At 37.5% G+C, this 72,089-nt stretch overlaps 2 long non-coding RNA genes across 2 annotated transcripts; one reads left to right on the forward strand and one right to left on the reverse strand.

Annotated features, from left to right (window-relative positions):
* Nucleotides 1-25,899: 25,899 nt before the first annotated feature.
* LOC121061937 lies at nt 25,900-48,827 on the forward strand. The gene is made up of 5 exons (XR_005815340.1): nt 25,900-26,170; nt 31,652-31,655; nt 39,599-39,605; nt 46,234-46,239; nt 48,815-48,827. It is a non-coding gene; the product is annotated as an uncharacterized LOC121061937 (long non-coding RNA).
* LOC121061938 lies at nt 36,035-40,278 on the reverse strand. The gene is made up of 3 exons (XR_005815341.1): nt 40,137-40,278; nt 39,583-39,654; nt 36,035-36,465 (listed from the first exon to the last, which is right to left on the reverse strand). It is a non-coding gene; the product is annotated as an uncharacterized LOC121061938 (long non-coding RNA).
* Nucleotides 48,828-72,089: the final 23,262 nt, after the last annotated feature.

Consider the following 72,089-nt stretch of genomic DNA (forward strand, 5'->3'; position numbering starts at 1 on the left):
ATTTCTTCAGTGGGGTCACCTCCTCCTATTCTTTGTCCTTGAATATGTGCTCTTTTTTGCAGTAAATCATTACTTTTAGCTGAGAGGCAATTCTATCTATGGCCAATATGAAAGAGTAAAGTGTTTTAGTAGCAGTGACCAAAGATTTTAGAATTATATTTGGTTTCTTCCAAACAGAAGATAAATGTCTTATTTCACATGTGATGACTGAAAAGAAGTTTTTCATTAACCACACTATAAAAAAAAAAAAAGATTTAATAAAAAAATATTGTTGCTTTGTGAAGAAGAACAGAAAAAAATGAATGTCCAAAACCTGATTTACTTTTGATGTCCAGTTGCCTCAAGACACCTTGATAGTTGCCTCAATTTACCATGATATAAAAGTGGTTCCGCACTTCAAAATAGCTCCTAAAAAACAAGGTGCAATTTAGCAGACAGGAAGAATGAGCTTCAGACCAAAGGATTTCTCTCTGTTAGACAAAATTAAATAAAATCTGTAGTTCTTAATGATTTTAAGTTTTCTTAATGCAATTGTCCTCAAATATGTACATATATGAGATCTGTGTTGTACATTCTGATTTGGGAGTGAAATGTTTCCAGTAATGCAGTCAGTCTGAGACTATCTAACATTATACACAACACCTTCCCCAAACTTCATCAGCACCTAGTTGTCACTAGCTGAACTTCATAATGCAACTTTGGATTCACATCTCATAGCTGGTGATCTCATGCAATCCTCTAATTGTTACAAGAAACAGTAAAAAAAAAAAAAAAAAAAAAGTACAGAGAAGGTCAACCTGGTTAGGTTTACCTGGCTAATAATTTATAAGCTTGATTTATTTGTCCAGCATTTCTTCTGCATTTGTTTCTGAGTAATGTAAGAAACAAGAACTGCATAAGTAATGTAGAAATGGGTCAGCCATTTCATGCTCTTATGAGCTGGGAAAGATTGACTAGGTCCCATCTCTCACTTGCTGTTAATACTAGAAGAGATATCCAAATAGTGTTAGCAAGAGGACTAAGAAGCTGGAGATCAGATTTACTTAGGGAAAAAGTCTGAACTTCCCAACTGGAGAAGAAGAAAGAAAAAAAAAAAAATGTAATTCCTGCTTAGCTTTCTAGCTGGGGAAGAATGGGGGAGTGTAAATGGGGAGTTGAGTCTGTGGCACTGTGTAGACTATCTAGGCACTGTTTCACTTTACGTAGCTCAGCTATCACAGTGATGATATTTGGACAGATTTTGCTGTATTACTGAGCAAAACTTCTACCTAGAGTCTTGTATTTGACTTGTCAGTGAAAATGACACACTTATGGGAGACGTTTGTTTGCAGATGTAGTAACTATCACTTTATCATGATCTCTCGTTTAATAAGATGGATGCAGTTGGCTAATGGAAGCTGCTGGGAAAGATTTCAGCAATCCAGACTGTTCATTTCAGTGATAATTAAGTTAAATTCTTCCCAGTGGTGACCACTAAGTCAAAAGACAATGGGCATGAACTAAACTGTAGGAAATTTTATTTATTTATTTTTTTTTCAGTGTGAAACTGGTGAAACTTGGGAATGGGTTGTCCAGAGAGGCTGTGAAAATCATTGGAAATATTTAAAACCTGACTGGACAGACCCTGAGCACCCTACTCTAGGTCATCCTGCTTGAGCAGGAGGTTGGACCAGATATCTTCAGAGCTTTCCTCCAGCTTCAGCCATCTTGTGATTGTGTGGTGTATATATATATATTTCCAGTCACATGATATCATTTTGTTCTTCTCCTATTGGATATGCCCACTATTAGTGATAACTATCATATTATAGTTCCAATTCCTTTAAAGTCTGCTCCTTCTTTTTGTGATGCTAATTTTTTGTACTACCACACCAATCCAAACTCAGTAGCAACAGCTTTTTATGTCACCTTTTTGCACAGCCTCATTGCTGTTTTTACATTCTTGATTCAACCAACATTCTGGGACATAATTTTAGCCAGTTAAAATTACATAGTGTTAGCAAATAAGTATGGGGTATTATGTATCAAATAACACCAGAAGGGTACACACTTTTTTTGTTTTAGAATTTTCTTAGGTGTTAATGACAGTTACAAGGAAAATGAAGATAAGTATTAACAGGGACCCTTTGAACAGAACTCATGTTCTCAGCATTTTGCTCAGGCAAGATGATATTCTTCTATTTATAGTTCAATGCTAAAAAGAAAGCATTAACAAAGAATATACTCTACCAAATACACAGGCAATATCTGTACACATACCTCTCTTCATTGATATTAGAGTCTTCCTACTTTTGCCATTTTAAATAGCATTTTGATGCTTCAGAAATATTTTCATACTATCCTGTGTATGTAAGGGGTAAGAACTGAAAATAGAGTAATGCAATAAGACAAGAAAAAATTAATATTTTAACAAAAGACACTGTCTTAACAGGCTTTTAATATCAACATATTTAAAGATTGTAAGAAAAATCTTATTTCTGAAACAATTTTTACTGTACAATTGAAAGAATATCCTCTTATTAATATATTTAGCTCTAATCTCTACTTGTTTTCCAATTTTGTGAAATAATATGTGAATATTAAGTGAAATAATAATGACCTAACATATACCCTCCATATCATGGTAAGATGAAGAATAATATTTTTAACAGTTTATTCATTTAAACAATATATATATAACAAATTTATCTGAGAATTATTTATTTTTCCCTCAAGAAGGTGAATTGAGATTTTGCACATTTTCTCAGTTTAAATTGAGAAACAGTTCAAATTTCAACAAGAAATCCATACCCAACAATTAGTTTGGGTTATCACAGGATTCTTCTCTAATTTTGATCTGCTATGTGTTATTTTCTGCAGATTATATTATGAAATAGCATAATCATTTGAAACTATTTTGTCTTTAAAATATTAAAAGAGGAACTATCGCCAACACTGAACCTTTTTCCCCCAAGACATTTGGAAAGATAAAGTAAACTGAAATCAGTCTTACAAGTAGTTTGGATTTTGATGAATTTTTACTTTCCAACTACCAAAAAAAAAAAAAAAGAGAGAAAGAGAGAGAGAGAAATCTCAGCAACGACTTTGATATTCTCTCCCAGACCCCTTAAACTTCAATAATAACAGTGACATCTCTTCCTAGCCCAATATCTCTTTTTATATTTAAAAGCAAATAGGAATATTCTAGAACATTTATTGCAAGTCAAAAATACAGTTCCATTGACTTTTCTTTAAAGATCTGCCCTGCATACTTTATGCCAACAGTCAAAATGACTAGAACTTCAACTCAGCAACTTGCATTAGTTGCTGTTTGTTTCTCCTCAATAAAGATGGAAGGCTTCATTTGCTGTTCTTGGCCTTTAAAGCCTGTGTAAATCCCAGAATCTTTGCTGAATTAAGTTTTTGGTGTTATTGGGAAACCTCAATGATTAAATGCTAATTGAAATAGAGAGAAAAAATAATTTTTCATTTGCTAGGAAGCTTAGCTGTAACTTCATTAGAGTTTCTCTCACAGTTTTTATTTTAAAATAATAATCTCAGAAGTCAGTTTTGTAGTCAGTAAGAATATAACTGTTCAGAATTCCACATCGAAGTGCTACCAGCTGGGATACTTTATCTAAAGTGAATTTTATAGTGTGAGATATGCAATCTCTTTCAAGTCACATACTGTTATTCTGCCACCAGCTAAAGCCTTATTCCTGAAAAGTCTTCTTGAGATTAATTTAGCAACAAAGGTGAGAGCGCATGTCTCATAGTTTTATAAATGAAGGCTATCGGGACCCATTGGTTCAGTCAAGTAATTTAAAGTAATTGGTTTATAGACACTTGCTTGTAAACAGACTGAAAAAAAAAGTAGAAAAAAGTTTACTGGCAAAGTAGAACAAAATGCAGAGGGGGAAAAAGGCTGTTTAGATGAAAAGACTGACTCAGGAGAGATAGATTTATAATGATCAAGAGCAAACTGAGGATGAAAATCATGCAAATACATTTGAGATGCAAATGCATCCAAAATAAGTGGTAAGCGAAGGACCATGTTTTGAAGATAGATTTTTGAATAATAAGAAACAATTTTTTTGTTTGTTTTTTTTTGAGGACAAAATATGGTAGAGAGGAACCAGATGCAAAGAGACAGTCCAACGCTGGAACCAGACTGAATTTGCATACGTGGAGGTTTTTCTGGTATGGTGTGTCTAATTATTTGGACATTTCAGACAATGAGTCATTGGAGCCCTGAGAAGCAGCAACATCAGCAAAATCTTTGACCATACTGCTGGAAAGGATGCATTAATGACGCTGATAATGTTGAGGAACTGACATTGAAACGATTAGTTTACAGCAAAAATGACTCTGGAGAAAGTAGGTCAGAGAGAGGTTGATCATATCCACCCTGTTTAGTTGCACTCAACCTTAGTTTTAAACTACACTGCCAGCAATGAGTGAAAAATACATATTTCAGAGTTTTAGCATTTTTTTCCTTTTGATAACTTGGGAAAATAGTTTTTTTTTTTTTTTTTTTTTTTTTTTTTTTTTTTTTTTTTTTATGCAATAATTGATTTTGCTACAGCAAATGTACCGCAGCTGATAAAAACAATTTTTAAAAAGTATCAGAAATGCATATACATACGCAAATACATATACAAAAAGACAATGACCCCCTTTAGTGTTAGAATAAAGAACTTTAAAACTGAAAACAACTATAATTTACTTTTGCAAGTGCCTGTATGCACAGCAGAGTCAATACAAATAGGCTGGAGGAGAAAGTGAAACTGTACAGTAGCCTTGGCTGCAGTGAGCATGTAATGGTGTAATTGTGCATTCAGAGGGCAGTGAGGAAGGAGCACAGCAAGTTTGCTACCCTGAACTTTGGGAGAGCAGACTTTGGTCTCTTCAGGGATCTGCTTGGTAGAGTACCATGTGACAAAGCCCTGGAGGGAAGAGGAGCCCAAGAAAGCTGGTTAATATTCAGAGATCACCTCCTCCAAACATAAGAATAAGGCATCCTAACAAGAGATGAGCAAAGAGCTCCTGGCCAAATTCAAACACAAAATGGAGGCCTACAGACGGTGGAAGAAAGGACATATAGCTTGGGATGGATACAAAGAAATTGTTTGAGCAAACAAGGATCAGGTTAGGAAAGCCAAAGCCCCATTAGAATTAAATTTGACCAGGGGCATAAAGAGCAACAAGAAAGGTTTCTATAGGTACATCAGTGATAAACAAAAGACTAGGGAAATTGTGGGCCCTCTTCAGAAGTGCAAGGTCCTGCATCTGGGCCAGGATAATCCCAAGCACAAATATAGGCCGGGTAGAGAAAGGATTGAGAACAGATCTGATGAGAAGAACCTTGGGAGTGTTGGTGGATGAGAAGTTCAACATGAGTCAGCAATGTGTACTTTCAGCCCAGAAAGCCAACTGTATCCTGGGCTGCTTCAAAAGCAGTATGGCCAGCAGGTCAAGGGAGGTGATTCTAATATGCTTTTCATATGCCTTTTTAATGCACACCAGGATGCCTTTGGCCTTCTTGTCCACCAGGGAACACTGCTAGCTCATGGTCAACCTGTTGTCTACCAGGACCCCCAGGTCCTTCTCTGCAGAGCTCCTCTCCAGCAGGTCATCCCCCAGCCTGTACTGATACATGTGGTTGTTCCTTCCCAGGTGCAGGACTCTACACTTGCTCTTGTTAAACTTCATTTGGTTTCTTCCTGCCCAGCTCTCCAGCCTAGTCTACAGGAAACCCTTCCTACAGGAAAGCTGGGAAGGGACTTTTTTTCAGGGAGTACAGTGATAGGACAAGGAGTAATGGTTTTAAGCTTAAAAAAAAAAAAAAAAAAAAGGTAGATTTAGATTAGATATTAGGAAGAAATTCTTTCCTTTGAAGGTGGTGAGGCACTGGAAGAGTTTGCCCATAGAAGGTGTGGATGCTCCATCCATGGAAGTGTTTAAGGCCAGGTTGCATGGGGCTTTCAGCAACCTGGTCTAGTGAGAGGTGTCCCTGCCCGTAGCAGGGGGGTTGGAACTAAGTGGTCTTGAAGGTCCCTTCCAACCCAAACAATTCTATGTTTCTTTGATAATCTGCAGGATTATCTCTGATGGAAACCTTCTCCCCACCAGTCTGGAGCAATAACTTTAACTGGAGATGAATTGCTACTCTGAGTTATTCATAACATTTACATGAAGAAAAACAGTACTATTGTCTCATAATGCAATATAAATTCCTTACTGAAAGGTATTTAACAAGAGCATAACAGCAGGAAGGAGCATAACATCACCAGCCACCCTAAATGAAAAAAAATAAATAAAAATTGTCTTTGGAAACTTTATTCTTTCTTTGCCTCCTTCTTGTTACAAGCACAGACAAGGAAAAAACAATTATAAGAAGAGAAGTTTTCTTTGCGTGCCCTCATCTTCTGCAGTGGTGAGTGAGGGGAGGTCTGCTTCCCACTCTGACTTTCATTAAGAGACAAAGGAGAAGGACAAAATGTAATCCTCATGTTGCAGTAGAAAATTTCATGTCATGGCATGCCATGTTTAAAAAGATGTCCCACTCAATTTCTCTGAATATCATGCTAGGAACCCAGAAACTTAAAAGAAAACTGATAGACTTCTTCCAGGCTTTTTAGACCCTCTGTTGCACTCTCTACTTATTCTCGAGTAGTTTATTATGAAAGTACATGAAGATGAAAGTGAGGAAAGCTGTAGGAATTCTCCAGTGACAGAAAGGGCTTGAATCTTCTTAGGCTTTACCTCAAAAGGTTTGCATGCCTTACAAATCAGAACAAAAGAGCATAGTACCTACCTCCCATATAGGCATTGGATTCAGGTTCCTCTTTAGATTCTGTAACACAAAACAAATTCTATTGTTAAAGGATGCTCTTAGGAGCATTTGTGTTTGTCCCTTAATACTTCATTAAGGACAATAATTCGGCTAAAAGCGTAATTGCAAGAGAGGTATTTATCCTAATTTTGACATCTCTTTCTAACCTGCATTTCTTTGTCACTACTGTGGAGACATATAAGCCAGAAAATATTATTCTGTACACAAATAACCTCAGGTATCCCAGGTTATATCCAAGAGCTTTGTTATCAGGCAGATAAATCTCAACATGTCTCTCAGAAGTCTGTTAAAGCACATTAAAGATACAAGGCTTCATACTTTTTGAAGATTTGGTTGTACAAGATACACATTTTAAAATCTTCTTTTTGCACTTCTCTTCAAACCTCACAAGCTGTTCAAGCAGACTCAATATCACCTCAGATGATGATGCTTTTTCTACTGTACAATCCATACATGGCTTCTACCCTATCCTAATCACTGATTTTTCACCCTTGAGCTGACAACGATTGACGTGTTTTGTTTTTCTTTCATTTCTTTGGGTGGTTTTGTTTGTTTGTTTTTAGTTTATGGGAAGAAAATTAAAAGGTAGGAATAAGCTCAGATTCACATGTGATAGTAGATGTGCAAGGAAAGAACAGAAACAGTGCAAACCACACACGCTAAAGTAATTCATATGTTAACTTTAACTCTTTTAGAAGTTCTTGTCTACCCGATCCCACCTATGAGGACTCTCTTCATTTCCAGGGTCCTTTCTGTTCTGTCCTGTGCCAACACAGATGCAACTTTTTGCTGATCTGCCACTGCCTTGCCTGGAAGCACATCAAGGCCCTGGAGGGTGTCCAGAGAACGGCTACAAAGCTGGTGAAGGGCCTCGAACACAAGTCCTGTGAGGAGCGGCTGAGGGACCTAGGGTTGTTCCGTCTGGAGAAGAGGAGGCTCAGGGGAGACCTTATTGCTCTCTACAACTACCTCAAAGAAAGGTGTGGTGAGCTGGGGGTTGGCCTCTTCTCACAGATATCTAGTGATAGGACTAGAGGGAATGGCCTCAAGTTGTGCCAGGGGAGGTTCAGGTTAGAAATTAGGAGACATTTCTTCTCAGAAAGAGTAGTCAGGCATTGGAACGGGTTGCCCAGGCATGTGGCGGAGTCACCGTCCTTGGGGGTGTTTAAGGAAAAGTTGGACGTGGTGCTTAGGGACATGGTTTACTGGGTGACATTGGTAGCAGGGTGATGGTTGGATCAGATGATCTTGAAGGTCTTTTCCAGCCTTAATGATTCTATGATTCTACGATTCCATGATTCATTTACGGTAGGTATCAATTACATTACCAAGGTACCACAATGGAATCAAGCATTTTCTTTCTGTAACAGCAATTTATTAAGTTACATTGCTCAGAAAATAATCTTCCAGACAGTCCCACTCCCAAGCAGAAGAGTTGTCATGCTCTGGGTATATCATATGTATGCTTATATAAATATACAGAAATATACTGCCTTTCCTTTTTAAATTCTGCTGAACAGCTATCAGCACCATCTCACACACACACACAGACCAAAGCACTCTTTCCTCAAAACAGATTTCATTTGCAAATACTGCAACAGTGTCAAGGTCTTTGATTTCTGCTGATGTGTTTCCAGACTGCTTTCATCTTTAATCTTGAATAGCAAAGTCTGAGACTCAGTTCTCCTACAAATTATTTTGAAGCATGAATTAGACTCAGGCTGCACCTTGACAAGTGGCTGAATCGGCCTCACAGCTCACTCTCACCAAAAAAGGAGCAGCATTGCTTCCCTCCCATCTCATCCCTTCCCATTTCTTCTTCACACTCCCACTCCTCATCCCCATTCCAGATTAATAATCTGATTTCCTCCCTTCAGCCAAACAGGGCACTGACAGGACCTCTTCTGCAGGCTGATACAACTCTCCATCTCAGCACAAGACTACCCTAATTTTTTTTTTGTCTGGGTCACTTTTTCTGCCATATTTGTGAGGTGGAGCTGCACAGAGGGGAACAGTGAGCACCTGAGAATTCAGGAGTCACAGGAGCATTTTCCTTTCAATTCCTTGCCTTTTTCCTTCAGTGTCTTAGCTCCTACATTTTATCTTGCTCCCCTCATCCTGTCCCTCTTTTATTCTCCACCACTACCCCCCTCTCCTCTCCCTTCACTTTGGCATGGGTGCAGCCAGTACAACAGGCATGTACAGCTCCTTATGCTTGCATAGGAGAGGAGCAAAGAATAATTTCTCATTGCTCCCAAATTTTGTAAATTGTTTTTAGAAAAAGGGAGAGGGAGAGGGAAGGGGAAAAGGGAAAAGGGAAAAGGGAAAAGGGAAAAGGGAAAAGGGAAAGCAGTATTTATTTCTATCTGCTGTGTGTGAGTAAATATATTCACAGTAATGTGCAGCAGTCTCAAAGCAAATTTCCTTACTGACAAGCTGCATGACAATAGAGATCACAGCTGGATGTTAAATACTAATCCTTCAGGTTTCAGAACACTCTGACCTTTTTCTCCTCCAGCATTTTAAGATTGTTCTCTCATTTGATCCAATGACTAGACAATGTGGGAGTTCTGTTTGTTTGTTTCGTTTTGTTTTTCAGAAGACACTCCAAAAGATTGTGAAAGAATTAGGGCTGCCTGTATAATGTAACCACCAACCAGACGCTAACCCAATCAAAGCACAAATCTCTGGTATGTCCCATGTAGCAGAAAACACAGCTGAGTGCTAATGAGCGTGAAGCAGCTCCTGAAAAAACAACACAGCTCAGCCTTCAGTGCATACCCAAGGCAACAGCTGAAGAATTTCAATTGTTGTCTTCCAACTGCTCCTCTGCAAAAGAAGGTTTTCAGCAGCACTGAAGACATAAGGTTCTCCCATCCCTGCACCTGGGAACAGCGGGTCATAGGAACTGGCAGTGCTTGAAGTACCCAGCAAAGAAAAACAGTCTGTGGGGAAAAACTACATACAGCTTTACAGATGTGAAGTGTTGAAGACACTTACAGCCCATGCCTGTAACATCAGATGCATGACAACCCTAAGTGGCATGGGAGAATTAGCAGAGAGGAGAAACCAGTGACCAAGCTGGTAACTAATTTGAAGCTCCTCTTTCTCTGTCTGGGACAGTTTTCCCAGACAGCCAAATCACTAGCCTTTTGCTTGAGATAGACAGTGAGATGCTGATCCAGCACTCAGGTGTTTGAGACATGAAAATCAGATCCAGTCAGAGTAGATATTTGTCCAATTTCTTTGGATAGGAGAAAAAGTAGCTGGATATATTGTTCAAGTTGGTGTTCTAACAATGCAATTTACTAATCAGACCTTCTGTTTCTCACGCTTGACAACGTAGGTTGTGTACAGTATTTCCTGCTGAGTGTCAGAGGGCCACAGATTGTATTTTTGAAAATGGATCATGATTTCTGAAACTTGTAGATAGACTATTGGAGGTTTTGATTAAATATTGATATTTTTTTTCTCAATAAATTTCTTGTAAATAGCAAATGCCTGACATAAAACACACAGATCTCCCTATCTTATACACATGCATATTGTATTTTGCAGCTAGTGTATTAGTATTGCCCAAAAATATTTAAGTACATTCTGCTAGCTATACAGTAATCTCATTTGGAGAACAAAGATAAATTAGTCAGCTGCAAATGCTATACTAGTCAAATGTAAATTACCAGTAAAAAAAAAAAAAAAAAAGTTTTCCCTGTGAAACCATTTGAGATACTAAAACATTGGTGGCAGGCTCTGGCAATAATTTCTCCAACAAGAAACAGCTCTAGGAATCTAATTGGTTCTCACTCTCAGAAGAAAATGAATCTTTATTCATTGTAGAGGGATTTGGCTGTGGTGTCTTCACCATGCTCTACCCTCTGCACTACTTCTTTTAGAGTCACCACACCAAGCTCTTCTTGTGTTACAAATACCTAAGGTTGCAGACTACGTTGCCAAGGGGACTATCATAGAACAGATTCCTGAAATATCTGCTGCATCTCACCCTGGAAGTTTCCTCAGTGCTAAAACTTCTCTTAAGATGTGAACATAATTTTAGTCTCAATAAGTCATCTCCAGCAGTTATTCCACAGGGCTCAAAAAAGCTGAAAAGTTATGTCAAGTTCTTTTAATCCAATGACCATAATGCACAAACAGTAGAGAAGAAAATACTACTGTCTGGTGAATGATTAGTTATTGTCTAGGCTTTTTCTTACTCTCATTTCTTCCCTTTGACCTCACCAAATCTGTGCTGAAAACAATTCAGACAAATTTGGCAAATGTTAAAAATTTATTCTCCCTGCAGATATGGCCATCCTGTCTTCTGGAGACAAGCCAACTCACCTCCCACCTGATGGGATGTACGGGGAAAGGGCTAGAAGAAGCAGGAGAAGAGGGAGGAACAGTAGTTTCTGCTGACACTTGCCTTAACACTTGGCCCTACTCCAGCACCGTTTCATGTTTTGCTTTACATTGCCTTGGCTTCAGAAAAGGAAATGGAGATTGGCTTTCAAACAGGAAAGGTGATAGCCTGATGGACAGGGCACTTCTGGGCAAAGCAGAAGCATAATTTATTTAAAAAATAAAAAATAAAATAAAATAAAATGGAAGAGGCTTCCCCCTTCCTGCTAAAGGAATTAAATGCAGGAGTTCTTCTATTCTGTCTATTCTGTGTCTAACTGACATAATAAGTATACTGAAACACATATCTTTCCAAAAGAAAAAGACCACAGATAAAATTAGTGACAGTTGTGATCGTGTCAATATTTAGTATTTTTCTAAAAACAATCACATCAGGCCTCTCAAGGGAGTACAAGCATGGCTGTCTTACAGACAGAGAGGTATTTAGTACAGATCAGCAGAAACACATAAAAGAAAAAATGATAGTTAACATCCACAATTCAGTTGGGAAAGCCGAGAACAATCACTGTAAGGAATTCTATAGAGCATATAAGACTTAATAACAGTTATGGGAGGACACTGGAAATTGCAGCCCTTAACCTCAACTTTTATAGTTCAGTTTAAAAAAAGTGCTGCCAGCTCTTTGTTCTGATAAAATCCATCTGTGAAAGGCCTAGAGTGACAGTAGCAGATAACAATTTAAATGGAACTATTTGGTAATATTTACAGCTGATTTAGAATGAACTGTAACGGATCATCCTAAAGAAATCCGTAATTGCCTTACTTACTGTCTGGCAAATGTTCCCACAAGCGTAGTCCTGTTAGAGAAGGTTTTCATTCATTTCAGAAGAAAACCATGTTTTATGCTGGACATAGCAGTGTTGGCAGCATAATTCCAGGATTTTGATAAAACTTTTGTCTGTATAAGATGTCACTTTCTGTTGTGAATTAACAATGTCCAGATCTGCTACACCTAAAGAAGCAAGTGAAAATTTCTCTGTAGCATTTTAGAAATGTGTAAATAACATTATAAATTTCATAGAATTATATAAAACTATAGAGAGGTGGGTTAATCACCAATTTCTGCTGCTAAATCCACAGAGGGAAAAATGGTATAATACAAGACTTTTGAAAACACATGGCTTGCAGGAAAGGGCTGTGTAGCAATAATAATAATAATAATAATAATAATAATAATAATAATAATAATAATAATAATAATAATATAAAGGAAAAATACTTGGGGAACTAATAGAACTGCCATCCACTTATTAGAAATGTGCAGAAGAGATCACTTGATTACAACACATCCTGAGGCTTCTGAAAGAATGCAAGTGAACTTGTGTTGACTTCTTCAGAGGTCTTCTGGAAATTCCCTTTGGAAAAAATCTTTAAGCAATTTGTTTCTTTCCCTTCTGAAGCATAAGTATGCATATTCCACATGACACCTGTCTGGGTTATAAAATAACTAAAGAAACATAGATGCCTATCTTGTCAGAAATATTCCACCCCAGCATTTCAGCTAAGTTAATGCAATAATGTAAAAGACTGCACTTATCTCTAAGAGATTAAAAGACATTAAAAATGATATTAAAATAATAATAATAATAATAATCATACTTTGAACAACTTATTTTCCAATAATGATTCTGCTGAGCTTACTTGTGAACAATCATGGTGAACAATTATTTTGTTTTGTTTTGCCTCCACATATGCCTAAGACGTACAATTATATTTCATTCCAAGTTTTGCAAGTACTAACGCAGTTGTGATCACCAAACCAGATCAAATGCTGCATGTATTTACACACATGGAACAGCATCTTATCTTAGATAAAATTGCACAGGATGTGAATGAGTGAGGAATTTGTTGTCATAACTTCTCCTAGTCTCAGGAAGAACAGATTTCATTTCTGTGAGCATGTACACTTTTAAATTTAACTTCTCCTCCTCTCTTTTCTTCCCTCTAGCTCCCATCACCATCTGGAGAAAGGGATGGAAGCCCCTGGCAACTTCTTCTTGAAGACAGAGGGTTACTAGAGGCTATGCAGGAGGAGAAAATGCTGCATTAAATTCAAATTGCAAAATATTCTTATGCAACAGGGAGATCTTTCTCAAGATCCAATACAAGTAGAATTAACTAAGGAACATCCTAAATGTCACCATGTTTTCACTCAAGTGCAAGGCATATTTTCTGACCTTGTCACTTCTAGCGTAAGCACATGTAGCAGCACGCTTCAGGATCTGTGTATAAAAAATTCTGAAGCATAACACTCCACTGCACACACTTCACCCTCCAAGGGAGAAAATGAGTGAACAAACACATGCCAGATGGTAGTCACATTGCTCAGTGCATTACTGGAAGGCACACAGTTATTGCAGAGACAAACACAACATACAGCAAGTGCAGAAAGTCTCTACAGAGCAGCCCTTTTTTGTTTTGTATCTGTACAACACTTTGCACAGCAGAGTCCGTCACAAGGTCTATGCATGTGACATGCACAAAGGACAGTGACATTTCATAGATTTTTTATAGCTGAATGTGGAGTCTGGAAGGTGGCTTGAAAGCAGGGTTCTGGTTCAAGTCTATTCTTTCATCCTGTCTGTATTATCTTACTTCACTGCACCAGTGGGACACTGCTTTTGCACAAGGTCTGATCCAGATGGCCATTAAAGCGAGGTAAGCTTGGAAGTACAATAGTAAATCTGGTGTTTCTTTCCTTTTGCTAGTCTGATTTTTCCACCTAAATTATAATCTTCTAGTTCTAAGCATCTTTTTAATGGTGATTTTACACGTTCCTGACAGCTTATTTAGGAAGAGTTTGTCATTCAGAACTTTAATCAGCAAACGATTATAAATACATTAAGTTTACAGCAAGCTGAAAGACAGAAAATCAACAGGTGTAATTAAAATTTAATGTTTTCGGTAAAGGAGGCTTAGTTTTGGACATCACTAATAGGCAAAGGAGCTGCACAACTTTATGAGGGAAGGCGCACTCACAGCCGCTTTTCAGATGCTTCACTGCATTTGTGTACCTTCAGTAAGGTGATTAAAATGCTCTCAAGGCATCTATAAGCAACATTGGAAATACCTTCTTCATCTCTAAATTGCATATATAAGCTTAGTAGACAGAGAAATTAGAATGAGAGTGAATCAGAATCAACTTATTAAAAATATTGGATTTTTTATTGTTGTTCTAATACAATAATTTTAGCAGACAGCCTACACAGCATTGTTACATTTTTCCATGTGAAATAGTACTTATTTTACGTCTCAATATTGCTTGTACAAAATAGAGCACAGTCTGCCAAACTGAGTATTTTTCTCAGCCTATGCATTCCTTTTATTCATTATTTTTGTATCCATCTATTTCTGTTTGCCATATTGCGATGAACTTCTTACCATCCAAAAGGATTTGTCAGTACAGCTGAACGCTCAAAACGTTTTTGGTTATATATATATAGGTATATACATACACACACACACACACACACACACACATATATATAACAAAAACCTATCTTGGCACTTCTCAAGCTGATGAAGGAATGGCTAACCAATAATTACTGCAGCTGAGCCGGAGATAAATATTCACTAAAAAATTGGATATTTCACAGAATCATAGAATCACAGAATGGTTTGGGTTGGAAGGGAATTAAAAGCTCATCTAGTTCCAACCTCCCTGCCATGGGCAGTGACAACTCCCACAAGCCCCATCCAGCCTGGCCTTAAACACTTCCAGGGATGGGGCATCCATGCTTCTCTGAGCAACCTGTTGTATTGCCTCATCACCCTCATAGGAAGGAATTTCTTCCTTATAACTAATCTAAATCTACCCTCTTTTAGTTTAAAGCCATTGCTTCTTGTTCTACCACTACATGCTCTCAAAAAAAGTTCTTCTCCAGCCTTCCTGTACGCCCCCCTTCCAGAAGACTGGAAGTCTTCTTTAAGGTCTCCCCGGAGCCTTCTCTTCTCCAGGCTGAACAACCCCTACTCCCTCATTCTGTCTTCAAAGGAGAGGAGCTCCAGCCCTTTGATCATCCGTGTGGCCCTCCTCTGGACTCATTCTAATATCTCCATGTCCTTCTAATGCTGGGGGCCCCAGAACTGAATGTAGGACCCTAGGTGGGTTTCTCATGAAAGCAGAGTAGAGGGGAGCAATCACCTCCCTTGACCTGCTGGCCATGCTGCTTTAGATGCGGCCCAGAATATGGATGGCTTTCTCGGTACAAGCATGCACTGCCAACTCAGGTTCAGTTTTTCATACACCAACACCCCCAGGTCCTTCTCAGGTCTGTTCTTAATCCATTCTCTGTGGTGCCTGTATTTGTGCTTTGGGATTGCTGCTGTCCCTATGCAGGACCTTGCACTTGGCCTTGATGAAGTTCATGAATTTTGCATGGGCCCACCTCTCAAGACTATCCAGGTCCCTCTGGATGGCATCCCTTCCCTCCAGCAAGTTGACCGCACCATTTTGTATGCAATTTGATGAACTCTACAAAAATAGTTATATAAACTATTTTAAGTTTGCCAGTGAATTACACGTCTTTGAAACTAATCAACATCCACTGACATCAGAAATGCAGAAAGATGAAAGGCAGACATGAGAGAAGAAAACAGATTTTTAAAATGTATTCCTGTACATTCAATTTGTTAGAAATCTATCAAGTCATAAACATTGGCTACAAAAATTAAATTCATTTTTCATGTCTAGATCTCACAAATACCATGTATGAGTCCCAGCTTGTTAAATCAGGTTTTCTCCTATGTTTCACAGTCTTTCTTCTGTTTAATCAACTGCAACTGTAAAGCCAGCATTAAAGGCATACATTGGAGTGAAGCTGCTAGGAGCAGCTCGCTGAAGAATGATTACAAAACCAACTAGTTGAATTTCCCCAAATCCCCACTCTTTTTCTCTCAAGAGAAAAGACCCATGAGAAGACCAAAACCATCCTTACATTTTGCATGGTTTATAAAAAAGAAACTTTTTTTTTTTTTTTTTTTTTTTTTTGCAAAGAGCAACATTCCCTCATCAGATAGATGGATCTTTTCTTCTGTACTAAATAAACTGATAGCACTAGCTGTAAGGTAACTGGGAGTTCACAGAGAAACATGAAAAAATGCAATAGAATTAGTTTTTCAGCAGTGAATTTCAATATGATTTGTATATAATGAGATCCATAGTAGACTTAAGGTGAAAGATGACTTATTAGAGGAGATTGTTTACCTGTACTTTTACTATAAACAAGTATTTGGTGGAAGTACCAGCTCAGTATTCAGATACTTACTTCTTTCCTGGCATGTCACATAACCAGAGGATGATCTGCAAGTTTTGAATCTTTGACAACATCTTGGCTGCTTAGCAGTCTATAGGAAAATCAGAAGTACGGATTAAAGCTTATTTTTAGAATTCGCAGCTAGTAATATATAGAGAGAACATCTCTGAAATGGCAGTCACTTCTAACACTGACACATTTTAGAGAACTGTTTCTCTACTCTTCCACCTGTCTGTAACAGTCAAAATTAGAATGAGAAATAGTGTGCAAAATCAGACAGTATTTTCCCCTGAAATGTAATAAAATAATCCTTGCTGTTTCATTCATGAATTATCACTTTTTTCTTGTAATAGATAGAGGTAAATTTCTATGAGTTTTATATGAAAATGAGAGTTTGAACAAAAATATTTACAATTGATGTTTTCGTTCAACCCTTTTATTTAAAATAACATGTTTTTAGTTAAAATCTGGAAAAAAAATAGCATTCCTGATTTATATGAAATCTACACAAAGAAAGGATTTCATTTCTTGTTCCACCGTATGACTGTACACACTCTACTTTTTAGAGATTGTCTTTGCTTTGATGCCAATCTCCAAACAAATTCTGGGGCTACGGAGAATCAGTTGCTAGCCAGCATTTCTAGGGAATATCTCCACCCTTTCAATACACTGGGATCTGACGAGCACCTGGAACAGGAATTACACTAAGGTGCAGAAGGGGGGTGGGGGGTGGATTTTTACATTCCAGAACAAGGATACTTTTGTGGAGCTTTATTAATTTTTAGAAATATTAGATATACCAAGTGACATAGATGAAAACTGAAGTATCTTATGATTTAATTACGTTTTCAAAAGGAAGATTATTTCCTTTTCCCTAGTTCAGAAATAATGTGCTATTTTTTTTGTCTTTATGTAAATTTGTAAATGCAATTAGTTTGTAGAAAAATTATTCCTTATGCTGATGAAATATTACAATTTTTGTGTTCTGTGGAATTATTTACTTTAGAGATGCATACAGAAAAGAAATAATACTTTCCAAAATGTTGAAAGAAATGTGAAAACCATCCTTAATTCTTCTTAACTGTCCACTTTCTTGGAGCATGAAATTAAGTACATGTGAAATTAAATACAATGCAGCATGCAAATAGTAAACATAATGGAAAACAAACAAACAAACAACAACAACAGCAACAAACTGCAAATTCCCTGAACTCTGTTACCCTCATATAAAGTTTAATTAGCTCATTTTTATTAATTTATTATTTCTACTCTGGACAGAAGTCTTTCTCCTGTGGCTAATTTAGCATTAAGAAGCTGCACATTTGTGGCATGGGGAAAGGATGTCTTGAGGGACTGAGGCTGATTAAACAACAACAAAAAAGAGCAGAAAGGAGGAAAGTAAAGAGTTCTGTATCCTCATGGGTAAGATGCCACAGATAAGATGGGTAAGAAAATATGTTTATGCCTAAAGTGGTCCTGGTGGTCAGATGGGACCTCACAAAAAATAGGTTCTGTTTATTCATTATTCATTGCTAAACCATGTCTGAGCTTGTATTGTCCTACTTTGGCTGTAATGAACTGCGACCAGTGCAGTACTAGGATCAGAACACAGTGGTGAATTCTAACCATTGACTTCCATCCTTCAAGGTTGATTTAAAAATAGGAAACAAAATTAATAGCTCTAGTTTATTTGTGACTGGAGAAGCAAAACAAAACAACAAAACAAAAACAAAACAAAACAAAAAAAACTAGTGAAGACACAGGGAGTACATTCAATTATTTCTGTGAAATCCCATTATACCTCAAAGTGTGCTTTTAAAAATTATTTTGAAGCAGAACACACTTCATAATCAACATCTTCTGTTGCAAGCTATTACAGCTGAATAGCTACAACAGTGAGCTATTAAAGACAAGATCCCTATCTTTGAGACCTGTCTGGGTAAACACAATTCAAAGCTTTAACCAGAATTTAAAAACGCCTATCCTTACATTCATAGATGGACAGATCGCCTTTGACTGCTAGTGTTAGGGGTTTGTCAGTCTCTCATGTACTTTTTCATTCACTGTAGCAGGTAAAGAAGTAGCAGGTAAATGAAGAATTCCCTTCCCTTCCCTTCCCTTCCCTTCCCTTCCCTTCCCTCCCCTCCCCTCCCCTCTCCTCCATTCCCCCTCAGCACTTAGCACATCAGAGACAGAATCTGAGGAATCTTAGCATGCTGATTAATTATTTATCACCCAGAAATGTGAGAGAAAGAGAGTTCAAGAACTAGGATTTACTTCCAGAGGAGGTGTACATGTACACCATTCATAGCTGAAGCTCTTCACATCATATATGAAAGGACTAAGGGGAAAAATCCTGGTGCTACTGAAGTGTGAGACTAAATTCCTTTAACTGAGAGGTCAATACTTTATTCAGAAAGAAAATAAATAAATAAATAAATACATAAATAAATAAAATGAATAAATAAATATATATATAATGTTTCTCTCAATGTCCTGAAAAATATTTTGGTGGTCGTGAAGGACTTTGCAGCAACTTGAAGAGCCTTCACTAAAACTAAATTTCATTCAGATTTTAAAGCAAATTCCATGTTGTATGTCTCTTAGATCATAGCTCAGGTTCTATGTTCACCAGTGTATTTAAAGAGAAAAATTTTAGCAAAATCCACATCTTCTACATATCATTACTAAGGCCTACTGTTCTTCCAAAATGACAGTTGTATTAGTTTAAAATGTAGGTAACCTTAGGCCAGTAATTTCTAATTATTCCCTAATCACCTTCTCCTGGTTACATCTGATTCTACAGACCACCATTTTTCATGATTCCAAAAATGCCCTTTTTCTGATTGCCACATACACACACCAGTCCAGACCGTGTTCATCCTTACTGCTCATCACAAAATCTTCTCCCATTCTACTACAACTTTCGGAGTCTGCAAGATTGAATTGTTCACTGTGTTCAAAATTCAGGCATACTATGTATTCAAACACTGGTAAAATTATACTTTCTGTTATATTTTCTGTTCTTTTCCCTCTTATTTGTTGGGGAGTGCAGGGGAGTCAAAATTTATTGGTTAATGAGTTCATGCTCCTACAGACATCCTATAATCCCAAAATATAATTCCTGAATACTAATATCCACTCAGTTTCTTTCATCTTTAATGTACAATTAAGGTGTTTTCCCTAAATGCATTGCTTTATCTATACAACTGTATAGAATTTCAACTGGCACTTTTTCATTCAGTCATTCCAGAATCAGAACTTAGTTATTGACTGTAAAAAAAATAAACAAACAAGCAAAACAGTTTCACTAAAATATTAAGCTTATTCGTGTAGCGAACCAGAAGTTTAAAAGTTCTGCATGGCAAGTGGTGCAATCATTTGTGTCCCTGGGGAACATTTCCACATTTGCATGAATTGTAATATGTCCTAATCCAGATCAACTGAAAAATATGCCACAGTGGCATGCTGCAAAGAAGAATTTTTCTGCTTCCATATTCTTGCATGTGATAAATAACATCCTTAAAACATTGGTCCCCATCTCAAAGTAGCCAAGTTTTTCCTCTTTTAAGCATTATCTAGAAAAAATGCACACAAATATGGACTACAAGTGAGATAATAACCCAAATGAAAAATGCTGAAAAATTCAGCCACAGACCCAGGAAGAATACGTCAGCTGTGCCTACTTCCATTTTACAGGCCTCAGTTGGGACTGCTCTGTGCAGCACCTGTAAGCAATTAGGGAAGCCTCTTTCATGCCAGCTGGAGCTTCACACTCCAGTGGTAGCCAGAGCAAAGTGTGGAGAACACCATGTGTCACTGTGCAGGGCCAGACAGGTGGACATCACTGAGGGATCGCAGTGATCCACCTCCTGGGAAACACACTGAAAATGCCAGCTGTGGCAGCAGTCTTGGCAAAGGAAAGGGGTCTCACAAAGACAGCAATACCACTTGCAGCTTTTCAGTACTTAAAGGGGACTTATAAAAAAGATGGAGAGCAACTCTTTGTTCAATCAGATAATGACAAGACAATGGGGGATGGTTTTATACTAAAAGAGGGGAGATATAGATTAGAGGTTATGAAGAAATTCTTCACTCAGAAGTTGTTGAGGCACAGGAACAGGTTGCCCAGAGAGGTTGTGGATGCCCCATCCCTGGAGGTGTTCAGGACCGGGTTTGACGAGGCCCTGGACACCCTGATCTAGTGGGTGGCATCCCTGCCCATGGCAGGGGGGTTGGAACTAAGGGATCTTAAAGGTCGCTTCCAACCCAAGCCATTCTATGATTCTATGATTAGTTCAAGTGAGAATGTCCTTGTGTGACCTACAGGACACCTCAACTATTTACCTAAGAATAACCTTCATGTTTAAATTATTAGGACAAACAACATATTAAATAATGAATAGATACCTTCATGTCTTATAATACTTATCTGCATAAATACACGGAGGAGAAAAATCTGTTCTATATATGTGTGAGTGTTAAAAACCAGTGGCCATGACTGCTGCTGACTGCAGAACCTACAGAAAGCTTCAGTTAATTTAACAAACCCAACAGTTTCCCATAGAAAAAATGCATTAGCAACACAAAACTGCATAAAATTTATATCTTCATCTGTATCAGAAGCATATATTAAATATTAATGTAAATATTGAAATGTAAATAATGTAGACATTAAAAGCAGTGTACGTGCAGAGAATAATTTGTTTCCTGACTGTAGGAAAATATCCATCTTGTTTAGTATTGCTGTTAGGCTTGTAAATCACTCAGCTCTGCAGCTTTGCAGAACATCATTTCAAGACTGTTGAACTTGCTGATCTCTAATGATGCAAAAGTCTGAATAGTGAGAATGCACTGTTCTTATTTTTGTAGATAATCATCAAGAAATTCTGTGTCAGAAACTGCTATTCATATCAGTTGCTGATATGCCAACAGCAAACAGCAGGTAACATTACTTCTAGATGAGAAGGTGAAATATAAAGAAATCTCCAGGTGAAGTCCTGTGGCTCATGAGTAACACTTCAGAGAGTAACTTCCTAAATGGGACATAAATAACAGAAAAAAGAAAAAAAAAAAAAAAAAAAAAAAAAAAAAACAAGGAAAAGAGTCATTTATTGCAGAGATTATTTTTAAAGGTCTGTGTAAGTTTGGTTCATATCATTTCTAGTCTCTTTGTCTCTATTTATTTATTAAGAGAGAAATGTTAACCATTTGGCTAATGACAGAAAAGAATATAGCTGTATAAATGTATCACTTCTGAGCCATCGTAGTCTCAGAATGGTTTTATCAAATGTTTATTCATATTTGACACAGTAACTACATAAAAATTCACTGCCGTAATAACTCTAAACTTTGTCAGTCTCTGTCCCAATTATAGAGAGCTTGAACCAAATTTCTTACATACCCTTGAGCAGAAAAAATGAGGATACTGTTACAGCAAAGGGAAAGTAAATTTTAAAAATGTGAAATATCTTTTTCCTTAATCTTTAGATTAATGCAACCCATAAGATGTTCTCACTGCAAAACCAGTGCACCCAGGCAGAGTAGAGCAGAGCACGTGGTTTGTTGGCATGATAGGCTGGCTCTGAATCAGGCTGTGTTCTTTAGTTTTCTCTGGAGGAAATCCAACATATCCCTGACTTGCTTAATTCATTTCATGGTTGATTAGACTGTGCATGCATGGTGATCTAATACACAGCAAACCCAATGCTATGTTCAGTCCTTCCATATGACAATTAACCATGCTGTATGGAAGGTTGTGCTCAGTGCTATGGCAATGTATATAGAAACACCTATGTTAGGTAGGTTCTTAATAGGGCTGAATTTTTTTTAATAACCCAATTTTGGTAGTAGGGTGATGGCTGGAGCAGATGGTCTTGAAGGTCTTTTCCAACCTTAATGATTCTATGATTTACTAGATACCTGGGGAAATTCTTGTCATTTATCTCCTTGTAACAACAACAACAACAAAATGTATATGCCAGTTTTTATGAGCACCATGGAAAAGGCAGAAGACTGTGGCTATGGCTAAAGAAGTTTTCAAGAGGCCTCTGGAAATCATAAAAAGTAAATAAACAAAACAAAACAAAACAAAACAAATAAATAAAATAAAATAAAATATAAGAAAACACATTTTACAGGGCTGACAATCTACAGTTGCTATAAAGTATCTTTCTGTTCTCAGGTAGATTACAAGGAATGCAAAGTCACCAACTACATGATTAAAAAAAGACACTCCAACTGTAGAGTACAAATCATACTTTCCTTTCATTCACTTCTCCAACAGTTTGAATTTGGTTTTCAGTTACCTATTTAGGTATTGCTAATGTAGACAAAGCTCTTTCACACAGATGATTCAAATTCATGTACTTCCTTTGGATGGAATAAAGACTACTGTTTTACACCAGCTGATGCTCTGGCCTGACATTCAGAGCAGACACAAGTACGTACATCAAAACAAACAATTAAGTCAAAATTTCATATTTCATATTCATTTCATTTTTCAAATTTCATATGAAATTTACAGTTTCCTGCACAACTGAGTCTAACAAAAATATACATCCCACAAGAAAATTTAAGTGGAAGAATGATAGACTGTTTAATGTTTTTGTGAAATAGTTACTCAGATGCTTTTAAAATTGAGGTAGGCTTAAAAAATGGGCTAGTGGATGAGAAGACAGATTATGTCGGTACATTTCCATTTTCAGTGACATTCATTGGCAAGCAGAATATAATGTAATATTTATTTAACATACAGATTGGCGTTGTTTTATTTTTGAAAAGCTCATCTTTTGGGCTTTGGTTCTGCAGAAGGACAGTGTTGTTCACTAGACTAAAGTGCTAGAAATCTGATAATAAATGGCATGAGCAGAGTTCACAGAATACTTGTAGTTTTTCTTTGATGAAATAACTTGTAAGCAATGAGATAGAACATTTTGTTCTATGATTCATAGAATAAAAGCACGTCTGCATTGCAGATGAATGAAAAGTGAAAACTAGAACAAATGTACCTGCATGGATCTCCAGCTACATCTGCTCTCCAGTGCAAAACTGGTGCATTTGGGGCTAGTTTAACTGTCTCCATAGTGCATTGTGCACTGAGAACATACAAGAGAGTCATACGAATTAGATTTCTAAAATATATATAATATCAACTTTTTCTGTCATGGCAAAGACTGCTGTTTCTCAATTACTATATTTAAGAATAGGTTAGTTCCAGGTCTTGAAAAGTACCTAGCAAGTTAAAGAAATGATTGTTTGAGTAAATGGTTGCATGTCATATTTGTTGTTTAGTATGACAAGTTTGCCATTATTATTTTCCATATTTCAGTACATCATTTTGTCTTTTTTTTTTTTAATTCAGTTTTGCAATTTTTGATCAGACTTGCGTAAACAACTCCTCCAGAACGTCCTTAAAAGAAATGTGCTCTCCACTAGATCTGAAACAAATCTGTCCCTGATAAACAAGTGGAGAGAAGAAAAAATATATATGTATTTTAAGATGAGTAATGAATAAATACTGTTAAATGCAATAGAGGCTCTAAGTTGAATTATAGCAGTGAGTCATTTTTCTGTGTTGTGGCCAAGGTTGTTTTATCAGCCTGTTCTTTTCTACCACTAAGCTGACTCCAACTGGGACTTTTCAAACCTATCTAGATTTCAACATGTACTTTACATTTCACAGAATCACAGAATGGTTGAGGTTGGAAGGGACTTCCAAAGATCATCTAGTCCAACCTCTGTGCTCAGGCAGGGTTGCTTACAGCATGTTACAGAGGGCCACATCCAGGTGGGTTTTGAATGTCTCCAAAGGAGACTCCACAACCTCTCTGGGAAACCTTTTCCAGTGCTCTGTTACCCAAACTGTAAAGTTATTCCTCACATGGTGATGAAACCTCCTGTGGTTCAATTTATACCCATTATCTCTTGTCCTATCACTGGCTACCACTGAGAAGAGTTCTAAGTCCTACTTCTCTAGAAGTTCCACGTCCCTCTTGTACTGGGCAGCCCTCAATTGCACACAATACTCCAGGTTTGGCCTCATCAGAGCTGAGTAGAGGGGGAGGATCACCTCTCTCAACCTGCTGACCACACTCCTCTTGATGCAGGCTTGAATCCTGTTGGCCTTCTTGGCCACAAGGGCACACTGCTGGTTCATGGTTAACTTGTTGTCCATCATGACCCCCAGGTCCCTCTCTGCAGAGCTGCTCTCCAGCAGGTCAGCCCCCAGCCTGTACTGGTGCTAGGGGTTATTCCTTCCTAGGTGCAGGACCCTGCTCTTGCCTTTGTTGAACATCATGAGTTTTCTCTTTGCCCAACTCTCCTGCCTGTCCAGGTCCCTCTGAATGGCCATGCAGGCCTCTGGTGTGTCAGCCACTCTGCCAAGACTTGTATTGTCCACAAATTTCAAATAAACAAGGTGTACAAATCACTTAAACATCTTTGAAAACTACTGCCTGACTAAGATGACACTGTTTCTTAAGGAAAGCATGAATTGGCTTTACCTGGGCCAGAGAAGATCAGGAAGGGTTTGTGAGTAACAGAAGTACAAACAAGACCTCCATCTCCAGGAGCAGGAAGATAGCACGGCCTTAACTTTTCCCCGTACACCCCCAGCAGGACAACACATTTTCACAAGCAAGGAGTCTCCTCTCACCCTCAGAAGAAGGCAAGCTGATTATTGGCAGCACTGATCCAGGAATCACATCCACATACAACTCCATCACAGGGGGAAGTATTTATAGTGAATCCAGGTCCAAGCACAGAGTCAGCTCAGGTAATACAGTATGTATTTATCAGAAAAGACCTCTTTAACATTCAGTTCAGATTTAGTTTCCTGTACCCTGCTTTTTTTATTATTTTTTTATTTTTTTTTACCCACACTGTTTCTTCTTATCTTCTCTGCACTTTGCTGATATATTTTTCCTCTGAAAGAGCAAATGGCTGAGACAGCTCAGCAAACTGTGCCTGGTAGCAGGGGGGCTGAAGGGGTGGCCTCTGTGAACAGAGTCCAGCAGCTGTCCCTTGTCAGATCAGAGCCAGCTCCAGCCAGCTTCAAAGGGACCCACCACTGGCCAGAGCTGAGCCAGTGGGTGATGCTGGTTGGGCCACTGGGAAAGCGGATTGAAGAAAGGGGAAAAAAAATAAAAAACAAACAAACAACAACAACAAAAAAACTGCTGTGCTACAGTAGCTGGGAGAGTGAGGAGTGAGAACCAGCCCTGCAGACTCCCATGAATCTCTTTTTCCTCTGACGATAATTGGTGAGTGATCTCCCTCCTTATCTCAGGCCTTCATCACTTTCCATTGTATTTCCTTTTCCTTTGAGGAGGGGGAGTGAGAGAGTGGCTATGGTGGAGATCAGCTGCCCAGCAGCGTGAAACTGTTGGTAATGGAAGATGAAATATACAATATTGCTTAATATGTGTTACATTTGCGATGTACTGTTCCAGGGCTGCGCTTGGAAGATACAAAATATATGTGCAAGGATAGCATGAGAGAATGTACCGATTCATGATGAGGAGTAGGGAGGAGGACTAAAAGAATGTCCAATTTGCAAGACATCTAGATAACTGGGGCCTCTTGGACTCCAGGAACTGGATCAAACCAACCTTGCAGTTTGGACTGACACCAAGGGCTCAGAGAGCATGCGTAAGAAGAAAAGGTTAAAAAGTTCAACTCTGATGAAGACATCTTACTTCATCCTGATGACCACTCGGACGACCACCAGAGAGTAATATGCAAGCGCAGAAGGACTGAGAAGATAATTAGCATACGAAGCGGGGCTAGGCGGAGCTAGGAAATGAATATGCATAGCTGTGTTGTGAAACTTAATGCATATGTAATATTTTAGGAGATGAAAGAGAACTGAGTGAACAAATCAGACGAAGTTAGATTTGGGAAGGCATGCCCCTAACTTCCGGCGCCTAATAAAAGCACCTTCATATAATTACTTTGTGGATTACATGTCTTTATGAACGCTAACAAAACCACCACACTCAGCCACAAGCAGATGGAGGGGATGTGGGCAGACGAGCACATCTCCCTTCCATTCTAAGTGTTAATTCTCATCATCTCCTGCACAGGTATGGGCAGCCACCTTACTGTTAATTTTCAAGGAACTGTTAACTCCTAATTATTTCTATTTCTAGATCTTATGTTCTTGTATTTAATTAGACATTTAACAGCTTCTGTGCAGCAAAATAAATAAATAAATAAATAAATAATCTAACACCAGCACAGAGAGCTAAATGTTACCTGCAGATAAACCTGCAGTAGAGGGGAGGAGGACTATAAAATGATAGGAAAACACAAGGAAGCAGAACAAAATAGCTGAAAGCAGGCCACACGACAGAGGAGCCCCAGGGCTCCCATACACAGAGCAATGGACAATGCTGTGCCACCACACAGGCACCAGACTGCTGCTGGGGAGCAGCAGCGGCTGAGCCCAATGGCAAGGCTAGTCTGGGATTTTAACACCACACACTGCCATGTTGGAGAGACAAGATATACACAGCCATAAATGGTACCTCTCTTTGAAGAGCTCCGCAAGAACAAACTGATGTAGTTTACATACAAAATCTAATTAAAAATCTATCTGAATAGGATGATGAAATGGACACCTTAATGTATGAAAGTACCCTGCTTCCCACCAGTCTTACTTTCTTGTTTCTTCACTTTTTTATTTGTGCACTCACTGCCTGTTTTTCACTTTAATTTCCATTGAATGAACTGAATGAACTGTTCTCTGTATTTCTGTTGAAGATACATGCTCCTGAAGATGGACGCAAGACATAAGATAACCTAACTACATATGTAGTACAGTTCATCTAGTTATATTAAGCTGTCATCAATCTGGAATTTCCAAATAAATATATTGGGTAAGTACCAAAAAGCCCTTAATATCTGCCTAGGTTAAATTTCCATAGAAGGACACATCCTATCATGTCTACATGTATAATTACTTTACTTTGGGACAAATTTCTGACTCGTAGAATTGTTTCCTAAGTAAAACTGGTCAAACCTCAGAATCTCTATTTCAGAGAAAAAAATGACACATTTTGAGATTATTTTCAGCCTAAACTTGTCTGGGATGAAAAGTTATTCCACAGAGTTTGAGGAAAACTATTCCTTCACCAAAATCAAAACATTATGTTTTCATTCTAGCCACCATAATATTAATTCACGTAACAGATGGTGATTCTGGGGGGTGGTGTAGATTTTATTTTCAAAATACAAAATTAAAAATTTCCAGAGAAGTCAAATATACAACTGGATTTTTTTTTTTTCTAAATAAAACTAACTTATTTTTGTTTCTCAACTTCAGACACCTAGTCTAACATCTACTGCTGAAGTGCTGGCCCACAGCTTCTCTTATAGTCAGTGAATAAATGGGAAATTTTAGGGCATGATTTATCTAACATAGTTGTTGGCTTTAGATTAAATGCCTCCAGCATGGTTTTACTTACCCCTAAAAACTTGAATGGGAGGTTAGGGTTATTAACTTGGCTGTAGACATCTCCATACAGCAAGACAAATATCCATGTGGTAGGCAGAGTCACTGAATATTCTTCAGGAGCATCCTGTCATTAGAAAGAGGTGAGCTTCACCTAAGGAAATGGCTGTAATAAAGCAGTGGTTTTAGCACTGTTTTTTGTCCCGCTGTCTAACTTTGGACCAATTGTTTCCATATACTTCATGTTTTACCTAGCACTCTTTCTTAATTTTCAGGGAAGAAATAGATGTGTACCTGCTTATCACTAAAACATTTAATTGGTTATCATGAACGTGCTCTGAAAAATGGGAAATAGTCTGCTGCCGTGTCCTTCAATGTTTTGTTCAATAGCTTTGTTTAATTTATGAATAAAAGAAGATTGGCCCTTTTGCCTCTACTCCTAAGAATTAATCCCGCAGATTCAATCTGGAATCTGAACGTCAAGTCAGCTTTTGACCCCACTTTTGACCCCAGGTCTGTACAAGATATCTGCCCCCAAAATTGCCCCTTCAGGATACTAATATGGCTCTGATGCCTCTCTTGTGATAGAACTGACCTTAATAAAAAGTTTTGATGTCTCGTTGAAGGAACAGTTGCCACAGCTTTTTCCGACAGCTGCGTTGATTCCAGGAAGTTAAGAGCATTAAACAGCAATGAGAACACTACTTGAAGCAGTTGCTGAAGGGAGGTCTGGCTGAACAAACAAGAAACTGCTACGGAAGAAAAATCACTTCCAATCTAATCACAGAACGGCTTTAATTGGAAGGGACCTTAAAGGTCATTTGTTTTCCAACCTCGCCTGCCATAGGCAGGGACACCTCCCATCAGACCAGGTTGTCCAAAGTGCCCTCCAGCCTGGCCTTAAACACTTCCAGGGACTGGGCATCCACAGCTTCTTTGGGCAGCTTGTTCCAGTGCCTCACCACCCTCATAGGAAAGAATTTGTTCCTCATATCTAATATAAATCTACCTTTAACTTTAAAGCCATTACTCCTTGTCCTATCACTCCACCCCCTGACAAAGAGTCCCTCCCCAGCTTCCTGCAAGTCCCTTTAGATACTGGAAGGCTGCTCTAAAGTCTCCCCACAACCTTCTCTTCTCCAGGCTGAACAACCCCAACTTCTTCAACCTATCTTCACAGGAGAGGTGCTCCAGCCCTTTGATCATCCTTGTGGCCCTCCTGTGGACTCAGTTTAATAGGCCCATGTCCTTCTTGTGCTGGCGGCTCCAGAGCTGAATTCATGACTCCAGGTGGGGGTCTCATGAAAACAGTGGAGGGGAGCAATCACCTCCCTCAACGTGCTGGCCAGGCTTCTTTTGATGCAGCTCAGGACATGGCTGGTTTTCTGGGCAGAAAGTACTTGTTGTCAGCAATAGAATAGTTCATTTGGAATGAACCTTCAAAGCCCGACTGCCTGACCACTTCAGCACTAACCAAAAATTAAAGCATGTTATTGAGGGCATTATCCAAAGCTCGTGTTCAATTTCTCATACACCACCATCCCCAGTTCATTTCATCAGGGCTGCTCTCAATCCATTCTCCACACAGCCTGTATTTGTGCTCAGGATTGCCCTGACACAGCTGCAGCCTCCTGCACTTGGCCTTGTTGAACTTCATGATTCTTGCATGGTTCCACCTCTCAAGCCTGTCCAGGTCCCTCTGGATGACATCTCTTCCCTCCAAAGCGTCAAGGAGAGGCATTCATTTGTCTAGCACCTCCATCTACCTGTCCATTAAGAAGGGATAGCACATCTTCCTCCAGAGGTACTACAAGATTTAAAGATAAGTTTGGAAAACACTTTGATAATACTCACTTTGCATTGTTGAAACATGCTCAGATTGTTTTGGTCTGCAGAAATTTTGCAGCCTCCAGGCAGAGGCTGTGTGTTACTGCTGCAGGAAGGGAGGAATGCTCTGTGCCATGGCAAGCTGTCATGTGGCTCTGCAAGTCAGAGCCTGCCTGGTCTTTGTTTTGGTGAGGTAACAGTTGCAGATATGGATGATCTGAATATCTGAATAAACACCTCTGTAGGCATTTGTATGAGCAACCTTGTTGTTTCCTTAAAGTTCTTTGAGCTATGAGTACAACCCCTGAGTAACATTGACCTAAATGCATTTGGGTTGCGGCAGGGTAGGTGAGCTGCCTCTCTGTAATGCTCTTGGCTGCCTTCCACATTAGGAAGGCAGATTCCCAAAGTGCAGGTGTTTGCCACAGCAGGTAGGACGGGGAGCAACGACACTTATGAGGCATTTAAAATCTGCAATTTCACTGCCCAGGGGAATGGGCAGGCAATATTCACCCCCAAATCTGCAGGTTTTCAGTCACCTTTCTCTTCTTTCTCAGTGTTTTACAAATCATACAAGGCATATGCATATTTTGCCTTTCCCCTCTAATGTTTTAATCTATCCCTATCTTATATGAAGGATATGCCATTGGATATTTTACCATATACCTTAGAATTTTGCAATCATATTTCCTGTGAATTCCTATTGTCCTCCTTTCACCACATACAGTGATGACAGCTTGTCCTCCACATTAAGCCAGGATGTTCAAGGCCCTGCCCAAAGAACAGCAAGGTCTCTGTGCCATGTTTGAGCACAATATGAGAATAAAGATTTTAGAAAGTGTTATAATAAATTATATATAATACATTGTACACTCAGAAAACTCAGAACTTACAAAAGTTCAGGTAAGAGTATTACGCTAAGTATAATGGGATAATTTTTTTTAATCCCACTGGTAAATAAAACTTTGAATTAGGACAGCCTTGTGTTTTGAGTATTCTAATAATCTCCTTTTTTCAGTGATTTATTTTTTTTCAGTGTTTATACACAGTCCAACACTTGAAAAATATTCTGATGCATGTGCTTTAAGACACATTCTCTGTGCAAGCCTATGGTCTAGCACATTTTTATCTAGTAATTTCAGGAAACCCAAATGTACCAACAGAAAAGATTATGTGTTACAGACTACTTTGAAATTGAACAGAGGTGAAAAAGTCATTTGTCATTTTTCAGTACCAGTACATAATCACAACTGTGGTTAGTAATACATATTAAATTACAGTACTAAAGTCCTACCTGTCCAGCAGAAAACATCTTTCTGATGGGAAGTCAATGTTATTTAGTGAACTCATTTTGAAGAGAAGAAAATACTCTAATGAATTAAAGTAGCCAAGGACTCAGGAACATATGAAAGTGCTTTCTTACAGCAATTCAGGACCAGTTTCACAGGACAAATGTGAGCAATACTCATGACAGGGACTGAATTTCTACAAGTCATAGCAGCACGAAGGCAATTAGATATGTAAAGACAAAAAAAATATATCTTATGTTATTGAGACATGAATTATATTGCAGAATAGAATGCAACATCCATTTTGTTCATTTACACGTAGGAGGAAGATTATGACTTTGCTCACAATTCTCATTTCACATATCAGCAATGCAGATCAAATTACAAGCCAACACTTCAAAGCAGTAGGAAAGGTTGCCTTGTTTGCAAATATAATGGGTTTAATCTGTACACATGGCTGCTTCTGTATATACAGTAGCTGATAGTAGATAGCTTTTATTTGTCCTCACTGGCAGTACATTGTCATTTAAAGATCATACCATCATCCGTTTAAGCTATGTAATAGACTAATAAGAGATGTATTTACTTATCAGCCAGCATCACTAAAATCAACAGCAGACACTTTATAGAAAGAAACTAAAAACTACCTAATGCTCTTTGTCGATCACTTATGAAAATAACTGACTTTAAAAAAAAAAAAAAAAAGAATGGGGGACTAGACTGGGGCTTTCCTTTTTGTGCTCTAAGAGTTCAACCCACCTGAGAGGTGGATGAGTTAAATAAAACTGCAGAGATACCGCTATATTTTATTTTAAAAATAAATAAATTAAGGCCCTGAGAAAGATCTAGGTCTTTCCGTGCAACTGCCTGCTGGAGAGCTTACAAACTATGTAAAAGAAAGAGGGAGAGAAGAAAATGATGATCACTGCAGGACACATGGGATTATATCTCCAGAGCCTTGTGCTTTATCAGCTATGCCACTGTGCCTCTTGCTGTGCAAGAAGAGCACTACTTAACCAGATAACACAGGCATTCAGAAGGAGGATATCATAGCTGCTTTCAGGAAGACAAAATAAAAGTTGTGCTCTACTCTTGAGGAAAGTGAGGGGCATGTGGAAGGGAATTAGTTTTTACAGACCAATCCCTTTTCTTTTTTGTCAAAGGCAGTGCTTTTCCAGCACTGGAATAAGCACTTACTTGCTCTCAGCATCCAGGCTTGCTTCTTTCAATGCTTTCAGGAGCTCCTAAAGGGTGTTCCTTTAAGGTTTCAGGTCTCCAGCCTGTTTCAGCTCTTTCTACCAACTAATGCCTACAGCCCATGATCCACCAGAGCAAGAGTGACTTAGTCCCAGGGGATAGTCTGTTAGCTGTCACGGAATGAAGGAGAGCATGAACCAAAAGCAGATAGCCTTGATAAAATGTCATTAATTCAGAACAAAATCGTCATAGGGAAAACTCCTCAGATAACCTGTGAAGAACTAGGGATTGTTACCACTCAAATTCTGCAAGACTTGTAAGCCGGAGGCATCTCAGCCCATCTTTACAGAGTCTCTTCTTTCGTTATGCCCTTTTCACTTCCAAAATGAGTGAGTGATTCCTCTCCTTCAGCTACAAGTGTCTGATCTCCCTCAATTGCAACAAAACGAAGAAAAACGGTAAAATCAGGCAATACCTCCTTTCCTTGCTGGAGTGCAACTTAAGATGAGCCATTTGCCTTGTTTCAGCACCAGGGCTTTGCATTAAATGACTACCTCAAGTTGTGAGCTTCTGCAAGAAATATCCATGGTCTGAGTTACTTAGATATACGTAACATCCCATAATGCCAATACAGTTTTAGCAAAATTGCTATAAAGGTTTAATTAATTGAAAAAAAAAAAAGATAAAAAATAGTTCTCAGTAGATGAGAAATCTGTCTCTGGTCTTTGCGCAGAAACTGTAAAAGAGATTAAAAAACCAAGCTGTTCTAACTGAGGCTGCAGCTTTAAGGAGCTCCTCAGTGACAGATGGTAGAGAAATATAGAACCATTACACTTGCTACATCCCCAATCTGATCTGAAATTTAAATAACCTGACTCATTAAAGGATAATGCATATGCACTTATACAATGTTTAAAAAAAAAAATGCACAGAACAATCTAAATCAACAAGCACAATTTTAATGCTTACTGTTAAATGGTAACAGGTCATTAAAGAGTATCAGTTTTGGCAGAGAGTAGTATTTCTCAGATAATGGTGACAGCAACAGGGGGTTGTCACCAGCACAAGAAATCTCTGCTAAAACACTGAAAATGTATAGTTACTGCCAGAAATCATGTCCTCTAAATGATACAAGGCATATCCAGAAGAGTGTTATTTTCAAAAGCTGCAGGAATGAATACCTGAAATTTCTTGCTCTTTAATATGTTTAGGTAACACAGTACCCATACATTGCAGCAGCTGAATCTGATAACTGCCATTACAAAAAAACAAACAAACAAAAAAGAAGACATCTTACTAGTCCCATACTAAACAACTGTTTAATTCCAACCTATCTTTGCTCCTCTTCCCCTCCTACCCGGCATTAGTAAATTATTTTAATTTAATAAGGCCTTGAGAGTGTTGTTATGTATGTACACTTTAATGCACTATGGGAGACAGTAGCATTTACAATAAATGTCATTTAGATAACTGGAAAAAAACTTAGACATTAAGAGACACAGCTCAAGTCAATGTGCCATAATTTATTCTTGACACCAACTGCGATGAACAGGATTTTCAGGGCAGGGGAATCATCAGACAGTAACTTGATATCCAGGTGTTGATTTTATTTTGTTTTGTGAAAGTGCAGCAACTTTACTGTGGTGAACCAGGGAAGAACGGATAGAGTCTTACAGCACAACAGAAATGTTAAATGCAGGGAGTTAAACAATGAAGTAAAATTACACCGGGTCCAAGTGGAGGTGGCCAGGCTCCTTACAAGGCCAAGAACATGGAGAAGTGAAAGGAGATGGAAAACAGACCCATGGTTATGTCATTTAACTGTGATAAATGTATCTGAAGCAGACCTAACAATCAGGGCAGAGATATTTTCCTTAAGACATTTTCTCAAAACCACTTAATAAAATTCTGTGCACATTAAAATAATAACAAGCAACAATCAGTATTATAAAAGCAACATCCTTCTGATTCAAGAGTCTAATCTAACTGTTTAGTTCTTTACTACTTCTAGTCCCCAAGGCACTGTGTCTTGTTATTACAACATCAGAGGAAAGTGATATTACAGAAAAGTCATTTATGTTGTAGGTTGGCAGCTGGAGAAAGGAACAAAAGAGAAAAGAGTTTTAAAAATGCACTAGTTAGTACAAATGTATAGGAAATATGGAGCATAGTCCACTTCAATTTCATCTGGATTCTGTATTTCAGCTGAACTACAACCACTTATCATTGCTGATAGATTTCTCCAACCTAATTCTGTTTTCTAGAGGGTGTGTGTGTGTGTGTATGGGGGTGGGGGGGGGGTGGAGAAGGGTTGGTGTTTTACTTATCATTTAACATGGTTGATATGGAAAAATGTTAGATAATATGCAACACAGCAGCACAAGCCATAGCTGTCCACTTACTGGGAGAGGAGTCAGAGCGGGCCCTGCTGGCCCCAACTTACCCTTGCAGGCTGCAGAAATGTATTCCATACTAGAGGTCTGCTGGGATCCCTGCAAAAGAGAAATTTGCCAACACAGCAGAAAAACTTTATTTTGCTTATGTAATTAGATTTTTTTTTTCCCTATTCTTTTCTTTTGATATAAAAAGAAAGCCCAAGTTGAAGGTATACTTATACATAGGCTACCAGATTTAGCTCTGCTTTTACTCACCCTGGCAAGTTCACCTTTGGAGGTCATTGGAAGCTTTGTGGCATCCAGACAACAAAACTCTTTTCTAATCCTTACCTGAATTAGCAGCCAGGAAAAGCAAGTCAGAGGTGTGGTTCTTGTGACAGATGGCAAAGAGATAAAGTCATAGGCTGCAGGTGCCCGGTGAGCCAGGTAAATCTTGAGCATCCACAAACCTGCAGCCTCCTGCACTCATACATACCAGCTGGAGGAGAAATCAGTGTGCCAGAGGAGCCCATCAGTGAGCAAGCAGGTACCTCAACTGTTCCAAGCAGGATTAGACGATTGATAAACCAAATTGTAAGTGTCCCCTACATAGAGGTATGGTAGAATGCACTTCATCCTGAAACAGGGAAGGAGGAGAGCATCTTTATTCTTACTTCAGAAGATATTAGATATTACTATTCTTTCACTACTCTGCAGCATCTGTGGTAATCACAAGCACAAATAATGCATTTCAATTGTTCTTCCAAAAAGCATATGTCCTTTTGGAGGTTATTTAATAAGTGAGGTTTTTTGGTTCTTTTTAGTACAAGCCAGCTAAGGTAAGGCCTCTAAGTACCTAGCTTTCAGCCTGCTGCATTTATGTGCATGGAAGGAAAAAAGGTTCCCAACTTAAAAGGTTTTAAAAGTGATTCATGGCAAACATAGGGCTATTTTGCATCTAGACACACCCATTTTTCTTTTTCCAAGTGTTTAATCAGAGCTATCCTGTTAAGTTTCTGAACAAGGAAAAAAATAGAATTAGCATATACTTAAGCTCTTCTGAAATTCCCATTCCCTGTCTGGAATATATAGTCGAGGGCTGGCAGTAGTCTTGATGCATGATCCAGGTGTTAGGATGCTATTTTTATGGCAGTATAGATAAGACTATGACAGCAATTGGTTGTTATCATTATCAATATACTATATAAACAAAAGACGGGAGGAAACTTTAAAACTGCTACCAGAAAAAGCATTGAACACATTGGACTATCAATGTGAAATTCTTCTTGTCTTTCATGCACTATTTCTTCCAGGAGGGAAAAAAAAACAAAAAACAAAAAACAAAAAACAAAATCAACAACAACAACAAAAAAACAAGAGTAATTTCATGATTTGTTGTGATTTTGGGAATCCTAATTTTATCAAATCAAAATCTATTGATACTTTTCTATCACAGATAGGGGGAGGCAAGGAGTATGTGCTGCAAATCAAGCTTCTGCTGTTCAAAACTTTGGATTTTAAAGTACATAGGTACATTTAGTAACTTGGGTATTACAAAATGACAAGTAGGTGCAACCATGTGCAAGTATAAAGACAGATGGAAGTGGAACTTCTTTGGGTTTCTTTTCACATGTAGAGGGTTGCTTTGTTTTCCATAGTATTTTTTCTGTCTAAGGCCAGGCCATGTTTCTCCAAACAAACACAAAACAAATAAAACCAATGATCAACAAAACTCTCCTCTTGGTTTCCCCATTCTCACACAGGTCTTCAGAATCCAAAATTACCACAATGTCACTGAAGTGTAGCTGCTGGAATGCTGTAAAGAAACCAGACACAACACAGGCTCTGAAGGGATGTTAGAGGATAAATAAGAGTCATTATACAAGAGAGTATTACACAAGAGTCATTATATACAAGAGAGTAGACAGACAACTTTCCTTGATGTTTATATTCAATAACAGGACTGCCCAGGTTGAAACTCTGTATATTCAACATCCGTGCTGAAATAGGACCTGACAGTCATCATGAATATGTATGTACACCAAATATGGTGTACTTCCACTCATTAGCTTGTTAATGGATTAAAGCATGAATATCTACAGTTTTATTTGGTTAGTCATTGTAAAGTCAGCATTTTATAGGAAACTTTCTTAAACTTTCAGTGAGATGATCATGACCTCTTGACCAATTTTATTGACTGTCACTGCAGCCCAGCAATATCCAGAAAATGTCTATCAGGTCATGTATGACAGCATGAGCTAGCAGTGAAGGTTGGGGGAAGTTTCAACAGTAAACACAGACCTTGATCACCACCTTCCATGTTATGCAGTGTTTGAAATTCTTGGGACAGTTTAACCTCTTTTATATATAGGGGCCAACAGCACTGTGAGGATTTTGGACTGAAATTATTTCTCATTCACTTAATTCTCTCTTCTGCTTTTAGACAACTACATAACACCTTTCTCCTGATAAACAGTTCAAATTAAATGTGTTGATCTACTAGAAGCCATTTCAGACCTTAGCAATTACAAATCTTTGAATTTCTGAGTTTATTCATGACCAATTAATACCTATTTGCTGTTTCAGCATTTTCTTTCACATTTGATTCCCTCTCCATTGTTTACCCTCCTGCTAAGTTTGTTGATCTTTCTAACCCTTTCAGTCTGCCTCCTTATTGGTGAAGTGAAGACAAGATCTTCCTCATCCTATTTGACCTGGAAGTTTTCTCTGTACATTCTTCAGTTTGAGTTTGTCTTCCCTACAATTTGGTGATCAGAGCTGCATGTTGGATCATTGAGATTTCAACAGTGACTTTCATCAGTGACAAAACACACAAATATCTTCTTATATGTCCTGGATAATAATTACATTATTATATTACATTTACATATTATATATTATTATTATATTATATTGATAATATAATTGTATATTATTATATTAAAGTTATATTATATATATATATATATATATACCTGAAAACATAGGTGCATTTTAAATAACTATATTACCTTGCCGACCATAATAGGATCAACTACTAACTTGGATGTTCTCTTCTCTGCCATTTTTAGTCCAGGATCTCCACTCCTGCTGCAAAAGTTTTGATAAGCATTCAAATACAAGCTCTTAATTTCTCCTCAAGAGCACATACTATTCAAATCCCCTGTGAACTGACAATGCCTACCAACACTGCACCACCTGCAGATTTTATCAGTGTATACCCATTTGTATGACAATGAAGATAATAATTCTGTCAATCTGAACAAATCATTGAGGAAGTTTACCAGCCCCTTTTTGTTCTAACATAACAGTCCTTGTTTTGTTACAACCTAATGTGCATATACTTATGACCATTGTCCCTAAAACTTAGGTTCAAATTTTTACTTCTTGATTTAAATAAATAAATAAAGTCCATTGGATTTTATTTTTAATAATTTAAAAATATTATTCAAACCCAACCACTTTCTTAATATTTTGCCAAATTGTCAGATTGCTAGTGCTGAAAGACCTTGTTCTGCATAGCTGTAATGAATGCAAAGCTCCACAATATTTGCAAACATAGGACTTTGAGCTGTTGGTGTATCTCTGGAAATTGCCAAACAGTTACTGTAAAGCTTAAGTAAAACTTTTAAAGGTTTTATGGACCAGTGATTACCATTACATTGACCATAATGTCAATGTATTTTGAATGCAAATATCTATCAATGCCTTACTTCAGCCACATAATAGTTACTAGCATAGATATGGTGGTAAAAATTAGGTAAATTTTGACATACCAACAACTGGATGTCACCAGCTGAGTGACAACAATGGCTAATATTTTTGATACTCTATATACATCTGTTGTGCACATCTGCTGGATTTACTGTTTCATGACCTCAGAGAATCTCTAATTAGATTCTCTTTATGACAATCTTTCCCCTTATTTTCATGATTTAATAAAGACCAGTTAATTCCATTCAAGAAGAAAAAAAAAAATCCCTCTTCTCCTGCAACTGCTGTTCTACCTATCAAGCTGTAGAATGCCAACATCCCCTTTGAAAAGCAAATTCTACTAACCTACCTGCCTGCCTGCCATCAGGGATTATGCTTGTCTTTTATGTTAAACATACATGTTTAGCTTTTTCACAATACAATGAATCTAAAAGAATCTCTCAAAATAAATAGAAATATCTGATTTTTCTTAAAGCTATTCATATTTTTTCCTTAAATATTGATAACTACCCATGCAGTGGATCTGCAATACTATTCCTCTGTTATCACCTAGCTTATTTATTTTCTTTTACGTTTTTTTTTTTCTAATTATGATAAACTTTCTGTTTTTAGAATACTGACAGTACTACAGCATTTTTAATCAGGTCATAAACTGAAGCATACCATATGCAACGATTCAATGTAGAAGTGGTCAGATCCATAATGCATCTTTACCAGAAAATGTTAGGTGGTGCATATAACCTGTACCTTCTTTAAAGTACATATTGTAACCTGGATTTTTAATGCAATGTTACCCAGAGAAACTAAAGTTCTATTTCTTAAAACCTGAACAATAAACCTGCAAAATGCATTTCATTTATTCTATTAAGCACCAGCACTCTGCGAAACTCAAAGCAATTCTCTTGACTCTGTCAATCACATACTTTATATTCATAATCACAGTTATTTCAGCTGCTAACAAAAGTGATTTGCAAATGTTTTTCAAATAAAATTGTTCATTTGCTTTGCCTTCCTGTGCATGCTTATCACAGTCTATGATCTTGTAAGTTTGAACTACTGGCAGTTGTGAAAAAGAAAGTCAACAACATCAGGGGTACTTGTATTACTTTTTTTTTTTTTTTTCCACACTCTCTCACATTTAGTAAGCTTGTCAGATACAAATTACACTATACAGAACTGAACACACACAAAGGTCCAGATGTAGCCCAGTACTACTTACTCATTGCAAGTCACAGTGGAAGAGTACTGCTCATAGCCTGATTCTTGTATCAGTGTTTTCCTTCAAAATATTCTATAGGTACACAAAGATAAGCAATATATCCATTTATGCATGGACAAAAAGGGAGTAAATGAATGACCTGATAAATAACCATCATTTATCAAAAATACAGGACACAAAGTTGTTGCTGCAAGATGTTATTTGTTACTCGTGTTCCTTTCCAGAAAGTACTTTATAAGCTCTTGATATTTCAATTCTGACAGATTTCAGTAAAAATCTGACTGTAAAATGTGGATTTTTTCAAATTCATTTTTCTTTTGATAACACAATGGAAGTACAAAGGGAATTGCTCATAGATAGAAACCAAGGGATGAGTTTGTATTCTGACCCATCTGGTTCATCTTTAATAATGTTGTTCACTAATTGTTAATCAGTTACAATATAAAGCAGGATGATTCTATGTTTATATGCTTTTTTCAATAAGAATGCACAATTTATAAAATCAACCAACCAAAGAGCTATATAAGGGGAACATGCACCAGTCTCTTCACTACCTCTGACACCCTTCCCCTGCAGCTGAAGAATTCCGTCACAGAGGAGGGATTTGCTCTGGTGTCACTGAGGACACACAACAGAGATAACAGGCTTGCCGGAGTGCAACTGAGGACAGATTTTGGCCTGCAGAATCTTTCTTACTAGTCATGTAATCTGTGATGGAAAGATCCTAGTCTGGCTCTGACAGACTGCACCAGTTTGTCAAGGTTGCCAGCTAAGGAAATAAAAACCTTGTTTATTGTAACCTGGGCACATTTGATAAGGATTGATTGAGACATAATAAACAGAGAAACCAGAGTATAATGTTTAGAAGCTCTTTCTGTTCAAATAGAGCTACACTTCAAAGAAGCATTTGGGGCTTATAGCCTCTTCTGTCTTCCACTCATCCACAGTAAACATTTTAATTTACATGCCCAGATTTTAATTGGTACAGCATGTGGAATTAATAGAAACCATTATCAGCTAAATCAGCATGACCCTTCTGTGAATTAAAATATGTCACAGATTTAGAACATTAAATGAGGGAATGCAGCTCTCTAACCTCTAAATCCAACAATTCTGTGCAAACCAAGAGCATGCTCAGTACACTGGCATTGAGTTACTGGCTTTGAAATAAGTTTAAAAAATTAAGGAAGAAACAAAGCTGCTGGTGGGTGTATTTTTAATGCTTTTTCAGCTGCTCTTCCCACAGAAAAAACTACTCAAGAGAACAAAAGAAACTAATATTTTAGGATCCCAAGAGGTTTGAAAAGAGTAAATGAAAAGCAGTTATTGATAGAATTGGCAGCAAATAAGTAAATAATAATAATAATAATAATGACTGGAGCAGAAAGTAAGGGATTGTTTCTGATTAATATAAGATGCCAAAAATTATAGTAACACGTTTCCACCCAAGGAAGGGCTTGAAATATCATTATTGAGGTTTTAGGGTGGTTTTGAATAAGTGGAGAACAAAACATTTTAAGACCTCATTTGGGAAATTTCCTGCTAGCCTGTCTTATATAACTAATAAGAGGATTATATACTTCAAAGCCGGATTTTATCATCCTACTGTGCTGACCAGGGCCATCAGTTCAATAGTTTGGCTGATAAACTTGATTTAGATGTCAGAGACAGACCTTTTCACAATAGAAAGCAGTTTTGTATCATGAAAAATTTGTAATTCAAATAACCAACAACAGGAATTTGCAAGATATGGTAATGAGGAATTCAACAGCTAACTGAACTTTAGATTCCCGTGAACAGTGGAAACATTCCAGACTAACATTATTAAAAAGCCAAGAGGCTACGAAAAAACGGATGATAGTATTATGCATCATCTTATGAAAGCCATGATTATGATATGCAGTTTCCAGCTGCAGGTCTCCACATGCAAATTCTACCTGAAAATAATCTGTCTAGTAAATAATTTCCTGTCCCTTAGAAAACACCTTTTCCCATTGCATGGAAGAAACATCCATCTGTCTAGAAAAATGAAAATATACTTGCAACTACAGAAGCACAACCTCAGATATAAGAAATATTTTATAAGTATGTAAGGGTATGAGATCTACACAGCATTAAAGATTTTTATTTTTGAAAAAAAAATGTGATACTTAACAGAGATTTATTTTTCAGTTAGTTGTTCATTCAGATAAGAGGAGATAAAATAACCACATTCATATCTACCATTTCCATAGAGCAGGTGCTTTCCAAAACCATGGGTTTAAGTGCTCTTGGATGAGCCTGGCATTGAACTTAGGCTGTACAGGTGCCCTGAGCAGTGTACTTCCACATAAATGTTATTCAGATTATTCCTTTTGCAGTATTAGTCAATCTCAAATCCACAATGTAGGTGCACTCAGCTCTGATATTTTGTCTACAAACTGCTCTCCCCTGAGCAGCTATGGCTAACCTGTGTCATTCAAGACAGTTGCAACAGTGAAGAAGCTGTAGTCCAAATCTTCAGCTATGGAATAAAATAAACTGTCAATCTATTCAGGCCAATATTATTATGTGTCTCACTTGCACGCAAGACAGTGACTGAGATGTTATCATGCCCTGGAGCTCTCCCACTTTGCAACAGGGAGAAAGGTGATGAGGCTTCCAGCCAGGCAAAGACTTTGGTCCATGACTTAAAAGGTCAAGCACAGAACTGCTCATCCCTTATATTTAAAAAAGTGATTTCAACCTATCTGAAGCCTGGGTTTACATCTTACATTTTAATGTTTCATCTTACATTTGTTATATCTTACATTTGTTTCATTTGTTTCATCTTACATAATGTTACATCTTACATTTTAATGTTTCAAATGTTAAAAAAAAAAAAAAAAAAAAAAAGATATTCAAGATATTCTCCATATTCTCCTTCTTTGAAGTTTGATTAAATAATGGTTTTAAAAATTAAACTAATTAGATTCAGGAGATTTCAGACTCATTCAGTATCACAATAACAGGCCTCCTACTTCCTTTCTACATATGTCCTCCCATAGGCACGATAGGCAAGATCCCAGTCAAATTTGCACATTGAATGGCTAGAGGCTATCTCATTATTACACTTAAATGGTAGTCACCTGTGAGGGCACGTGTTGTGGTTTAGCCCGGCTGGCAGTCAAACACCACACAGCCGTTCGCTCACCCTCCCCTCTCCCTCTCTGGGATGGGGGAGAGAAACGGGAAAGTGAAGTCTGTGAGTTGAGATAAAGACAGTTTATTAAGACAGGGAAAAGAATAACAACAATAATAATAATAATAATAGTATTAATAGTAATAATGTGTACGAAATAAGTGATGCACAATGCAATTGCTCACCACCCGTTGACCGATGCCCAGCCTATCCCCGAGCAGCCGGCCCCCCCTCCACCCCAGCTAGCCACCCCTATATATTGTTCAGCATGACGTCAGATGGTATGGAATACCCCTTTGGCCAGTTTGGGTCAGCTGTTCTGGGTCTGTCCCCTCCCAGCTCCTGCTGCATCCCTAGCCTGCTCGCTAGCAGGACAGAGAGAGGCTGAAAAGTCCTTGGCTTGGTGTAAGCACTGCTCTACAACAATTAAAACATCAGCATGTTATCAGCGCTCTTCTCATTCTAATCCAAAACATAGCACCCTGCCAGCTACTAGGAGGAAAATTAACTCTGTCCTAACTGAAACCAGGACAGCACGAAATCTAAATTTAGCTCAGGAGGTGTTTGTGCTAATTCCTGAAAGCTTCTGGTGCTAGATGATTTTTATTTGTTTATTTATTTTTCTTTATATATATATTTACATTTATTTTTCTCCTTTCTAGTTAACCAGTACAAATTATCCATTTTTACTTTGGAAAAGTAAGTACCTTGATAGCAAGGTAAATTTGCCAAGGTCAGTACTGTAAGCCTAACAGGCTTTCAACCTGGTGAGCTTCTTAAAATGCCAGTTTCCCAGTGTTCACAGAGTTTATATCTCTAGTTAGATCATACTCATGACTTTTCCTGAGGCCAAAAGTGCATTTATTTACTTATAGCAGAAAAGCAAAACTTTAAGAAGGTAACAAGTGATGTGTGCAGGACAACTTCCAAGTAAATGTCATTCAAAAGCTAAAAAGAAAAGGGCTCTTCACAGCATAAAATATGATTGAGTTGTTAGGACCTAACTGTCAAAGTGTCAATGGCATTGACAACTGTGATTGCTGAAGACTGAGAATCACGAGGAAGAATCATTTACAACTGGTCTGGTTTCTTATAGTTTTCCCTAACTGCTTTCTTCTGAGCACCTTAAGTGAGAGGATATAGGCTAAGTAGGCTACTGTTCTATTCAGTATTGCATGATCAGTTATAAGAGTATTAATTTTGCTAACTAGTTTCCATGTACTTCACAGATGCATAATAGTACCAACTACTCCAAAAGGATAAGGTTTCATAAAGGATAAAAAGGGATTCAAAAAATTCTGTGCATTCCTACATACAGTGAAAAAAATAGTCATCAGGAATATTCATCCACTTGTATGTTGCATTGGGTACAACCAGCAACTTAATATTGACTACCTAGATTTCATTTTACAACAGCTGTTGCAGTTATTTCTGAGAACAAAATGCAGATTTGAATATTTGCAGGAGGATGCTGAACTCTACTGTGCAAAAACATAATAAGGGTCTGATACTAACACCAGATGGATTTCAGATCTCAGTTCTCAGAATCCCACAGAGGCAAGCCAAATCATGTCACAGGGCACAAGATTCAAAGCCTCTCACATGTGCTGGTGGAAGTAGTGGGAGAAACGTCACCACTCTAAAGGAGAATAGTTCTACACAACAAAGCAGGAGAAGGGACTACAGGCTTTCATGTTCACAGATGCTTGCTAACCAGGGACTAGCTAGCAGACTGCCCTTCACCACTGCCAGGATGCCCATGGTGCAGCTTTACACTTCTTGCATGGCCCTTCTATAAATAAACTTAATTATCTATAGCTTTAATTTGTGAAGGTCTCTTTCTAAATGTTGGGTGGGAAGGAGCCCCAGGCTGTTGCACCATGAACTCCCCTACTCCCTTGCCAAACACTCCTAACATGGTCCCCAGGTACAACATCACTCATACCTGAAGTCTATGCTCAGTCAGGCCCAGGCATCAAAGTGAATAAATTCACCCTACAAGCCTGTGACTCCTGTTTCTTGGTTGTTAGTGCTGTTAAAGATAGAAATTAAGTTCCCTCACTTGGGTGAACATTGTGATTCATACCTGGCCCAGCTGGCCAGAGTCACTGAGGATAATATTTAAATTTCATCTCTGCTCCACTGTATCAGTGTCACCTTCACATGGTAAATGAGAAGCTGTCCTGCTAATTATCTTTTAGCAACTTATATGCCAGACACCCTATCACAGACTGTCAAATTCCTCATCTTCTCAGAAAGAGTGAAAAGGAGGAAAGGATCACAAATCATGGGCTAGGACACTTCCAACTATTGATTAAAAAATTAAATTTAAAATTACATCTTTTTTACCTGTAGCTAGAGTCCTGCAAATTGCAGTTATGTCAGAAGATTAGCAAGATAGTCATGGCTCAGGCTGGGATGGATATATTTGGAGCATCACATAAATGTCTAAGCTTTGACATAGAACTTAAGGGGAAGCACTGAGCAGAATTCCCAATGATTTCTTTAAAAACATGGCTTGCTTTAGGCATGGGCATGGTACATGATTGCCTATAAAAGCACGCCCAAGCTGGAAGTAGGAATATCCCTAAAATCAACAGCTATCCTCTGCTGCCTGCCCACAGCAAGAGTTTCCCTTTATGTTCAGGGCAGCAAATTAAAATCTGAAGAGCTGTGAGCCAACTGGCCCTTGTGTGAGTATAGTGAAGAACCAAATCAATTTAGCCAAATTGTTTCTGCAGAGCATATAATTAGGGTTTTGGTTTTATTATTGCTTGCTTTTTCCTTTTTTCACTCTATGAAAGAGATCATATTTGATGAAGAACTTTTGTCTTTGGCTTGGAGTAACACACTTTTTCATGTAGTTCCTCTTTGTAACTGAAATGAGCTATTAATGTAAGGCCGAAGAAAAACTATATAATGCATATTTTAAATGTATACCAGTGTACTTCTAAAGAATTAAGTGTCCATCTATGTTGTCATAACAGGAACATGGTTAAGAATACAGAGTTTTTTCTTCTGTTTTGTACTACTTAGAAACACTAATGGATAATGTCACTCCGGTCTTCAAGAAGGGCAAGAAAGAGGATCCGGGAAACTACAGGCCAGTCAGTCTCACCTCTGTCCCTGGAAAGGTGTTGGAACAGCTTGTTCTGGATGCCATCTCCAAGCAATTGGAAGAGAAGAAAGTTATGAGGAGTAGTCAGCATGGATTCACCAAGGGGAAGTCGTGCTCGACCAACCTCATTGCCTTCTATGATGGCATCACCAGATGGGTAGATGAGGGGAGAGCAGTGGATGTCATCTACCTTGACTTTAGCAAGGCTTTTGATACTGTCTCCCATGACATCCTGCTGGCAAAGCTGAGAAAGTGTGGGATAGAGGAGTGGACAATAAGGTGGGTTGAGAACTGGCTGACTGGCTGAGCTCAGAGCGTGGTGATTGGTGACGCAGAGTCCGGCTGGAGACCTGTAAGTAGCAGTGTTCCCCAGGGGTCGGTGCTGGGTCCGGTCCTGTTCAACATCTTCATTGACGACCTTGATGAGGGAATAGTGTCCGCCCTCAGCAAGTACAGCAATGACACAAAGCTGGGAGGAGTGGCTGACATGCCAGAAGGCTGTGCTGCCATTCAGTGAGACCTGGACAGGCTGGAGAGATGGGCAGGAAGAAACCAAATGAGGTTTAATAATAGCAAGTGTAGAGTCCTGCACCTGGGAAGGAACAACCGCACGTATCAGTACAGGCTGGGGGGCGACCTGCTGGAGAGGAGCTCTGCGGAGAAGGACCTGGGGGTCCTGGTGGATGACAGGTTGACCATGAGCCAGTAGTGTGCCCTGGTGGCCAAGAGGGCCAATGGGATCCTGGCGTGCATTAAAAGAATTGTGGCCAGCAGGTCAAGGGAGGTTATCCTCCCCCTCTACTCTGCCCTGGTCAGGCCTCACCTGGAGTACAGTATCCAGTTCTGGGCTCCCCGGTACAAAAAAGACAGGGATCTCCTGGAAAGAGTCCAGCGGAGGGCCACAAAGATGATACGAGGCCTGGAGCATCCTCCCTATGAGGAAAGGCTGAGAGACCTGGGTCTGTTCAGCCTGGAGAAAAGAAGACTGAGAGGGGATCTTATCAATGTTTATAAATACCTGAAGTGTAGGAGACAGAAGGATTTAGCCAACCTCTTTTCAGTGGTTTGTGGGGACAGGACAAGGGGTAATGGCCACAAAATGGATCACAGGAAGTTCCGCACCAGCATGTGAAAGAACTTCTTCACGGTGAGGGTGACGGAGCACTGGAACAGGCTGCCCAGGGAGGTTGTGGAGTCTCCTTCTCTGAAGATATTCAAGACCCGTCTGGATGCCTACCTGGGCAGCCTGCTGTAAGGAACCTGCTTTGGCAGCGGGGTTGGACCTGATGATCTCTCGAGGTCCCTTCCAACCCCTACAATTCTGTGATTCTGTGATAATCTCATCTGGAGTGCGCCATAAAGGTTTGGGCACCATGTATTAGAAAAGCTAAAAGAGAATGTAAAGAAGGTTAGCAACAACTAAGAGGCTGGAAATACATGACAGCCAAAAAGGGATTCAGGCTTCTCTAGTTTTCAAAAGACTGAGGTGGAGTATAACAACAGAGTTCAAACCTGGAGGAAAGTGGAATAAAGAAAAGGAGATCAATTTGCTTGCAAGCCAACCAAAGATCAGGCAAGGAGCAACCACTATAATTTCAAATAATAAAGTTTTGGTTAGCACATTAGGAAAAAAATCTTATTCCACCTGGAATTATAGTTTAGTACTGAAACTGGTCAACTAAAAATACAGAAAGATTATCTCTGACTGGTTCTAAGACCTTATAAGGCAAACAAGCACTAGAGACAGTCTAGGTATTCCTAATCTTACCTAGATTAGATAGAATTGTCTAGAATTTATTATTAGAATTAGAATTATCTAGATTCAGCCTGGACTGAACAGAGATGTTCTGAACGCCTGTAGAAAGAAGACCAGGAAATTCCGTCAGAAAATAACTGCACTAAGTAATCATATCTACATATCTAGCAGAATGAAGGGGGGGGGGGGGGGGCAGGTGTCGGAGAGAGTCTTACATTTTAACAAGCAAAAAAAGAAAAAAAAAGGAGAGACGGAGATTTTTTATTCATTTATATGTTACTTAGTTCCCAGTTAGAGCAAGAGCAAAATACACAAAAAAGAGGGGAAAAAAAAAAAAAAAAGGACAACAAACAAATAAAACAGAAAATAATCATGCCACAAAGTATTTCTATTAGTTTCTACGTACTTTAGAAAGGTAGTACAGCTAGGCAACTGATGTCAATACACCCTAATATTTTTATAGCAAGCACTTTGACGCTGTATGACTTGATATTCTTATAAGCAAACTGTGGGAGCACAATATAAATGAAACTAATACAAGCTTCTGGTAAACCTACCTAAAAAGTGAGTTACAAATAATTTATTGTGAAAACTTATATTCTGTTGTTGGTCTTTCTTGGAGCTAAATAAATATTTTCATCAAAGACAGTAATGATGAATCAGAGAATATTTTTATCGAACTGTCAGATGACAAAAAGCAGGGAAAGGCTGAAAGTGTTTTGGAGACCAGAATTTTATAAGATCCTGGAAAAAATGTAGAAATAAGCAGGGAAAGAAAAGTGATGCACTTTGGTTAGGTCAAGTGCCAGATATGGAATTTCAGCAACACCAGCTGTCATGAACAGAAGACTGAAAGTGTGAGAAGAGAGCAATTCAGGAAGGGGGGAAAAGGAGGGAGGATAAATAAATAAAACTGAAAGGAAAAAAAAAAAAGAGAGAGAGAGAGAGAGAGAGAGAGAGAGAGAGAGAGAGATCAACACCTAAAAGTGAATAAATGTTATCATGTTTTTGCAATAATAAAAAAAAAAAATCATACTGAAGTGTATAAACATTACTGTGATGTGCAAGATGGATAAAGTAACAATTCCATCTGTGATAGTGCACTAGTTTAGAGTCCATGTAGTTCACAAAAGATATAGAGAAAATTCCAACGGGGTAAAGAAAAGACATACGAGATAACCAAAAGAATTGTTTTCAGTGTAGGGATAAGATGTTTGAAAGAAGACATTGCAAAAACACAGACATGTTGGTTTCCAAGTTTACTAAGAATGGAGTTGGAAGAAGACTGAGTTAGGTATTACAAAAACTTTCTAATATAAACATGGAATATAATGCCAAGAACGGAGGGGAATTTCCATCACTGGAATATTTGTAGAACATCTTCTAGAAGCCCTGATGAATTGAGATAGGAGTGCTTAAAAACAAACAAACAAACAAAAACAAACAAACAAAAACAACAACAAAAAAATTCTGGGCTTTTGCAAATCTATGTCTGTACATCTAAATACATTTAGATTTAGAACAAAATTTTTACATTTCACTCACATATTTGCCCACATTTCTTATAGTCCTGACAGTCTTCTGACAAATAAAGAGATCAATTCCAATATAATTCTGGTAGGAATGACTACTAAAAATGATACTGACATTCAACAGCATATATATATTATATGGTTCTACTCTAGATGCAAAAATGTTGAGAAGCTATTTCTTTAAATAGTATTAATAATAATAATAACAATAATGATGATGATGGTGATGAAAGGGGTTGTGAAGTCTTACCACAATTAGAGTAAATTTTAATTACAGAGTTTAATTGAAAATGTCATAATAAAGTGAATATAACATAATATAATTATTTGCAAGGCCATAAAGAAAAACCAAACAGCTCTTGTTAGTCAGATCAAATCACTGATGTTTTCGGTTGTATTAAACCTGGCTTTTCAGAAATACACTCTTTGGAGATGCGTTTGATGTAAGTCAGGGCTCCTCTGAGCTCAAACTGACTATAAAGTCTCTCAAGAAATGGTGGCACCTACTTTGATTTCCTGAACATATGTATTTTTTGATGACTTATCTTGACCCCAGTACTCCATTCTTTGTTGAAATGCAGAGGACATAGCTAGGAAGTTGGCTATGTTGTTTTTATAGCTATAACAGTCTCAAAAAAAGACTTACAAAGAGTCACAGATGAGAGTTGATACATATGGATACATCTGAACTTGGAAATACCTAATTCACCACAGTATACTAAAAAGCTTCCTCTTTCTCGAAAATAAATAAAATAAAATTATATATACATATATATGCATATATATAATATTTTTGCTTTAGATTTATTATAGTAAATATGAGGTTTTATACAAAATCCAAAAATACTTAAATCTACCAGCATTTCTGTGTGTAGCCAGAGTGCATATGCTAGCTTGTATGTTTAATTCTTTGTATGTCATGCGCAGGTTTCTTCGGTGCATGGCTTTCATCTCCATGCATAAGTCAGCTCTCAAGTTTGTAAATGGAAGCATGATGGCTACTTTGTTAAGGATATGCAGTGGATATCTGCTTTGCCACCTCAAAAAATCTCAGGCAACCAATGATTATCCAACAATAAATTATGTGCTTCCTCCTAAACAGACCAAGTACAGATACTTGAATGCAAGCTAAACATCATAGAAAGGGCAGAATTGTAAGGCATGTCAAACTGACACACCTTCCTACAAGAATGAATGAACAAATATGCTAAGATCTATTTCCAGCTTATTTGTCCGTCTGAAAGCTCACAATAAACAGGAAGAACAGAACAAATATCTTCACTCCTTACATGTGACCATCCTGTTTATATATTCTCCTGTTAATAAATAAATAAATAGGTAAATTGTTGTTTGTTTGTTTGCCCTCTTCCACATGCAGGGAAAAAAAAAAAAAAAAAAAAAAAAAAAACTAGAGAAAACACACATTTACCTTTACGTCCATAACACCATTGCAATGCAGAAGATATGGAGCAGAGGGAAGCACCTAAATTTGCTATCATCATTTTTTTTTCCTTGGCAGCAAAAGGAAATTTCTTACTATTCTGTCTGCCCATGCAGGAAAGAAGGAAGAAAGAAATTAACAGTTAGATGATTTTTATAATAGAGAGTCAGTGCTGCCTTTTTCAATGTCACATAAGGATGGCCAGATGGAATCTGCAGGAGTTACTTTAAGGACAACTGACCAGAGCAGAAAAGACAAGTATTAACATTCATTGTCAACTGTTTTATTTAATGCCCTAGGACTGAAATCTCCTAGGATTGCAAGTTATCCTTTCACAAGAACATGAAAAGATAAAGCCAGACGCCATCTGTACTCAATGTATTCTTTCATATACTTATCAAATTCTGCATGTTCCCTATAGCTGTTGCTCTCTCAAGCAAGATGCAGCAGAATCTGAAGCTTGTAATCCTGATATAACATTCTGGGAATTTCAGATGGGGATGGGATCAGCTGAGCTCTCAGTTTCTCGTCAGTTCATTCCCTCACCTCTCCTGAGGCCACGCCAAATCTCTCCCAGCTTCCCTGTCTTAAGGTCTCTCTCTCAGCTTATCTGAGTCTACCTTTGGCAGGCTGTGTGCTGCACCCAGACAAAGTGGCAGTGATTTTTGTGTCCATAAAACACGATGATAAAGCCATGCCCTTTCAGTTCTTCACAGTGCAAATGTTTCTGCTGCCTGGACAAGGCTGTGCCAAAAAGCATGGGAAAACCATCTCAGATATGGTGTGGAAGATCTGGGAGGAGATTCCCCTCTGCCTCCATTGAAAAGGAGCCCACATCTCTTACAGTTCTTCTCAACCTTTACAGACTACATACCACCCACTGCATCCACAGCTTCTTAAGAAATATCTGTATTATAAGAGATAATACTGACAGCACCTAGTTCTGCCGTCACAATGTTGTTAGTAACTGTACACACTGTTTGTCACAGTTCCTGCTAGTCAGATAAAAAACAAATCCTGACAAGGCTGACGGCTGCAGGCATCTCTGGATAAAAATCCCATCGGACATTAGTGTCCGTCACCTCCCTGAAAGGAATCCAGACCTTCCTCTTGCTCACTCCCACAAGCTTTTTGATAAATTTCCTGTAATGAGGTATAATGAAGCAATTGCAAAATTTCAGTTTAATTACATCAAAGGTATACTGGAGCCCTATGTACTATATTTGTCATTGTGACAAATTTTAATTGCAATGTGAAATTTAAAACTATTTTCTGGCATTTGCTTTCTACACAAGTAGGATTTTTTTTTTTACTTAAGAGTCCCCATTTCATTACTTAGAATACTGATTACTTATATTTTTTCTCCCTTTAAAAATAAGATCAAAACATGATTGTTCTTCTTCACTCCAAACTTGGAAACAAACAAACAAACAAACAAACAAGCAAACAAACAAGTAAAAACTAAACCAACAGCAGCCTAATAACAAAGCGTAGAGCACAAAAGTCCACTTGGACTGACAAGACAAAAGATTAAATAGTTCATTTGCAGCACTCCCATTTTTCTGCAGACTTAGCTCTTTTTTTTGTTTGTTTGTTTGACATTTTATTATGGGAAGGAAAGTGATATTTTACAATAAAAACATTTTGCAGACTATGTAGATTTACAACATTTTAGCCAAGCATTTCCACTGTACTTTTTCCCCCTCACATATGCAGCACTTTTTCAGAATACAAACTTCCTTACAGAACAGTTTTGAGTAGGAACATTCCCTCATTACAACCCTAAACAGCCACATTTATGTCAGTACAAACATGCCTTTGCTGTTAATGCTTTCCTATAAGAGCTCATCACAAGTCAATGATCCTCAAAGTGAGAAGATGGGGTTGAAATGGAATCCTCTGCAGATAAACCCATTCCAGCAGCATTTCAGACATCTTCATCTGAAAGAGATGAGAGTGTGATTTGGTATTTAGAGTCCTTTCTCAGGATGTACCCAACAGTTCAGAGGACAGCCATGGCCACCCACCAGTGTCTCATTCCCAGAGAGGAACTTCTGGCTGTCAAATTTGTGTTGAGTGTAGCCACAAACATCCTAACTCTGCCCGATAATGGCCAGGACTGGGTTAAAAAGGACCTTCAGCTTAAGAGAACTGGAATTTAATCCTCACAGCTATTTGTTCTTAGAGCTAACATGGACACCTATTTTCTACTTCACTGTATATAATCTTGTATAAAGATTTATATATAATGTAAACTCAATTTCTTTAAGTGATGGGACTCTACTTGGGCTTGCTGAAGTTGTAGACAATGGCAAAGCACACACATTCCCAGGACTGCCACTTGTACTCCATTACTACTCCATCATATCTGATTGCTGCCAACCTTTCCCAAGGGAGGAAAGAAAAATCCCAGAGGGCTGTGCACTGTATACCTCCTGCCCCAGCTGTACAAGAGCCTTCACTTCTCCAGCATCCTGCAGCCAGTCGAGCTCCACTTGTGGGCATGCAGGATTTATTTATTTATTTTTAACAACAACAAAAAAGTGTTTCACGTGAGTAGAAAAGCACATGCATCTCCTAAGGCTTCAGTGCACGTGTCAGAGCAGAGCTAAAATAAGGTCCAATATTTTTGCTTCGTTGTACTGTACAACATTGCTTGGCATTTTCCTGAGGTTGTGAAGTCAGGCCTTCAATGTTCCTTTGTTATTATCTCAGTTTAAGAGGTCAGTTTAAGGTCTTCTCCACTTTTAATTTTGGAACATTGTTCTGCTCCCCATCCACACCCTTACAGATAAGATGAAAGAAGCACAAGAAATATTCAGTGAGAATCACAGCTCTATCCGTGCATGCCATAGGGAGATGAAAATTTCCTCTCAGTTTGAGCATTCACAACAGAGATATCTGTAAGTTTAAGATATACTTTCCAGGAATTTAAAACTTGCAAAAACTTTTCTCTGAATGTTCCATTCAACTATGACTCTTTTAAAACTGCTTTAAAAACAGGCATTTGAAACTACAGATACAAGAATTTCCTCATATCATCTACCTTTATTTGAAACATCTGAGGAGTCTGAAGTGCAGCCTTTTAGGACAGCTTGTGAAATGAGTAATTACTTTCACATGTATAACAAATTATTAATTTAATCTGCTCTTTTAAAACCGGCAATGATGGTGTTGTAGTGCAGACCCTAAACCTCTTCACAGAGCAAATAAATGCCTGCAAGATAAGGTACTGACTCTAAATATGGCAGAACATGAAACCACATCTTATTCAGATGTTATCAGACTTCACAGTGAGCCACTAAGCAATTTATTTTCTTGTTCACCTGGACAAAAGTACTAGATGTAGAAACATCCTACTGATTTTTTTGTTATTATTATCATTATTTTTTTCTGCTACGAATAAAGAAGCTTCTGGAAAGTGGGGATATTCATGAACCTACAGAGCTCTTCACTTTAAATAAAGTTTTGGCTTTTTATTGCAAATCAATTTCTATATTTTCAAGAAGAATGCATGGCAAAACTTAGGACTTCTTCCTCAAAGAAGTTTACACTTGGATTTCAGGCACACTTGGGACAGATCTGGTTATTAGTTTCAAGGAAAAATCTTGAATATATCACATTAAGTAAATTTAGCAGAAGAATGCTCATAGAATTGTATTTGTTATATTTGCTGAACATTTTTCTTTTCCATATTAGTCTGGTTTCCACAGCATCACACCTTACAGTTATCTATCTGCATGTCAAGATATAAATTAGGATATAATTTCTATTATACAATCATTGAGTTTTACAGTATTTTGAGTAACTCTAAGGAAATTTTGAATATAAAACATATTAAAACCACATGAGTCTATTATGTCAAATATCTAAGTCAGATTTCTGAGTCTATCTTTTACAGCATGTTGGCCCCAAACTAGGAACTACTGTAACTGCAACCTTATTGCAAAACATTTCCAGGGGGAATATCAATGCCTTTTTGAATAATAAATAAATTTTCTTAAAATGGTTCTCATATACTTATAGAACTAATGACATTTTATTTTTATATTTAAGAATCTGATTCTGCCCAACTGTCCTGTATCTTTTGTTATACTGCTGTTTTTTTTACAGGAATGGGATTATTAAAAGGAACTGATATATTACTTAGCTGAATCTCCATCTGACTGAAATAACAGTGCCTTAAAAGTTCCCAGGGAATATTCTGACATTGGAAAAAGCAATGACATTTGGTAGGTAGCATTGTTTCCTTTGGTTACCTGTTCTCTGGACTCTAGATTCTGTGAAGAGATGACATTTTTAATCGGTTAACAGAAGCATTTCCTTTTTTCAGTATGGATTAGTTACGATAGTTTTTAGCAAAGAGATTAAGCTAGATAAAAAGCAACTTACTGCCAAGTAAACTCAGTGTTTGGCACCAGCTATCCTAACCAACAAATTTAGCGTTGATCTGTTTTAAATAATCTCTTGTCCTACTTTTGCATATGTGAGACCAGAAATACCTATTTGAGATTATCCTTTTCAGGTGTAACCTTCAATGACCTAAAATAAGGATGGAGAAACATCATCTTTCTGATTTCTGAGGTCTTTATTCTAATTTGTCCCAGATAACATCATACTGAGTTCACATGTAACTGTTTTCCAGCTGCCTATAGAACCAAAATAATCAGAGGATCTTCCTTCCTAAGTCAGAGGAAAAAAAGGCTTCACAATCTAGAAGTAGCAAAAATTCAACTCTGTACTGCTATTTAAATTCTCTGTGCTGTTCTTGGTCTTTAAGTGATATTCTGAACAGTTCTAAAGTCTTTAAATGAAATACTTCATTATTTCTTTGATGGTTGTCAACTGTCTACTACTATCTTTACTATCCTTGAGGTAACTATATGAAAAAGAGAGACAACATGACAGCCTTGATCATAGCAGAATGGATACATTGTGTATCCTCCAACTCTACAATGAACAGAGTACTCAGAAACACAAAAAATGCATAACTAGCTTTATCCATTTATTAAAAAACACCTCTCCTCTAATTTTATACTCATTATACAGGGCTTTAGCAGTATACTACTATACAGCTAGAAATAAATGAAGTAGTTGTCAATATACACATAAAAGATTGTCCCAAATAGTATCCACTTAATAAATCAATGCTAACTGCCTTTTTTTTTTTTTTTAATTTATTCTAGTAAATTGCAATTCCTACAGAAAGCATAAGCATAGCACATCTGATAATCCCTTATGTTTTTCCATCCTAGTCTTCTAGTTCTTATATTGAGTTCATAGCCTTGGCTGCTCAGTGCTTCACTGCATATTGTTACAATGAACATGCTTTCTGCTGGTTAATCAAGAATTTCTTCCTCAGGTTATGATCTTCTTCCACTTAGAGTATGCAGAACAGTTTCTGTTGACTTAACTCACAGTATGATCAACTAACACTCTACATAACAAGACAATGGAAGTCCAGAGAGGCTAACGTCAGTGGACTCTAAATCAGATCTTCAATCTCCAATTTCAAATAAGCCCAATGATAGAGGCAGTGTTGTAAGCAAAATGTGAAGAGATATTCTGAAGTGCTCTGAATGGGAACTCAGAAGCTGCAAGAATTCAGCCTCCCATCAACACCCAGTCTCATGACAGGCATACAATTCTGCAATTTCTCACTGAAGAAGCAGCCAGCCATGAAAAATATTCTCACTTTTAACAAATTTTCAAAATGCCAGTTCTCAATCAATTGCTCCACTAGATTGGCCAAATAAGCCATCTGGTTTTGCAGATAAAATCAAATGGTTAAAGCTGACAAGGTTTTCAAAGTGTATTTCCGGAAATTATCAGAAAGATTTAATATTAGCAACTTCATAGTCTCTTTTTAGAATTTGTCTCTACAGTGAACTCTGCATTTGTCACTCTTGGTACTGAGCATATTTTCAGCAGCAAGAAACATTTACTAATCTGTGGAAGAGTTGTCAGAAAAAAATATGAGAACATAACATTTCGAAACTGAAAATAGAAAAATTGCTTGTGTCCACATAGTTAATTGGGGAAGAAAATATTGTGTAGTATCCAACTTTTTGCAGTGTTTCCTGTTCAAACATTAAAAGAGGATAAATTCTAATTAGAATCCTTTCCAGTTGATTTTTTTTTTGCATAGTTTTTTCCTTAATCAATGATATATTCCAGTTTCCTCTATTTATTTCAAGATTCTTTCTTTTGTTCTTAGAAAAGATAAGCAACTCTGCAAACAGAAATAACACCACATTCTATTTAGATTTCAAAGGTCAGTAATTCTGTAAAGTAATAGCAAAATCTATGGCAAGGATTCACAAACCTCAATAAAAAAAATAAATAAAAATAAAACAAAAACAGTCTTCCTAAGCCAAAAACTGACCACAGCCATAATGAGAGACCCTCCATAAGAAAGTAATGGTTAAGCAGCAATTCATAGAATCATACAATTATTAAGGTTGGAAAAGACCTCCAAGGTCATCTGGTCCAACCTTCCCCTGCCACCGACATTACCCACTAAACCATATCCCTAAGTACCACATCCAGCCTGTCCTTAAACACCTCTAGGGACAGTGACTCCACCACTTCCCTAGGCAACCCATTCCAATATCTAACTACTCTTTCTGAGAAGAAATTTCTCCTAATTTCCAACCTGAAAATGTTTATGCTTAGTGGTTATTGATAACTGACACTTCTTTCAGTTAATAAAATCATTGAAAATAATTTGCAGCTATGTGCAACATCACAGCTAGACTATGGCACTTAACGTTAACGTCCCTGGTTCTGATCAATGTAGAGAGACAAGAGCTTTCAAGGTGAGTTTGTCCCCTTCACTACAATCTCCTCCATATATCAGACTGGATTCCTCCTTTAGGTATCACACTGCATGCTTAAAGTTAGCTAGAACTAACACAAGTCTTTGTCTTTTTTTAAAAAAAAAGTTGAATAGATCATTAACCATGCCTTTTTACAGGTATGCTAATCACAAGGACTGTTTGCTGCAGACCCAGAAACTATATAAAGTGCATCATAGCCAACAAAATCCTCACATGTACAATCTTCAAAGACTCATAAAACTGGAACAAACGATTCACAGTTCCTGTTGCTGCATCCTAATCATGCAAAACTCACAGTTCTACGCAGTTTGAGTCCAGAGTGATACTCCGTAGTTATGAGCAAGTTATGCTTAAAGAATTTGAATATGTTCAAGACCCATAATTACATCTTAAAGGTTGTAGTTTTGCAATGCAAACTCACACTTCTTCAAAAACATAATGGAAGAATCTGCATGAGAAACCCAAAGCAAAAATTGTCTGATTTAGACTGCTACAGTATGATACACACTGTGCAGCTTGTGCTTTCTGTTCTGCACAACAAAAAGTAGGAAGCAGAAATACAAACCACGGAGACTAACATTTGGCTCTGAAAATCCCAGAGGTCATTGTTTGCCTGGCCAAATTAGCTGGGAAACACCTGAGACCTCTGGCAGCTTGCTAACTGATGCTCTTTTCATTACGGAAAAAAACCACACACACACACAAACACACACTAACAAACAAACACAGACACACACACACACGCACACGCACAAAAAAAAAAAAAAAAAAAAAAAAACCACCTGTGGCTGTTTTGTTATTTTTAACTGCAGATTGTCTATGAGTACTTCCGTTGGGGAAAAGAAAAAAAAAAGAGGAAAAAATAATCAAAATAATCATAATCTTACCCTCATCTTCCTCCCTTTCACTGTTTAAGTGAATGATATTAGCCCACCTGAAACTAAGAAGCTACTTGGCATGAAAACAAATATTTAATACCCTGAAATGAGGCCAAATGGTTGCCCTCTCTCTTCGTATCTCTGTTCTGTTTGTTTTTATATTGTCTTGGTTGGATCAGAGTCAAGAAATTAATATTAACTATTTTTTTCCAGCCAGTCATGACATCTATGGGAAACACCTTCTGTGACTGACAGAGCAACCTGTAAATGTAGAAATCCTGTCCTGAACTTCTCAGAGGAAAGTTAAAAACATTCTTTTAAATCAGCAAATGATTTTTATCTGAGTCCTCCCTAAGTGTTATCTTATTTTCACAAACTAAATGTCATAAAATATGGATAAACATAATTAAAAATAATAATTCTGTTTATCTCTCTGTTCCTTTGTCTGTGAACTGTTAGTCAGACCACCTGTCTGTCCCAGGATCACTGAATGAATGGAGTAAAGTCAGCTCCATCCTAACATAAATTAATATATGTCATTATTCAAAATAACAGTGATATAACATGCAAGGAAAACTGCCTGCTACTGGTTTTCCATAGGTCTTAATATTTATAGTCAAAGACAGACTGAACTTTCTGGGGAGTATTTATGCCATCAGTGCCCAAAACACTTTTCTCTGAAATTACCTGAGTAACATCAAGGTAAACCTGGACCCATCATAGAGTTAACATGCTCCTTCTGTTTCAAACTAGACGTAAACATTATACTACAAAAATGTCTGTTTTGGGGTTTATTTTGTTGGCTGTTGTTTTTTGTTTGTTTGTTTGTTTTCAATTCTATCAATTGTTGTGTGATTAAAAGTTACCACTTATCCATACAAACATTATATATAAATAGGTAGATAGAGGTATAGTATAACCTCTAATGAAGAGTGTACTTCATTAGTACTTCCCTTGGTATTAAAGTATCTTAATGAGGACCAGCCAGAAACATGCTATGCACAGTGTAACATTAGCATCTGGAAGATATTTTCAGCTCCCCAGAATGACAGCACGATACTGCATATTTATCTCAGCTTCTAACTATTCCGCTTTTACACTTTTGATTTAAAAACAAAACAAAACAGAATAAAAATAAAAATAAATAAAATAAAAAATAAAATAAAATAAAATAAAATAAAAATAAAATAAAATAAAATAAAATAAAATAAAATAAAATAAATAAATAAAATAAAATTATTTAATTGACTAAAATTGTTTTGAAATAGGTTTGGCAGCTTGTTTATTAAATAAGGTACAGCTCTCACTGTCAGAAATAATACACTTCCTTTAAAATATTGCCTGTAACTGAGTGATAAAATGGCTGTGAAATTTATTTAGGTCAAGTTTATTTGAAGATATGACTAAATAAGCATACTAGTGTCATATAGCTGTCATTCTAAAAACAGCTGCTTTTTGAAGTTGACTGGAAGCACATATTTAACTGCCTGATAAAGTATAAGTCCCAGAAAATTAAGTATTCACATCATCTAAACATTGTCAGCACCAATGGTTCCTCAAGCATTTTGTGTACTGAAATCTTTAAGCAATACATTTGTCAATTGAATACTGACTTTAGAACGTAGAACCAGAAAGTAAATTTTAATACAGAATCACAGTCATTTCATCTTAATAAAGAGCTTTCTTACCTCCAACTTACAAATGTTCTTTCTTAAAACAAATTATCAGAGGTTGGTCATGGCATATATCCATGCCAGAATTAATACAGAACCTACAGACACCCATGCCTGCTTCCCATACTGCTAACAAGTATGGTATTCTCATTCATAGGAATGTCTCATTAAATCACAGAAGCCAACCAGCCCTCTACCTTACTAAGTCAATCTGCTTGTACTCTTCTAGCATATCCACACAGATAAAATTCTTTTCTATTTACCTGTGAAAGTCTAACTATTTATCTGCATGGCCTTCCTATATTATTTGAAATCTACATTTTTGTATATATTGACATTAACGGTATCTCTGAAGTCACTGAATGTTAAAATAACTATCTATGTCTTAAACTAATCATTTCTTATGTTGCAGCCCACCTGAGTCAGTGGATCTCAGCACCCTTTACAAATGACTTATAGACAAAATTACCTCTATTGTAATGGGGAACATGGGCAATTTGTGACAAGGTAAGTTGTGTAACAGATGTAGGGCTGGCTAGTGGCAAGTCTGAAAACAGCAGGCCAATACACTGAATCCCAGGTAATTCTGGTAGTTTCCAATGAAAACTACAAACATTGCCTGGAGATCACTGGGATATCACAGGAAATTCAGGAATGTGGGAGAAATGTACACATGAGGGTTAATGATGTGAGAGATGTGTGTTGTTGAAACTCAACAGGAATGTTATGAATGTCAGTTTGTTGTTGGAGTTTAAATAGCAAAATGCTGGATGGCAGAATTGGTCTGTGAAAGGCAGTGTGGGTCATTTTGTAGCAGCAAAGGACCTGGTCTAATAGCTGATGGTTGGACTTGATGATCTTGAATGCGTCTATGATTTGCATTAGATCAATAGAAAATCTCTTTTACAAAAGAATTCAGTTTGCAAGTAGCAATTATTCTTAAAAGAGCAATGCATTTGCACCCAAAATTCTCTCACAGTTACCTTTGAAAATTTGAGGATGTATAACCTCATACAGTGATCATCATCATCAGCTAAAGGAAGAGAACAGCGCAAAGATTTCTCACCAGTGCATATGCCCTATTACAGCAAGGTAGACCTATGTCTGTTGCAGGCTCTGACACCAGTCAATAAGTATTTAAACTCTCATTTTGAGGACAATTGGTTTGAAATGGAACACAGCGTTATTTAGTCCCTAGAATAAATTTAGAATAATTTCATTTGTCCAAAATAATCTCAAGTTTATTTATTTATTTATTTATTTATTTTTTCCCTGAATGATATTCCAGCACAGAAAGAAACACTAGAAAAAATAGTCTGATCTCCTCCAACTTTCTGTCACTTGACATTTAAGTTACAGGCCTGGAGCAATAAAGTACTCTTCAGAGCTCTCACGTGTTCATCACAAACTTCAAGAAATAGAATCTCTTATTTCCCTAGGCTCTGTTGTATTACAGTTCTACAGAAGATACAGTTCATTGCAATTGTTTCTGAGGGGCATGTGGCATACATGAATGACAAGTCATATCCAAGCAACTGAGTGACATGGCCTTTACCCGAAGAAAATAATCAGCCCTGAGAGAATGCAGCTGGTGTAGCTTCATTTAGAATGAATTTCACAGTAGCTGAGACAATCTAATCAGTTTTTGTATGAAAATTGTTATAGAACATAGGAACAAAGCACAGACACAATAATTTCAAATTCTTCTTCCCAAAGTGCTTCAAACCAGAGACCTTAAATTGTTTCAAATGAAGCACTTGCACATTTTCTTTTCAAAACCGCCCACCTACCCTCATCCTACTCCTATCAGAGAGAATTAAACTCCAAAAGATTGCACATGATTCACAGCCGAGTAATAGGAAACCAACCATCGTTTTCAACACTGAAATGTTGAGAATGCTGCTGTCCTTTCATTGTAAATCACTGCACCTTACTAAACAAGTCTCATGGATTTTTGAACATGAATAAATGAATGTAAAGGAATTTCTCAAAACTAACAGTGCCATATGGACTAGGAAGGAAGGAAGGAAGGAAGGAAGGAAGGAAGGAAGGTAGGAAGGAAGAAAGGAAGGAAGGAAGGAAGGAAGGAAGGAAGGAAGGAAGAGAAAAGTAGTGGAAGTAATGGAGAAAAATCCTCTGAAATATGTTAAATTTTTGGAAATAACTGCGGATAGTCATGGAACATACTTATATTCACATTGAAGTACGTAAAACTTGCTACGGAATTCACAACAAAACTTAGGCTGAGAGAGAATTATAATACATCTCAGATATTTACAGGAGTTTACGAAGATGCAGTCACTTGGGCAGCAGGATCACTTAGTGAGAGACCATTTTCTTTTGCAGTCCTGGAGCCGTCTTATGCAATGTACCAAGGGATACATTAAACATACATGTAGCACTTATAAAACAGGATTATGTAACCGTATACTGGCTAAACTCTCAGGTCTTGATCATTTCAATCCTGTATGTGAGAAAAGCTATGCAAGTCAACAGACATTTCTTTCTGAATAAAACTATTCGGGTCGGTCTCTGTAATACCCATTCTCAAGCCTAACACTGCTGTTACAGGAAGGCTAAGGTGGAGGAACAGTCATAAGTCATATTCCATTTGCTGAATTCTACCCGTAATACACAGGGGGAAAATAAATAAATAAATAAATAAAATTTAAATTCCAAAAAAATTTAAAATTTAAATTCCAAATATCATAAGAGAAAGCACAGAGGGAAGCAAATAGGAAGCAGAGAGGGAAGTGAAAGCATCACAGCTTTTTTAAAATTCAACATATTCCCTTGGTGCCAGCTCTGCTTGGCACTAGAATTGCTTTTGAGAATCTTGGTGTAAACCTGCATGGTGTGGGGAGGTTATGCAGGGACTCTTGTCAAATTAGACTTCTCCTGTTGAACCCAAGCTGGCTTCAGACAGCCCTTAAAAAAAAACCAAAATGTTCCTGACACAACTGTTTATTTTGGCAACCCTTCTCAAATACATATAGTGTGTTTGAAGAAATTTGTTGTGACTTCTTCCGTGGGAAAACTGCACTTTCACTGTAGTTGGCTTGGAGTTCACATCCCAGCACACTATGCTTCCTAGCTAACTGCAGTACTGGAAAAAAAAAAAAAAAAAAAAAAAAATAAAAAGACCAAACATACATGTTTTGCAACAACGGAGTTGTATTAATGACCACATATTGGTAGCACTCCCAGTGAAATGTTCTATCTCACATATCACCATACCGACTGCTCTCAGCCTCATACATGCTTATCTGCAGTAATTGAGGAATGGAACTAAACTACCTTCTTTTCTCGCATGCATTAAAACCACAGGAAGTGATCCCCACCTGATCTAGTGGGTAGCATCCCTGCCTATGGCAGGGGGATTGGAACTAGATGATCTTAAAGGTCCCTTCCAGCCCAAGCCATTCTGTGATTCTATCTATAAGAAAAAAGGAGAATCATTCCTGAGAAAGGTACTTTCTTTATCACACCTTGTTTCAAAATGCAGGGCAGCTGGCAGAGGGAAGCCTGACAGTGCTTTTCTTCCTGGATAGGCAGGTGTTGCTTTCTTATTATAGATTAAGAAATAATTCCTGAAGCCAGAATTCCATGTACTTTTACTAGGAATTTTTATATTTTCAAAATTAATATTTCAATGATAATCTGTTTTGAGTCTTTAAATCTGAATCATCCTCAGTGTCTCTTCTGTCTCCACTGTGGAGTTCAAGAAGCCTGGGCATAAAATGAGCCTACCATACAAAATAGTACAGTATAACCTACATGTGCATATGTTAGATTAAGACAATACATGTTGTTAGATATTGAAAATGTATTTAGTGAGGTTACATTTGATATCATGTAAATAGTGCAATATGTTGAAATCTTATCAGTATTTCCAGTTTTAATTAAAAAAAAAAAAAAAAGGGCGGGGGGGGAACAAAAGGAGGGGAAAAAAAAAAAGAAAGAAGAAAAAGAAAGATTTTGCCAGGAAAGGATTACAGACCAAGCTAGATGGATACTCTCCTCCAAATTAATATGAAAAGTAAAGAAAAATCAGAAAAGGAATGAGGAGAAGCACTAACTAGCATACTGGAGACAAGGATTTTCAAGGGATGCTTTCTCTGAATGCAAATAGTGCAAAATAAAGGTATTCTGAATATGATGCAAAAAGAAAATAAATATTTTAACTTAAACTGAATTAGGTTTCTAAAAGGAAGGTAATCATGAGTTCAATAACTGTCAACTGCTGGGATAATATTTGATTGGTTTCTGAAAGTGATCCATGCTACCAGCAGTAGCAGAGTGAACTCAATGACCTAGAAGAACTGTTTCAGTACCATGTTTCTTCAAAAACCGATATTGTATGACAACGATAATGGCCAGGAAATTGTAAAGAATGAATGCCGTTAAAAGAATGCTGCTATTGAAGGATTAAGGAGTTAAAGGAGGTAAACAAGACTCAGAACTTTGTGTACAGGGACTTGAGCTTGTTCGGTTGCCATGGCAGACACAGTAGGAAACACATGTCAAAGTTTAGAAAAATACTGACTGAGAAAAAGTAAAAACAATCAAAACAAGACATACTTTTCTGAATTTGAAATCAAGTGATTAACTGAAAAAAAATGTAACCAAAATCTTTCTTTTCTTTTGTTCAATTGTAACAGAGTTGCACTAACTGCTACACTGAAAAAATAAAGGTTCCTAAAGTATCATAGAATGATAGAATCACAGAATATCCCAAGCTGGAAGGGACCCACAAGGATCATTGAGTCCACATTCTGGGTTCCCAATAAATCAGACCATGCATGTGAAAGCATCCAAACACTTCTGGAACACTGGCAGGCTCGGTGCCATGGTCACTTCCACTAACCACACGTTAAAGAGGTGCTGATCTCATACAACAAGGAATCAGCTCAGTCATTCAGGCACCATTCTTCAAGGGGGTGCTGGTCCTGTTCTCCTTCCCCTCTCTATTGCATTTCAGTGTAAAATATATGGAACTGACTGTGCAAGCGGAATAGAAGGTTAAGAACATGGGCTGCTACTTAATTCGAGCAATGAAGGCATGAATAACTTGCATCCATAAAAACTGCTCACACAGCAACTTTTAGCAAAGTTACACAGGACCCTAGGATGATTAATAATATTCCCCCACCACAAGTTTTTGTATAAAAAATCCTATTCAAAAAAAAAAAAAAATGCATCTTACAAGACAACACTCTTTCCAAGGGGAATTCAGAACACATTGTTGCTACTGACTCATTACATTCTCTGTTCTTGCAAAATAAAATGTTGCTTTGGTCACCATTCAGCATGGAAGAGGTTATAGTGCAGCCCAGTATGGACAAACTTTGTTTGCTTTAAATTAGCTAGTTCAAATAATGACGGAGCTTTTGATGGCAGGCTGCAGCTCCGTGCAAATTATAATGGCATAGGTGTTTGTTTTACTTCCCAACTGAATTCTGCAGCCTGCTAAGCTCTGTGTTGTGTTGATGTTGCTCAGGTACCATGGCTAAGCAGTTTAAAGTCAGCTTAGGTATATACCTTTATTCCTCTTTAATTGCAAATCATGTGTGCTGTGTTAAATATTCTAGAAAAAGTATTCAGAAAGACATTTCTGAGCAAAAAGTAATAGTTGTCACAGTAAATAAAGATATGCATATATGTGTTCAGCTTAAGTTACTGAATTCAAATGGGAGACAGTCTCTCTCAGAAGTTGCTTGCAATCTGCAAAAATAGTTTTGAAAGTACTGAATTGCAACATTTTAAAAAAATCAAATATATGAGTACATTTCCCTTTATTAGTCCTACAAATTTAAATCAGTATGAGAATCTTTTATTCCCCGATTATTATTTTACTATAATTGCTTTGTTTATTTTGCATGATGATCAAAGCAGTCATAAGCAATCTTATGAGAGCTGAGACAGGGTGGCAGCCCTCTGCATGCTAGACTGTAGGGGTTGAGAAAGATAGGATCTGGACAACTGGGCGCTGGGTAAGTTTGAGGAGCTGTATCCTGCTCAGCCCTTTTTACAACATTAATGCAAGTCCTTAGTCACAGATACCATCAACAAAATAGATGTATGCATTTATGGTGAAAATGGATGTATACATTCATGATGAAAGCTTACATTTCTTGGTTGACTTCTAGTCTTTGTATATCTATACCTAACTGCAAAGACGAACAATATACCCACCTCAAAGGCTTTGCAACATTTTCCAATACTCTGAAAATTAAGATTAACTAAAGGAACTTAGTACAAAAATATAGAGTTTATATATTTATATTTATATTAACAAAATGTTCTTTCACTAAATTTCCCTGATTGTAGGCTTGTGAACTAAAAATTATCTTCTATGAATCTAGAAAAAATATTGCTTTAGAGTTTATTGAGTAGCTGTTCACTGAAATAGCTTCAGTATACCCAAGTATTTTATTTTTGTTTAGCAATTCAAAAAATAATAATGATAAAATAAACATAACCATCTGGCCTTCTAGTGGGAAAAAGCAACAGAGGCTAGATGTATGAAATGATATTGGGTTTTGGTGCAGGAAGATATGCAATCTGTCCTTCCCATTACTATGAAGTTTCTACAAGGATAAGTACGCACAGTAAAATACGTGTTGCCACAAAGATGGTTAATTTTCATTTAATATAATTACTATTTAATAAGCTAGTTTTTTGGGAATCATTTTTGGTTTGAATTGATCATAATATAGTAAATTAAGAACAACAACAACAACAAAAATCTTCCTGAAGAATTCTAAAAACAACAAAGAATTATATGTATTAAACCCTGAGAAGTCCCTATAATCTAAAGCAGATATGTTAGAATAACATAATAAGGGACTTTAGCTGGCAGAATAACCTACTACAAGGACTAAAATTTGTTCTGCTTACCATGGTTAATAAACTTCCTTCCCTCCTCCCTCCTGAAATATACTTTCCTTTGCCCCACTCCTGCACTTACAGGAGAGCACCTTCCCTAAGTTTGTCCCAGTCGGATTGTGTTTTCCATATGACTCACCAGGGTACATGGGATTCTATGAGATAGTCTGGTCCTCTGATGTGTCTAAATCAGACACAGTCTCAGAAAGTTTATGATAGATTCAGCTTCTGCAAACACTTATTTTAATTTTGCAAAAGTGACAGTTAATTTGATCACATTAAACAAATGCATATGAGTGTGTGTGTACATTGGCCTTGTAGCTGCACAGCTTAAATGTAAGCACAGGATTAACTACTTTCAGAGCTTCTCCTTAAATTAGTGAAATTTCTTTGCTCTATAATTAAAATTTGCTCTATAATTAAAAATAAATAAATAAAAATCAAGCAACACAACATTTCCAAGAAGATCCTTTGGATCCTTTGGATCTCCAAGAATTCCCCTATACAGGGAAGAGATTAACTGGATATAATAATATAAAATAAATTATAATTCCATTAGAAGCATGAAGGTTACAATATCTGCCACGTGCTTGTTAGTAGCCCAAAAGAGTGCAAAGAAACAACAGCGTCTGCTACTATAATTCCTTCCAGCTACTTGTTTGCAAGTGACAATTGCTGATGGATAGAAACACCCAATCAATGATTTTACTACTGTAAAAGTTAGAGTTAGACATGCCTCTTTCCCCTGCTTTTGTGAGTGTGTATGCAAAAATGCAAGTGATTGTTGTTGTTATTAATACAGAAGGCTATGAATATTTCAGTATGCAGCCAAATTAACATCATACCACAATTACAGATTCCTCTCCAAATGCAGTCTTTTGGACCAATTTCCTTTCCGACAGTGGCTAATAAGTACTTTTCTTCAAGGAGTTACCTTTTCAGAACTCAATGTTCTTTACCTAGGAATTCTGGAAAAAAAAATTGCATCTAAACACAGTGTACAGAAGAGAATTTCTCTAGTTATACTTCAAACATTAGTTGTCAGACGTACACCTACTTGAAAAAATAGACATGGCATTAAAAGAAAATCATCAGAAAATAAAGGAACTTAATGCAAGTGAAAAAAGTTATCAAAAATGAAAATTTAAAAAAATTTTCAGGTCTGAAAAGACATACAGAAATAGATTGGTTGGAGGATTTCTAGACATTTGTCTTTTTCTCATTAAAGGTATATTATGCAAAGACTATTTTTCTCTTAGGAGACAGGTGTGGAAGATTTAATCACTTTATTAAAGTTACCGGCTCTGAAACACACAAGGTTCAAGATCGATTACAGATCTGCAACATAAGTATTTACATACAATATATCTGGGGCTATTCAGTGATAGATATGGCTTTAATGATGAAATCACTGGAATTAATGAGTGACACAAAGAAACAATGAAATCAATACCTTCAGTGCAATGAAGAGATACAGACTTTTTCACTTTTATAGTTCTTTTGGTTTTTGTTTGTTTGTGTAGACAGTTGGATTTTTTGTATTTTTCTTTTCTAGTTTGTGCCAGAGTGTGATTCAGTTGAGCTTTGCAGTATTTTTGCCTGGATGTTGTATTTAGAAGCCTCAGAGTACTTGTTAAATAATGTAATGAGCACTGGTGTTAACGATGCTAAAATGTCTATAATTTCTATGTGTATTTATCTTTCTACAGCTTGGTTTCATATGGGAGCAAGACATACGCAGCTACTCTATGTGTTATTCTAGTCCCCATCCTCCCCACATGATGTTTGAAACCCCTGGCCAGTTTAAGCTGAAGCTGCTGGAGTCAATGAAGTCTCAAGGTTAATTAAGCTCCTAGTAGCCTTGTAAAACCAGATAGATTAAAAAATACTAACTTTTGATTTTATAGGTCTACTGCTACATCTAAAATCAGCAACACTGACAGAGCTAGGTGGGGCTATGCTCTCAAAGGGAAAGTAATAAGTAAACATAAGTACAACACAGAATCTTACTATAATTTAGATCAGTAACCAATTAATGAACAGTCACCAAGGGAAACCAGCTTTCCCTATTTCTGGCGTTCATGTATCTACTTGTTCATTATTTGGGTCAGTAATGAATTCCCATGAGCAAAAACAGTATTAGTTTTAGATTGGAAGCATTCAGACCTGCATACTGGAATGTGCTTAACTGAAACGCATGTTCACATCCCCTTCAGCCCAAAATTAACCATGTCCCCAAGTCACTGTAATCAGCTTCCTGAGCATAAACGTACCATCACCCTCTGCTGGAAGGACTTTAACCTACAGTTAGAGATGAGTGAAAATGCTAGATCCAGAACACGAAGTAGGCACTCGCTGGCACACAGAGCTAAATGTTGCAACCCCTTAATTTTCTCCTTAGGTGAATCACCTGTAGGTGATAATTATCACCTACAATAGGATGCAGATCAGTGCACTGGTTGCATAGACTTCCTACCTAGCACCAAGGCAATGTTGGGCATATCAGAACAGGAATTGTAACCAACACCCCCCAGCACAAAGTAACTAGCAATGATAATGACAAAGACATATTTTCAGTCTGTCTTCACAACATTTATGCGTGTGTGTGTGAGAGAGAGAGAGTTTTTTTATTTATTTTTATTATTTATTTATTATTATTAGTGGTGATGGTGGTGATTTTGGGGTTTATTGATGTTAGAAAGAAAGAGTGGAGGTCCGAAGATTTTGATTTTGTGAATGAAGAACCAAATTTTAATTCTGCTGATAGTGCAGTATTTAAGAGCTCCACTCTGTGCAGCACAACATGAGTTCTAAGAGCCAGTGATGTGTTCTACCATCTCTTTAGCTTCCTGTGTATCATAAGAAACAACACAGAAAAAAATCCTAGTGAAATCAGATACCTTTTGGGCAAGGAAAATCTGCAGGATCATGTTACATGTTTTTGATATCATTTTGTTATTTGTTAATATGAAAAATCTGTTAAAGAATTCTCACCTAGTAGTAATTTTACAAATATCTGACCTCAGTCTACAATTAAGCAAGATCCTCTGACCTTAAAGCACATGTAAAGGACTTCCACTTCCTTGGAAATAAAATATTTGAGTTCCTATTCCTTTCCTTATACATGTTATTGGTTTGTTTAAATATAAATAGAGCTAAATCGAGATGTTTACTTCCCTAGTGATTAATTGCCATAGTAAGCACAGAATTCTTAATGATTCTAACGCAGCTCACAAAAAGAAAAAAATAAATCATTGATGCATTAGGAAGGGAAAAAAGGAAAAGCCAGATGCTCAAATACCAAGGTAAAAAGAGCTAAATGAATAACAGATGTTACAGACTACCTTTGACCATCTAAATCAAGCCCAAGCAATATACTGCCTAGTTGTGCAGAAGAGTGGAAATGTAGATAGATTCATGTAAAGGGAGCACATAATGGCTGGTGGGTTCTAGCAATGAACTTCTTTTAGTTAAACAATGTCATTGGACCACCACGTCCATCACTGTGAATCTCTTGTTTCAGACCCATAAGCAATAAAAGCTGTCCACTCTCAGGAAAAAATAAATAAATAATCAAGATAAAATGAGATATTAAAAACAGTTACATTTCTGTTGCTAAAAATCATAGTGATTATGTGTCTTCACATGGAAAAATGCATGCATATCTTGTCACTGTATCAGGATGTACTAACTTGCATGCAAGGATTCAGAGGTATGACAAAAAGATACTGAGAGCACAATCAGCATAGTATAAGGAAAAAAAAAATAAACAACTTATTTTTTAATGGAATCTTTTAACCTGAGCCATTCCGTGATTCTATGATTCTTTGATAATATCAGAGACAGACTACTAGGCTAGGCTAGACTATTCTTTGCCTTGATTAGATATAGTTCCTTGTTTTCTAAAATCAGACCAATAGACTTTGCTCCTTGCTCAGACTCTGTCTAGTTCTATTGGTGCTAAGAATTTACCATTGTTTTTGTAAAATTTCCTATATATCTAAATGTCATCTCCTGCACAGACGGTTATGAGTCTTGACAACACTGTGCAACTCATCTGTATCCTTTCTTCCCTCCCTCCACCAGCTTGTTCTCACTCAGAGCACAACCTAGAGGAACCAGACACCAGCAGTTGATTGTAACACCGTCCCATCTCACAAGCTCTCATATATTCAGGAGTCCGGTGGCAAGAGATCAACAAGCTCACCACTCACCAAAACAGAGAAGGTAGAATACAGTTTCATTCTTGGCCTTGCCAAGTGAAGGTTGAAACACAACCACTAGATGGAGCATGAAGTTCACTTCATTATCATAGAACCATAGAATCATAGAACGGCTTGAGCTGGAAGGGACGTTAAAGATCACCCAGTTCCAACCCCCCTGCCACGGGCAGGGATGCCACCCACTAGATCGGGTTGCTCAGGGCCTCATCCAACCTGGTCTTGAACACCTCCAGGGATGGGGCATCCGCAACTTCTCTGGGCAACCTGTTCCAGTGCCTCACCATCCTATGAGTGAAGAATTTCCTCCTAACCTCTAACATAAATCTCACCACTTTTAGTTTAAACCTTTCCCCCTTTTACTGTCATTATCTGACTGAGCAAAAAGTCACTCTCCATCTTTTTTATAACCCCCCTTTTAAGATTGAATAGTTGCAATAAGGTCACTCTGGAGCCTTATCTTCTTTAGGCTGAACAGCCCCATATTTCTCAACCTGTCTTGGTAGGAGAGGTGCTCCAGAACTCTTAACATTTTTGTGTCCCTCCTCTGGACCTGTGTTGTGGTTTAGCCTGGCTGGCAGCCAAACACCACACAGCCGTTCGCTCACCCTCCCCCCTCCCTCTCCGGGATGGGGGAGAGAAACGGGAAAGGGAAGTCTGTGAGTTGAGATAAAGACAGTTTATTAAGACAGGGAAAATAATAACAACAACAACAACAACAACAACAATAATAATAATAATAATAATAATAATAATAATAATAATAATAATAATAGTATTAATAGTAATAATGTGTACGAAATAAGTGATGCACAATGCAATTGCTCACCACCTGTTGACCGATGCCCAGCCTATCCCCGAGCAGCCGGCCCCCCCCCTCCACCCCAGCTAGCCACCCCTATATATTGTTCAGCATGACGTCAGATGGTATGGAATACCCCTTTGGCCAGTTTGGGTCAGCTGTCCTGGGTCTGTCCCCTCCCAGCTCCTGCTGCATCCCTA

The sequence above is a fragment of the Cygnus olor genome, chromosome Z, assembly GCF_009769625.2.
Source record: "Cygnus olor isolate bCygOlo1 chromosome Z, bCygOlo1.pri.v2, whole genome shotgun sequence".
NCBI lineage: Eukaryota > Metazoa > Chordata > Aves > Anseriformes > Anatidae > Cygnus > Cygnus olor.